Source organism: Cupressus sempervirens, chromosome 4 (genome assembly GCF_028749045.1).
Source record: "Cupressus sempervirens isolate cs-2001-9-10 chromosome 4, ASM2874904v1, whole genome shotgun sequence".
Taxonomy (NCBI): Eukaryota; Viridiplantae; Streptophyta; class Pinopsida; order Cupressales; family Cupressaceae; genus Cupressus; species Cupressus sempervirens.
Window position 1 is genome coordinate 292,363,315 of NC_143121.1, and position 72,089 is coordinate 292,435,403.

Here is a 72,089-nt window from a genome sequence, read left to right on the forward strand (position 1 = left end):
CTTAGATAGACATTATTTTTTTCCAATTTTTTAGTTAGATTATGTTGGGAGGAAATTAACTTTAAATTGGAGATTTTGGGTTAGACTGCTTCATAATTGTTTACATTATTGCATTGTAAGAAGTTGTGAAGTGCTATCTATTTTGGCTCTATGTTTTGTTTGAGGTTTTGGTTGTATTTGTGAAGTAAATTGTATTTTTTTTTTTATCGTTTGTTATTTTCATCTTTGACCTTTTGGTAAAGATGTGTTAGGTAGTGTAGTTGTATTGAAAAGCATTGAATACAAATTCTTTTGCAAGTTCTTGAATGGGCTATTTGATTTGTAACTGCTTGTATTAAAGCATTAGATTGAGAAGATAGTTGTGTAATTTTTTCATCTACTTTATACTGTATCAAATTAGTTATTTTAAGAAATAAAATTTATCAGTAAATGGCCAAGGCTTTCATTAATTTTATTTAACTTAACTAGAAAGTTACAATAGCTTATCTCCGTTCAAATGGGCACTAGTAGGAAAGAACGGAGAAGAAAACCTCCAGTCTAGCCCGAGAATAAAATTATTTATTTTATAGGTTTTATGTTTTACAGAATTACATAGGAGTTAAACTTGAGTAACCATTGACATTGTAGTTCACGAGGCTTGCAAGCATTTTGTAGCAGAGATTCTTTTCATATTGTTGGCTGCACTTTATTCATTCTTCTTTAGCCTGCAATTTCACCCACAAAATAATGTTACATAGTTGTTGTTGACATATGAAACATATCTCTACTAATTCCTATTTGTGATTTTCTTAAAATGTATTTGTTAACTTACTTTACGACTTGCCTGTGTGTTCTGGTTCCGGTTGACATGCATAATTGCATTGGCCTGGGTCAAGGTGAAAGTGCCTTCAATGCAAAGCTCTTTAAGCATGAAGATGACATTGGATTTCTGTTGCATATATTCGTCATACTTGATGCTGTGGAGTCGCGGGATTAATTGTTCAATTAATGTGTCGTCAATGAAGCATTGGATTGGCTGTTTATTTTCAGTAAGAAGCAATGTCTTCAAGTGTAACTTGTGCAGATAGTTGACATCTTTCTTGCATCTAATGCAGTGTGCAGTTTCTTCATCAAGGATTCCATATCCTTCAAATTTGTGGTGGCAGTGTGGACAAAATGCAGCAAATGGGTTAGAGAATGGATTTGCAATTTTCAATTTTCCATGTTCCTGTTGCAAAGTGCAGGGTGTAAGTGTTGGTCACATTTAATAGAGACAATTGTTAGATCTTCATATTGCTTATACGTTACCTCTCTATTTTTTTGCATTATGTCTTGTAACATTTGCAATGTCATTTTGTCATTTAGCTTGCAAATAAATGTGGAGAGCCCTGTACGAAGTGTATGCTTTTTGTCTGTCCTTGTTACAATATTTCTAAAAAGCAATGTTGGTGTTTCATTTTGAGCAAGATGTTCTTCTGCTGCGGTGTAGTGCTGAAGGAAATTTGGATGGATTTCTAGCTGCATAAAATATACGTATACGGAGTTGAAATGATTATGTGGATTATTTGCATATTGAATGCTTTACTGATTAGACTAAGTGCAGTTTGAGAAATAATTGCCATTAATTCTTACCTGTGCTTTGTCTTCCTCAGATTGACCATCCTTTATTTCTAGAATGTTGAGATTGCCTTGCTTTTTTGTTGCAAAGACCAACGCACCTATTGTTCCAATTGGGTAGTTGCTTGTGCTATTGAGTAGGTTGCTTATTGTAGTGTTGGGGATGAAATTGTAGTCATTGCATATGCGATTGATTGTTTCCACTGTGCTTGTTTCCTTTAGTAGAATAATGCAGTCGCAATCACCTCTATCAAAGTCTAATTTTGGTTGGATGTCAAATCCGGTAATGCAAACACCCATGCCTGGGATTATTTTGTCTTCAAATTGCTGTACTAAGTTTGGATTGACAGTGACTGTTATTGTCATTTCTGCTTTATGATCTGTCAGATCTGCTCGTAGCACTTCTCGTGTTTTGTTGACTTTGTCCAAGTTGACTTTGTAGACAACCAACACGTCTCCTTCAAATATGCTGCCTCCTTTTCTTGCATTCAAATCTTCTATTGTAATGGAGCCAATAGTTTTCACTTTTGTCCTGCATTGACATGTATGTTAGTGCATTTTCCATGTGCATATAGAATTATTAAATTCATGAAAGCAAGTAGATGTTACCTTTTTGTAGACTGGTCTTGCCTCATTTGTGTAGCCTTTCCTGCTCTTTTGTTTGCATCCATTGATTTCTGTGCATAAATTGTGGAAACGAGAAGTTGCTTTAGTGCATCAGATTTTTTGTAACTGTAGACATTTTCCATAATTTTTAGAATGCAGTTATTGAGATTTGAAGTTTATTGTTCACATAGTGGTTAATAAAATTTGTTATGTGGAATTGTTTTGAATGTAGAAAATGAATGTTGCGAGTAAATTTGTATTTAAAGTTTTATGAGCGAATGACGGAAATGTCATTTTTTTATAGTCATTATGTCAGGTAAATGTATTTTAAGAAATGTAGAGAAATGATCTGACCAATATGCCTCTGTTTTATGGATAAAGCATACATTTGATGTTTTATTTGACCAAATGTGATCTATGAGTGGCTTATTCATGCTATGTCTATGTTGAAGCAGAAATGTGTATTTCATTTGTTGCATATGATTATTTATCTCTTTTGTATTTTTTGTATTAGCTAACATGTCAATGTTAAAATCTCCTAGAATATAAGTGAGTGCAGTTGGATGCATTTTGGAAGTTAGAGTGTCTAACACATTTTTAATATCTATGAAGGGAGTATTTGGCCTTGAATAGATATTGCAAATATTCAATATATTGGTAGATTTTGTTATGGTTAATGTGATCGCTTCTACATGTTTTGTTGTGTTAGTTGATGATGTTGTTACATTGATATTGTTTCTTACTAATGTCATAATGCCATGTATTCCATGGTTGACATGAATAGTGAAGTCTTTTAGAACTGAATTTTGCTTTATTGTATTTGTGTGAGTTTCTTGTAAACATATAATGTCTGAAGACATAATTTCAATATCATTGAATAAATCATTGTCATGAGCATGTAGATTTCGTGTGTTTAATGTGTACAAAAGCAAATGTTCAGTATTATTTGTGCATGAAGCCTCATTTTCAAGTTTCCAACAGGCACTTGTTTGTAGGCATTCCATTTGCATGTTTATTTTTGGTTTTATATGAAAATGTTTTTGAGTGAGTGGTTTCACAAGATATAGGTTTTGTATCGTTTTTGTACGTGATAGTGCAGTATATGTTATTCCATGGTGTCTTATACTTGTTGGATCAAAAGCTAATCTTTCCATTGTCAATCCTTGAGATCTATGAATTGTGCGTGCAGATGCTAGTTGTATTGGAAATTGTTTTCTAATAGTAATTTTTTTGCTTGTTGAGATTTTTTGGATTGGTCTTGAAATTTGTACAATAGGGACCCATGCTTTCTCAATACTTTGGTTGTAGTATTGTGCATATTTTATTTTTTGGAGATTTCCAATATTAGAATCATTAAATTTGATCCAGACAATTTCTAAATTGTTGTGGTTTGTGTAATCTTTGAATATTCCATCTGAACCATTGACTAGTCCATCAGTTGTATTGTAGTTTCCTGAGTATAACTCTATCAACATGTTTCGTTTAAGTTGTATTTCAATTGGGAGGGTTGCCGTATGGTTGTAAAGTCTTATGCCATTTATGTTGTCCTCGTATTCGTCTATGGCCCTTAGAACAATAACTTCTCCAGACATATTTGCTAACATTTTTTGGTTGTGTACATATACATCATTTTTTCTATAGAAAAGGAAAGGAAGTGTTGGGTCATTCGGTATTGGCCGCAAGCATTGTTTGTTCAGATATGTCATATCATCTATTGTCTGTTTTGCCAATCGAATTCTATTAAGTATATGTATAAAATTTTCATCCTTTTGACGCATTGTGGTATGCAATGTGTAACATTTGATGTTATCATTCCAAAAGTTGTAAGGCATTAAGTCTTTGTCTGTAGTTCTATTTTCAAATACTGTAGAGTCAAGAACTGGTTGGGCTTGATATAGGTCACCACAAAAAATTGTGTCCAAATTGCCAAAATAAGAGGTTGGTGTGCGCATTATTTCTCTTAGTCGTTTGTCTATATATCGTAGGAATGTTGAACCTACTAAAGATATTTCGTCAATCAATATAACTTTGAGTTGTTCATAATGTTTGGACATTTTGTCTAGCGTGTCAGTATTTAGTGGAAGGAATTCTGATTTATTGAAAGGAATATGAAATGCAGAGTGTATAGTCATGCCACCGATGTTGTATGCTGCTTTACCTGTATAAGCTACAACTATTCCCTTTGGTTTATTTGGGTTGTTGTTAATTGTGTTGTTATATATACGCAAGAGTGCTTGATAGATCATCTTTGCCGTAAAGGTCTTACCAGTGCCTGCTCCGCCAGTAAGGAATAAGTGAAGTGGTGTTTTATTTGTGACCTTTTTGCAGACAATGTCTTTTACTATTGCCTGTTGTTCTGTATTTAGCATTTGTCGAATTTTAAAGTATTCATCATTATCAATTATTTCTGGATGTTTCCCTATTTCGAAACCTACATATTTTGTATTTGTAATTTTGTTATATTTTCCAATTTCAATATCATCATGAATGTCATATGTGTCATCTATGACAGTTGTTTTGTTTGTTTTGTTATTGTGATTGTTTTGTAATAATCGATTATTGATTTCTGTAGCTTCTTTATCAATGTCACCCCATTCTTGATTTAATTTGTAGTAGAATTTCGAACTATTTTGTCTTATTATATTTTCATGAAAAGTATATGCACTTTCCCAAGTTTTGAAATTTTCTTTTAGTTGAGATTCGTTATTTGTAAATGGTACAAAAAGAAGTAGTTGTTCTCTGCAATAGTTTTCTAAGTCATTGTGTTTATTGTAACTAATAAAGCGTATAATATTTTCTTTTTGTTTTAGTTTTTTATTTTTTCCTCTAACATTATAGTTAGAGATGTACTCAGCTAGGCATATGTTTTGTACACTATCATGGCGATTTTTGTAATGGTCTATTAATGATTTTGCTATTACATTTTCTGAGTTATCCGCTTCTTGGTTTAATTCTGAGGCAGATTTGGGTACAAATACTCGCTCATTGTCTGATCTTGTATCAATGAAAACACATTTTTGTGAACTCTTATTAAGGGGAAGTGATAGAACTAAATGTGCTGCTTGTTGTGCTGACATTTGTTGCAAATTTAGTAAAGCATTTCCTAATTTTGTTATCATTTTAACCGCATCTATATTTTCACTTTGGTGATCATCTCTTATTCTTTTGAATGCACGTGTCATAGACTTGTCAACCTTTACCATATATGAACTACAATACATGGCAGCAGCATATGCGTTTAACACAAATTGGGCATCTGTGTTAGCTCTCCATAGTTTTGGCATTTGTTTGCAGAAACTATTGTTCCATATTTGGGAAGGATTTCTTTGAAGGAATATAGTTGGCTTGTCTATTGTTGATCGTAGTAGAATGATGTAGTCATTCTTTGTTATTTGCAATTCATCAATGAACATTTGAAATGTGAAGGAGCTATTGAAGTCTCTTTTTTCCAAAGATTCAAACATTTGGTTGGCAATTGTATTCATAGTAGCATCTTTATCACACAAAGGGTCCAAAATCATTGTATTTGGCATAGGTGGAATGGGGAAATTATATCTACATTTTTTGTACGAAGTTCTTTTGCATTGTCTAGTATGGTGATGTTTATGGAAATTGGCATATTGTGCTTCCAAGTTATCAGTATTGCATGTGATGTGCATGTTCACAAAGTCTACTATTTCATCATTTGTTTGCTTTCCATAGATAGGTGCATTTTCGACCCAAATTAACATGTGCTCATGTTCATTTCCCCTACTTTGAAATTCAGTGACCGAAAAATAGTCTACAACTTTTCCAAATAGTGAATTTTCTTGAAATAGTAGTTTTTTTAAAGCATTAATCCTATGTCGATAGTACCTTGCACATGTTGTTGGGTCTTTTTTCACAAGTATTATTTTGTTGGTGTCGTTGCATTGAAATGTGTCATTTGTTTTTACTTTTTGTTGACGTAATTTTTGTAAATATTGGAGAGTCGACATTAGGGGCTCCCAATTCTCTTCTGCACTTGTAAAAGTGAGGAAAAATGTAGGTGGCCCAAGTTGTCGAATCATAGCAAATATGTTTTTTTTCAATTGATGCATGTAGTCTGGGGATATTCGAATTCTTTTGAAATCTACATATCCAATGTCTGATCGTAAAATTTTTTCCAAATTTGGTTTTTGCTTTACATCTTTTGCGAGTAACTTGCGTCCTTTTAATTGTCCTTTTCTAATTCGTATCCATAGTGTCGATAAGACCTGATGTATAATTATTTTTATGGCTTTGAAGAATAGGTTTGTTGTATGAAGTGAAAAATCTTGCTCATAATGAAGTAATTCCCACTGTGATAATTTTTGATAACTAAATTTTTCCATTATGTCATTATTGCGTGGCTCACCGAAGAAGAGGGTTGGGAAATTCATTTCTTCTGCATACTTGTCTTTGAAAATACCAATAGGATAACAGTTCTCAGCAGGTGCAATTTGAATGATTTTGTCATCCATATTGTGGATGCATGTAGAGTCTGTGTATCCATGTATTAAAGAATCAGTTGGATTGTCATATTCAAAATCACTTTCACTTTCACTTTCAGAACAACTTTTGTTTTCACAACCATTGTCTTCGTTGTTGATATCTAATGTTTCTATCCACTTTTCATTTATTTGTACATTTTGCATTTGGTAGAGGGTTGTTTTGCTTAAATCGAATAGAGCCTGCATTATTATATATGGTCGTACCATGCCTTTTTGAAATGCATTTTTATACTGCAATTGTCTTTTAAGAGCCACTGCAATTGTTGTTGTGTTTGATAGTGATAGTGGTAGAGCATTTTGAATATTGTATATGTTTACAGGGACATTTATGATGGAACCAGTTAGTCCAAGTTGGGACTTTTTATATCCTAATTCCCAAATTTGTGCAAATGCAATTCTTAGTGAAACTAGACGTTCCTCTAGTTGTGTTATTTTTTGTACACTTGGTAATGGCTTATTTTTGCGTATGTTGTGAGGAACTGCATATTTAGGTTTTTTTTTTTTTTTGAGAGAATCGTTGCATATTTTACATATGTACTCGGTAAGCAGTGGTATGTTAGATTTTGTCAAATTGCGGTATAGAATTGTATGTTCCTCTTTGTATTGTTTTATATCTTTCTTGAAATGGAGCATTTGACAAATTGTGCAAGGATATTTTGGTGTGTCTTTTACTGTGGTTAAAAATTTATCAATTGGTGTCAAAGTTGTCTTAGTTGATTTCTTTTTCCTATTTATTGTTGTTTTGGATTGAGTTTGTGGTTTTATATTATTTTGGTTATCAGTCGAGAGAATATTATTTTTTTCGTTTGTCATTGTTTGTTGATTAATGTTGCAAGCTTTATTTCTAATTAATCTTTTCACTGCACGCAATGTTATATTGTGTTGATTTTTTGCAATATTATGCTTATCATTGGTAGACATATTGTAGTTCTTTAATGTTTCTTTCTTTTGCTTTCTTTGTCTGAGTGGTGTGTTGCCATTGTTTCTTATCATTTTTTTTAATCTGTGCAATTTGATATTATGTTGTTTTTGTTGTAAGATTCCATTGGTTAGCAATGGTTCAAAGTGGCCTGACAAAGGATTTGCATCATGAAAGAGGATACTGAATGGAGTAGAATTGAGGTGGTTGTTAAAATCTAAATATCGTTTTCCATAAGATGCAGACCAAACACATATACGAATATTGAGCCACTTTGATATCCAATGTATGCAAAATATATCCCCCCACAAACCATGTTGCTTTGTGTTAGTTGATGGTTTTGCGGATAAACGCATTCTTTGCAAATAAGTTGAAATATCTTCTACATTGTGAAGCTCTCTCAGGCTTTGAGGGTGGAGTTCATGGTTATAGGAATTGATAGCTTCCTCATCTTCATTTTGGAGGCAAGCAATGAAGAAATCTATTGTTCCATTACGAATTTCATTTGATGTATGTTGAAATTTTAGTAGATATTCAAATGTATCAAATAAACAATCACCGATATTGTATTTGAAGTCATGAGGCCTATATAAGCCATGCTTTAGAAGAGTTTTGTCAATGTGAGTTGAATGTACATTACAATTACATTTGTTTTGGTCTTGCTGCATGATTTGTAGATGTTTGATTGTTCAATTTTTTCATACAATGAAGTCTTCCACTAATGAGTTTGATTCTTATTTTTTTTTATTGTTAAATTGCAAGTTGTAGTTTTTTGTTTGTTTCAAATGTAGTATGTTGACAGTTATGTGCTACATTCTGATTGTGCACCATATGCTATAGGTTGGCAGCCTGCATTTAGTACGAATCAATGTTTACATTAATGTTTCATTTATATTGGGTCACTTTATATATAGAATATTTTTTGTAGAAAATTTTGTTAGTTTACTCAAAAACGGCTATCATCTGAACATTGCTATTATACTATTTCAACCAATAGTACTAGATATATAAAACGTTTTGAATTATTTTCCAAGAAAGATTTCTTTAAATGTTGGAAAATAGTGACTAGTTATAAGATTGGCTAATAATTGAATAAACTTGATAATCTAAGTAACAAAGTAATTACATTTCTAAATAAATTTTATGTGAAAGACACTGTAACAGTATTTTTTTGCACACTTTTACACAAACATTTATAGTTCTTATCAATATTGATTTCTGGACTCTCTGAATAATTGTTGTTCAAGCTTTAAATTGTTAAATAACAAGACCCTTCATATAAATGGGTAAAGACCTTTCATAGTGGTTGGCTATTACCGTTGAGAGCATTAAATAGACAGTGTTCAATATTAGTTACAATGCTCTCAATTTTCGATACCTTGCACTTTATGACATTCATTTCCAAATCAATTTTGTCATACAATGCAAGGTGTTTATTGTCAAGATTGTTTGAGGCATGCAAATCACCAAATGTTGAGCTAATTCTTTGTTTGTTTGCTGCATAGGTAGACCCGCTTCTATGCTGCATACTATCTTCAATGTTCATTGAACTCAAGTCACAATTGTATGTATTTTTCTGGATGACTGGGCTAGTTGGGTTCCATGGTAGTCTTTCTTCTCTTGCAGGCCTTGCCATAGTATCATTTCCTACATTAGATTGTCGAATGATATAGTTAGATAAAGTAGTTAGCAGAAATGAGGATATGTACAGAGGCAATATTTTGATTGTAGTAACTGTTTTTTTTCATTTACAAATGCTAATCAATTAATCTATTAATGTAAAATGTAGCAACAGGTTTGAGGACATACCAATGCTACCATGTACTTTCATCCATTCTAAGTCTGTAGATTTGAGAATTCCGATAGCTGCTTGGTCAAAATTTGTATCTCCAACATTGGAACTGTATGTTAATGTTGGCTTTGTGGTAACAACTTTGTGCATGGTTGAAGTACTATATGGCTGGCATATGCTTTCTTGTTTTTCTATTTGTTGTGCATTCTGGGCATCTATGGTGTATAATGGTTGTTGTTGAGGATAGCTATATTGTGTGCAATAGTTGGGTTCATATGAGGTAGATAATTTTGTTGGACATTGTAAATGTTCAGAATTTCTTGATTGACAGTGATTCATATCTTTAGATGTCAGTAAATATTCTGCATCAGAAGCCAGTATATTCTCAAATGCAATATCATCAAGGCATGGTGAGTGGAATTTTTTTCCTTGAGAGATATCAGTCAACTGTCCATAGACATGACTTTCCATGTTTTTTGAGATATGGTTGCTTTGAGAAAGAGATTCTGTCATTGTCATTATATCAGCACTATGAATTGCTTCACTATTTGCTCCCAACAAATTTATATGACAATCTATACAATCTGTTGCACCTTTCATGGAGAGAGCTGCTTCTCTATATGCATTTGCAGCTTCCTCAGGAGTTTCAAATGTTCCAAGCCATTTTCGATCTTTAGTCTATGGATTTCTTATTTCTGCACCATAGCTGCCCCAAGGTCGTCTCCTCACACCCTTGTACACTTTATGCTTGGAACATTTCCTTCTTTTGCAACAGGTCTGCTTGATTTTTTCAAAAGCTGATGTTTCTTCATTATCTAAATCAACAATTGGTATTTGCATGAAAGTAGTCATGGTTTTCATTGCTTCTGTGAAGAGGAAAAAAAATTTCCATAAACATGACTATTTGAACGGATGAAACAGGGAGAAGTCATTATATTTGACAATTTTCAATTACTTTAATTACAAGATATACTTATTCATTACATTGGGTGATGCAGTCATGTCATGATATCATCAACATTAACTACATTTGAATGCAATAATATTTACTTCATTGTCTATGAAATTCTTGTTCGCAATGGATATTACATATATTTCTCAAATAGATAGAGAATTACATAGAAGAGTACTACATTCAAAGTCAACAAATAAATGAAAGTAGGTGTTTCATTCACAGTGAAAAATAGAACCAAGAGAGAGAAAAATTCAACTCCCAATACTATTTCAAGAAGTTCCATTGTTTGCTGACAGTTTCCAACAGCGACTTTTGAACAACTTCAATGGCTCTTGATGTGAAATTGAAATTTATAGATGTGTCCCTGAAATGTGTCAGTCTTGCCACATGAATATATTTTAAAAAGATGACAACCTTCCAAGCTAAAGAGATTATTATCCTTCCATGTTAAGTGCAATTCATGAAATTGCTATAAGTTTGTACTAGTAAAAGACATAGTTAGGTAAACTTAGATATGCAGAGATTATTGACATGCCAATGAGCAGATACATATTGCTCTAGATTTTTTCAACTTTTCAGAAATGGAGGCTAATCTTATACATCAGAAGTATTTGCTTCTATCAATCATCATGATGTAATACTTAATTCATCCATTTGGGATATGCCATCTTCCAATATCTGCTACAAGATGAATGCCAGGTGACATGTCACTATTTGAAAATTCATACAAATAATGGTATGAGTAATGATGCTTTATGGTTTTAGTTGCTAGATGTCCTCTATCATCATCATACCATTGTCCTACAAGCTCTATATTATCATATCTTATAATCCATTCAAGTGAAAGAGTTCGATATGAGACGATAAGGTTTATTATGTGCATAAGTGTGTCATTTTCAGTACTTGCCCTAAATGGTGATAGCTGACAAAATAGCATTTTAGTTGCTGGATTGAAAATGGCAGTTAATTCCTGAACAGTATGATTTTCGTGAGGGAAATGAATTAAAATATCTTGACAACGAATTATTATATGAGCTTCCCTATATATCCGCACCAGATGTTTTAGGTAAATTAATTCTCCATTTGTCATGAATGGAGACAAAACATGAATTTCATTGGTCTCTTCTATCGGCTCAATGTTTCCCCATCCATGATATCGAAACATTGGAGCATGGTTGTCATAAAAATAGCTTTCCAATATTTTTCTTTGGCATTCACTTGGAAGTTGTTGGATTCTTTCAAGGATACAAAGTTGTGGAAATTCAGAGAATTCATCTATTCGAGGATATGTTATAGTAGATGCATTTATAGTATTCATACTGATGCAATGTGGATAGAGGAAAACCTGTTGAAAACGACCAACATTTCTTAGTTTTTTCTACGAATAATTGAATTCTAAGATATAGCTTAAGTTCAATGTTCTCCATTTTTTTAGAGATATTGTTGGTGGGAAATTCATATGCATGTAATTAATATGTAGGTTTCTATAGATACATAGCACAAAAATTTTAGATATGTACAATAAAGAGTAGGATGATGTAGTAGGACCCTATACATTGTTACTATTTATAGACAAGTATGCATTTTGAGGCATATGAATGCATTGTAAATATTTGAGAAACCACAAATTACAAATGCACTTTAATTCAATGACATATGATAGTACAGTTTTCAACTTGTAAAACAAATTCTACCCATGTCCTGTTATTTATTGACTAATTAAGTTCTCATTTTTAAGACTAAATCTAAATTATATGTTTTTTGTAATACTTGCGTTATTTTGTAAGAAAAAAAGGATGGAAACATACCAGTTAGTTATCAGTTTTTTTTGAGACGTTGTTCTACTTTCACAACCTTCAGTGTCTTTTTTACGACCTTTGCACCTGAAAAACAAATAGAGGACAACAATTAATTACATAATTCACGTTATCATTCCTTACAAATCTACTATATTTATTTTGATAAAGATTACTGAATGAAAAAATTGTATAAAATATAAATATTTGAATCATAGAATGCATTATAGAATATTTCAAAATGAAGAGTAATGTGTACTAAAAATAGTACAAATATGGCTTATATCACCTGTTCAATATTCGATGTCATAATCTAAATAAAAATAAGTACAATGCATCCTAAACAAAATTAGGTTGTGGATGGGGAAAAGACTGATAAGGGCAAGCACAAAGATGGTAAAAGAAAACGAGGAAATGTACATTAAATTGATCAAGTTTTGGTTTAATTCAAGGAATATAAATGCATTGCAAATATTTCAGAAAACACAAATGATAAATGCATTTTAATTCATTGACATGTGATAGTATAATTTTGTGAGCAGAAAAGGATGGAAACATAGTAGTTAATTATCAGTTGTTTCTGAGATGTTTTTCCAGTTTGACAACCTTCAATGTATCTTTCACGACCTTTGCAGTTCACAAAGAGAAAGAGAAGAACAATTAATTACATAGTTCACAAAATCATTTCTTACAAATGTATTAGATTTGTTTTCATAAAGATTACTAAACCAAAAATTGCACAATATATAAAGAATAACAAACTTTCACCACAACAGCGAATGGGAAATGTGAATTTTACATGTTCTTATAAATTAAAATAATGGCCTGAATTCAAAAACATTATGAAACAAGGTTGGAATGCATATATAAAACATTTGAATTGGTCAAAACTTATTGAAAATTTGCATCCACTTGAATGCTAAAGTATCTTGCCATATGGCAGGAACTAATAATATTAACTTGTAAAAAACATATACTACAAATTTGTCTCATATCACTTTTTCAATATTTGATTAATTTGGTTTATGACTTATACATTGTGATAATCTAAATCAAAATAAATATGATGCATTGATAACAAGATAATTATATGTATTTTTATTGCAAAAGTTATGAAACATTTTCATTTATCCATTGCATATGCTGTTTACTATGTACATATATGGATAACATGCTCATCTACTACAATTCCATATGGGTGAATGTGTAATAGGTTATATATCATCCCCAGTAGGTTGAGGTTTTGTTGAGCAAATGGTGCTTACATAAGGTGAAATTACAGGAGGAGAAATATGTAGTTGCAAAAGTATCATTGCATTGCAAACATCTGAGATTCTTGAGGCACTAAGCTCACAGAAATGAGTTTGGTGAGCAAGCAATGCATGGTCCACTAGAGGCTTGTACTTACTGGTTATTGCAATTTTCAGGGAATAATAAACACAAGTCGTAACATCACAAGAGCTCAAAGATTCAAGAGAGAACAAGCCACCTATGAGGCTACTACTCATCTCTATAACATATGCATTGATGTATGCATCATAGTCTTCAAGAGGTTTGAAACAAGGCTTCACATACGCATTTGCCATTTTCTTTACAATTTCAGAATTTTCTAAAAGATCCATGCAATTGGTGAGGAATTTAGAAACAATATCTGCATAAGTTGTTCTCCCAGATTTATTTTCTAGGAATTCTTCACCAAGCACATTGCATAATGCTTTCTCAACATTTCTGCATTCTATGACAAATACATGCTCCAAAGTTGTAGACTGAATTGCACCAATGATTGGAAAATCCCACTGAGGACCCGGACTTGGAATATAAATTCGTTCAGACATTTTGATAACACAATATCTGTGACATATTCAAAATGAATAAACACTTTCAAGAGAAGTGACATGGTTGACCTAAAATTTCAAATTTCAAACAAAATTATAAAATGCACGTTGCAAACTCGAGTAGTTTTGGAAAGTACTAAATAAATCCATGTGTTGTTTACTGAATAAATCCGTGTGTTATGTTATTTCAAAAAGTCACAATTTAAGTTGTCATTTATAATTTATTGTCTTTTAATCTGTTCACAGATTATAATCATCAATTATATGTGTTTTTTTTTACTAAATTTTTTATTTTCCCTTATTCTTTATAATTGAAATACTAGCATTTTTTTTACTAATTAAATAAGTTATTTTTAAATCATTGTAATCGAAATAATTAATTTCAAAATCTACTGATTAAAAAATAAAAATTACTATTCTACTTACATATATTTTTCAAAACAAGTAAATCGAATTTTTTCTCTCTAATTAATATAATCTTTTATTTCATAATTTATTTTACAAATTGAAAAAATCTTACATAAATTAAATCAGTTTTTTATTTTCCTCTATTCTTTGTAATTGAAATAGTAGCATTTTTTTTATGAATTAAAGAACTTATTTTTAAATCATTGTAATTGAAATAATGAATTTCAAAATTTAGTGATTAAAAAAAAATTACTATTCTACTTACATATATTTTTCAAAACAAATATAATTTTAGAACTTAATGTGTAATTCAAAAATCTCTAGATCTAATCATAAAAAATATTTGTTAACCTTATCTACTACATATCAAACAAGACACAACAACTCTATATTAAAGAAAAAATGTTACATTAAAAACTGTTCTCAGATTGAATAGTTAGACTAGGAAAAAGTTCTAAAAAATTAATTTAGAAACCAAAGCCTACACATATGAATATAACAAAAGAGGAAAAATAATAATGACAAACACATACTACATGAAAAGAAGAAGACAATATCAGAAGCGACAAAGAGATATTTGTTCATAGTAAGACTAAATAAACATTAATAATAGTGACATTACTTGTATGATGTGGGGTTACCAACGTAAACTCCATTTGACCGCTGCCTGAAGTCCGCTACATTTTGAAATGCGCCAAGCGGACGCGACGCAGGATTCGAATTTCCTTTAGAGGGCGAGCGGGAACCGAGGCAACAGGTGGACTGGGGAGCAAAAATCAATGTACGGGACGTGCTTTCCAGCGGATATGCCAGTCCACGTTTCTGACTCGCATTTAATTTCGCTGAATTTCGTTTCGTTTCGTGGCGCTGGGGGCTTTCAGTACGCGTCCTTTCGTTCGATTTCATGTCATTTCGTTTAATTTCATCTGGACGAAATTTAATTTAAAATAAATGCTCGGGTTTATCCCCTCCTTGTTTCTCGAATGTCGATGGAAGAAGCGCATTTCGTTTGCATTTGGCGTCATTTGCGTTAGTTTGGAGTTGGATTTCTGCACTCTAAAATTGACACTGTAAGCTCTGCGTTAAGAAAACCATCCCTCGATCACAATTTGTAAGAGATCCACATAACTCATACTCACTCAATGGGAAGGAATGGTCTGCGTAGGTGTTGCTTTTCATTGGGACACGCTTCCTCCTCTGACGGTCAGGGTTTCGCTACAGATGACGATTCTGCTTCCGATACAGAAGACCATCCGAGAGTTTCACACCCCACACCACTGCCTCCGCCTCCGCCTGCACCGGAAGCCGGTTCTTCTCCAGTCCATTCAACTACGGATCTCATGAAGCAGAGCGAGCATTCATCTACATGGACATGCACAGTGACCGATCTGAGCAGAGATGATAAAATCATGGAGCTCTATGAGCAGTGGCTTGTAGAGAATGGTAAGGCTTACAATGGGCTGGATGAGAAACAACAGAGATTTAAGATATTTAAGGACAATTTGTTGTTTACCAATCAGCACAATACGGAGAATACGGCCTCCTACAAATTGGGTCTGAACAAGTTTGCAGATCTGAGCCATGAGGAATTTAAGGCTAAGCATTTTGGTGTTAAGCCCGATGCTAAGAAGAGGCTTTCTAGGTCTGCCAGTCCTCGATATCAGTACAGTAATGGTGAATCGTTGCCCGATTCTGTTGATTGGAGAAAGAAGGGAGCCGTGACTGAAGTTAAAGATCAGGGGTCTTGTGGTAAGTCTTAGTGAACCTTAAATCTGTTCATTACGGGTTTTGATTTATATAAATATGCTTTGAAATATTAGTTTTTGGCAGATTTGACCTTCCTGTACTGGTCACTTGATAGTGCATAAAGATTTATAGCTCAAATCACCACTGTTTGGTTTTTGCACTAACATGCAAACACTAATAATAAGGTTAATAGATCGGGGAAGTGGAATTCTTGGTTCTAACATTTGTATCGATGCACTATTTAAAAAAAAAACTGCTCTTTCTATTTTTAATATTTCTACTAGTATAACCATTGAAAATATAGCTTCTTGGCATAGAAATGGGTATATGAGTTAATGGCTGATAAGAGTGGAGTGTAATCAGGATTACTTTTTGCCCTTTTTTGTACGATTATGGTAGTTATGGGTGTATGAATCAATGGCGGATGACTTGGGAGGGTAATCAGGGTTTCTTCTTCTAATCAGGATTACTTTTCCGCCTTTTTTGTATACTTACGGTCGGTATGGGTACATGAAACTATGGTGGTATATTGAGTTGGCCGGTCCGGGGTAAGGGTCAAGGTTGCGAGTTCATATGGGTTAAAAGACTTTGAATTTTTTTTAACTGGGTTCTCAATTTTATGCAGAAATGATACCCATTCCTGCGTGTTGAAAGCTACAGCCAGACATTAAAGCTCACTTTCAAAGGCCCCAAGATTGTCAGCAACCCATTGCAGACACTAGTGAAGAAGCAGCCAATGTTGATTTGGAGATATCACTTGTTCGCCATGGATGGACTGGTTTCATGGGGTTTTGCAGTTCTAGGTGAAGCACCACTGTGTGAAAAGCATGGCCTGCATTACATGAGCGGCACATTCTGGGAGGCTAATGTCATGATGATAAAGACCTTGAGATGTTGAAGCTTATGTCCAAGTGCTTCCTTTGGGAGACCCTAAACACCTATGGCTGAAAAATGATAAGAACCCCCTGGTGGTGTTCATTTACTTAATTTTGATATTTCGATCTATATTTTTGCATTGTTTTTTCTTAAAACAATTTAAGGTTTCTATTTTCAAATTCGTCCTATATTTCGCAATCTCTATTTTTGAGCCAGCTCTACACTGGCCACTACAGCTTCGTCAATCTTTCTTGCGCACGCAATATGGGGATCTATATTCTATGGAGTTGCTGCACAATACCAAGCTATTGGATGCGTTTTTTGGGTTTTTAGCTGTTCTTCTGGCCCCATAGAGCTCACTCAACCGTGGGTGGAGAGGAAATGATGGAAGGACCTCATGGCTGGCGACAAAAACGTCACTTTTGCAGGTTTGGATCAATAATTTCTTGATTTCAGAAGAACACAAAGACTAAATAGAAATGAATTATGTATATACCCAGATTCGCTTGTTTATTAATCGATTTGTTCTTGTTGTTGTTGTTCGGTACAGATTTTGCAGAACAACATTTGCTCGTAGGAAAGAACTGTTGCCTAAATACAGCGACTCAACAAAGCTTGCTACAATACAGGCCTCTATCAGGGACGCTCAAATCCTCACAAATATGAGAAGGCAAAACCAATATTGAAGAGTAAATAGAAAAATAAGCCATCTATACACACAGAACGCATATCAAACCTGCAACAATTTTCTAGAAAAAGTAGTAAAGGAAGCAGTATCAACAAATGAAAAACATATCTATTCTCTGCAACAAAATCTCAAGCAAAATACAACAGAGAAAGAGAAAAACATAAAAACATACCTATTCTCTGCAACAAAATCTTAAGCAAAATACATCAGAGAAAGAGAAAAACATACCTGTTTTCTGCAACAAAACCTACTTCTCAGAAGCATACAGAAGGAACTGTCCAATTTTCCCGATGCCTCCGAAATCAACAATTACTAATAAATAGGAATTTTAGATGACCAGAACTGAAGAATCCAATTAAATGCAGTGGACAGACAGCCGGAAAACATTCCCCAAGAGAATGAGTAAAAGACAGACCAAACAATTCTGACCACATTTTCTACCAAAACTGACATTTTTGCTGACAATATGACACCTAAACAGTGCACAGTATAAATCCAAATCAAAATACGGTGGATTTCCTAAAGATTTAGATCTGGGAATTGGGTAAGCATAGTGGTTCAGATAAGACAATTGACAAAACATAAAGCCAAGCAATAAAGACTACAAAGAAAAAAATGTCATTGACAATATGCTTATTTAATGTTAGATCAATTGTTGTCAAAAAATTCATTTCTTAATACAATGGAAAAAGCTCAAAACCCTACTGTTCACCACAACAGCCAATGGGAAATTTGAATTTAACATGTTCTTATAAATGAAAATAATGGCATGAATTCAAAAACATTATGAAACTAGGTTGGAATGCATATATAAAACATTTCAATTGGTCAAAACTTATTGAAAATTTGCATCCACTTGGATGCTATAGTATCCTGCCATACGGCAGGAACTAATAAAAATGTGGAATTGAAATACTTCCTTTTATGGCTCAAAACTGAATACGTATTTCAATCGTATGCCTATTCCTTATTCCTACATGATGCACAAAACAAAGAATTAGGTGATTTTAGGAATAGACAAATGCCTATTCCAATCGTATTCCGCTTGCCAAATAGGCTCTTTTAAGGACTGTCAAAATCGAATACACTTGATTCGACAACCCTGTGAGCCCATTTGGCTTGATAGAGTCTATAGCTGCCAGCAATTTAAACCGCTTCAACAACTACACGTGTCGAACAAAATTGTCCGGTTGGAGTCATGACCAGCTATAAGGACGATGCGGGATAAGTTTCTTCATTAAATGTAGAGGTGATCACAAAATGGACGGCTGATATTCTTGTGATGGTAGTCACTGTGATATGAACCGTCAGATTGAAAAAATGAGCTCTTTCCCTTCGTAAAGAAACGCCTTGGGCGTAATAACAGTCCTCCCCACCCAAAGTTTGACTTCTGGCAATGAATTCATAGAAATCTAATTTTGCACGTCTTTGCACGCCACTTCCACTTAAAAATAGAGATGCGTTACGAATCATTCGTTAATTTCCTCTCGTGTTGAAATTTTTTCTCTTTCCCTGTGATTTTACAGCCCGACAAGAGATCCACTAAAAAAATTTTGTGTCCACAACAAATTCGGTTGACCATTTATTTGAACAGCTTTATATGCTCTGTTGAGATCTAGAATTTTGCAGCGCTTAATTGAAAAGGGAAATAATGGCCGTAACTCATGCGGTAGTGATTCCATATCCCGAGCGAGGCCATGTAAATCCGATGATGTAGTTCGCATTAAAGCTCGCCTCTCAACAAATCCCCGTTTCGTTCGTGGTGACCGAATCATGGCACAATATGCTTACACAGGCAGACGTCAATCCTTTCAAAGAAGATCCAAACCTCCGGGCGGCAATCATTCCAGACTGCGTGGTGGGGGAATCCGGAAGGTGGGCTAACATGCCTGCATTTTTTTCGTCGCTGACAAACATGGAACCTCATGTGGCTCAACTCCTCGCAAATCTCAAACTCTCGGGAACACCTGCAACGTGTATTGTGGCCGACGTATTCATCAAGTGGGTTGTTCCTTTCGCCAATAGATAGTCCCTCCACTCTGTTTCGCTCTGTCCAATGTCTGTCGCAAGTTTTTCAGTCTTTTATCATTTAAGCTTGGGTATGCAACTCCAACTGATCATGATTTCATTTGCATGATTCTGGGTTTTGTAGGAATAACAAATTGATTTGGGGGGGTATCATCTCGTTGCAGGGTTTGAACGGTGGAAGGATTTTATTGCCGGCTCACTTCCTTTATAACCAACGGACCTCTCAGCCGAATTGATCCCTCCGTCTCCTCTGGGCAAATAAAATAAATAAATAAATAAATAAAATTTTAACGTCCACGAGACTAAAAATAGCCTATGGGACAGCAAGACAACTCAAACAGATTTAAGTAGCAATGTTCGCTGCTTGTGCAGGATGATGATGAGTCCACCCAATTGCTCAATGTACTTTTCGTTGAATAGGTTATGCCAAGAACTGTCACATATAGTGTCCACAAATTTATCTCTACTACTTTTGTAGGCTTCACATTCTAAAATAAAGTGCTTTCAGTTTCCACTTTCCCATAATTGCAGAATCTGCAAATTCTCTCTTCCCCAGCATCCTTTGGCCTCTTCCAACGTCCGGTCTCACAACGAAGTTGGTGAGAGTTGGTTTTCAGCTGAGCAATAAGAATTTTAGCCCTCCAATAAATGTTGGCTCCTATGTATGCTTTTTGGAGTTGATCACAAGCGGGGTTGAACTCATTTATATAATATAATTTCTTCCTTCTAATCTCGCTTCCCCAATTTCTCTTGTAAAATTTCTCCATGACAAAGACCTTTATTTCTTTATTATTTGTGGGGCACATGAAATAGTAGAATGCTTCGACAATGTGAGGATGGTAGATTGGATTGTGGCGAATTCCTTCTACGCCTTGGATTCCAAAGCCGTTGAGATACAATGCCACAAAACAACAGTGTGATGTGTGGGCCCATTCATCATGCAGGGCTCCCCCTCTTCGCAGCTCGACACGGACTGCAGCGAGTGGCTGGATTCAAAACTGGCATGGTCAATCATCTATATATCCTTCGACAGCTTCATGACCATGGCGAGAGGTCAGATAAGAGAAATAGCCACTGGTCTCATGAAGAGCGGGAGCTATTTCATGAGGGCACTTTGTCCAGATAGAGAGGCCAGTCATTTGTCAAACATGTTGCTGATTGGATTTCTAGAGGAATGTAAAGAGCAGGGCTTAGTCAAAGCCTGGTTTTCGCAGGCAGAGGTTCTGAAACATCCTGATGCAGGAGCATCTTGGTTTTTCTTGGTGGCTACTTTGGAGTTCATGGGAGGAGGCTCAGTAGTTGCTTTGGTGGATGCTTGGACTAGTACTCAGTTGAAGAAGGAATTTGTTGCTCAACATGGTCCTTGGTTGCTCGGCATGCTCTATGGTTGCTTGGCATGGTCTTGGGACTCAGTATGGTCTTTGGTTGCTCGGCATGGTCTATGGTTTCTTGGCATGGTCTTGGGACTCGGCATGGTCTTAGGTCACTCAGCATGGTCTTTGGTTACTCGACATGGTCTGAGAGGAGCTCGGCTTTTCTTAAGAATTTTATTCTTGTTGTAGAACATGTATCTAATTTTCTAAAATGAGTTAGAGGATGAAAATTTTAGGTATGGAAGAGGGCCTAGACTTCTACCTATGGTTCGAAGCTTGAGTTCTAATTCATCCGGAGCTAGGAGATATCACACTTTTACTAAGACATCGATTTTGGAAATTTAATTATTGTAGGAGATTGACTTTGGCATTTAATTTATGTATTTGTATTTAATTTGTGTTCTGGGCCAACCTGTGGCTTAGATCGGTATAAGTAAGGGTTGTGGGGAAGTCTTTAGGCATTATTCATCCATCATGGAGAAGTGGAGGAGCTTGGAAGAGTGAATTTTGAGGAGGGCTAATAGTTGTGGCTTGGAAAATAAAGAGATTGTTTGTTGGGCTTGCAAGTACAAGTTTTGATCCTCCTTGGAGGTTTCTACCAAAGTGTGGATTTGGACTAGCTAGGGTGCGGGATTGGATCCTAAGGGATCCTGTAGAACTATTACTTGCTTTGTATTTGACCATAACCAAGAAGGTCTTACAGCCCGACACATTGCATGTAATCAGTTATATTTTATGAATATATTATTATGATTTGGTATCAGATCTTGCATTTTTTCTTCTTGTTGTTGTGTTTTCGTTGCATGGTTATATAGCAGGGGGCTAGGACATCTCCTTTGAGGATTCTCTTGCCTTGCACTGCATCAGGTGGTATTAGAGCGAAGGTTGTTCCTGAGTGTGTGGACAAATCATCGAAGTTGAGGTAGTTTGCACCAGGACTTGGGTTGGAGAAGTAGATCTGAGTTGATCTTGATTTGGTGGTGGATTTTCTTTCTGGAGTCCTAGATCTCTTGATTGTGAGGTAGCAGATTGTGGTTCTAGCTTGCAATTGTAGAGGGCTTACAGATGGGTCGATGGATGCAAAGATTGATGAATAATCTTGTTGAGGCATGATCGTAGAGAATTTTTGGATTGCAAATCCGTGGTCCTAGACTTGTGATGTGGTTCCTGATTATTCATGCAAGCTGGTAGGTTTCGATCTAACTTGCAAACAATTCAAGGTTTTCATAAGGAGCGTGGGAAGGATTTGTTGCAGAGGGTTTTTGAAGATCTTGGGAGATGGCTCTGAGAGGATTGGACCCTGAGATGATTGCAAAACTCCATGATATAGTGGAGAGGAATTTTTCTAAGATGTTTTCTCAGTTGGATGCTAGATTGGCTAATCAAGCTAAGAAGGCCAAGGTGGCAGAGTTTGGTTTTGTTGATCAGTTTGTGGAGTTTGATACAGAACCTACATAACAACTAGAAGTTGTTGCTGAAGATATTCCTAACCTTGTTGATGCTGGGATGGACATTGGTTTTCATGATTAGTTGGATGAGTCTGACATGAAAATTGTAGAGCACTTGGTTGTGGATGATCTGGTTGCTGTTGGTGGTGAGTTGTGTGTTGCAGAGCATCTTGTTGTAAGCAATGAGATGGTTGGTTTTGAGAGTTTGGCATGTGTTGATGGAGATCTTCATGTTGCTACTGATGTGAATTTTATGGCTGATATGGAGTTTGTTGCTATTGGTGTGGATTCACTAGTTGTTGATATGGATGGGGGTTTGTTGATGAAGCATTATGTTCAGTTTGTTCTTGGGAGTGAGCATGATGATTGGTTGGATGAGATTCTAGTGTTTGATAGAATGATGTGAATGTGGATGATGTGCAGATTAGTTTTCTTATCCCTGTTGGAGTGGAAGCCTTTGGTGAAGATGAAGTTGGTTGTTGCTCTTTCTTTGGGCATCAAAGTGTGGGACACACTTTTCTATTTACTTGGGGAGTCTGATGTAGGAGCATCTTGGTTTTACTCGGTGGCTACTTTGGAGTTCATGGGAGGAGGCTCGGTAGTTGCTTTGGTGGATGCTTGGACTGGCACTTGGTTGAAGAATGAATTTGTTGCTCGGCATGGTCTTGGGACTCGGCATGGTCCTTGGTTGCTCAGCATGGTCTTGGGACTTGGCATGGTCCTTGGTTGCTCGGCATGGTCTATGGTTTCTCAGCATGGTCTTGGGACTCGACATGGTCCTTGGTTGCTCAACATGGTCTATGGTTGCTCGGCATGGTCTTGGGACTCGGCATGGTCTTTGGTTACTCGGCATGGTCTGAGAGGAGTTCGGCTTTGCTTAGGAATTTGGTTCCTACTATAGAAAATGTATCTAATTTTTTAAAATGAGTTAAAGGATGAAAATTTCAAAGATGGAAGAGAGCCTAGACTTCTACCTATGGTTCGAAGTTCGAGTTCTAATTCATTCGGAGCTAGGAGATATCGCAATTTTACTAAGATATTGATTTTGGAAATTTAATTATTGTAGGAGGCCGACTTTGGCATTTAATTTATGTATTTGTATTTAACTTGTGTTTTGGGCCGACCTGTGGCTTAGATCGATATAAGTAAGGATTTTGGGGAAATCTTTAAGCATTATTCATCCATCATGGAGAAGTGGAGGAGCTTGGAAGAGTGGATTTTGAGGAGGGCTAGTAGTTGCGGCTTGGAAAATAAGGAGATTGCTTGGTGGGCTTGCAAGCACAAGTTTAGATCCTCCTTGGAGGTTTCTACCAGAGTGTGGATCTAGACTAGCTAGGGTGTGGGATTGGATCTTGAGGGATCTTGCAGAACTATTACTTGCTTTGTATTTGGCCGTAACTAGGAAAGCCTTACAGCCCAACACATTGCATGTAATCTGTTATATTTTATGAATATATTATTATGATTTGGTATCAGATCTTGCATTGTTGCTTCTTGTTGTTGTGTTTTCGCTACATGGTTATATAGCAGGGGCCTAGGACATCTCCTTTGGGGATTCTCTTGCCTTGCACTACATCACATCCTGTGGTGGGAGGGTTTTTCAGCCACTGTGGATGGAATCTCATTACAGAGAGCATTTCGGTGGGTGTTCCCATGTTGAGGTTTTCCCTTGCAGTGGATCAGTTCTTGAATAGTAGACTAATGGCCGAGGAATGGAAGTTTGGATTTGGGGTGAAAAAGGTAGAGGATGGGAATATGATTATAAAAGGTGAAGAAATAGAGGGAAAGATTAGATTGTTGATGGAAGGGGAGGAGGGAGGGAGAGTGAGAAGAGTTGCAGAGAGATTAAGAGGTATGGCAAAGGAGGAATTGAGTAAAGGAGGACACTCTGCAAGTAATTTTGGATTTCTAGTGAATACATTGAAGGCAATATGATAATTAAATTGCTTCATTCACAAATCTTTTCAGTTTGACATGTGATAATTATTTGATTGAACCATGATGCATTGTTTTGTCTAGACTTATAGCTAGATCAAAACTCTCCCTTTTCTGTGTGGAATACTTTATGCAGTTGTATACATCAATGATGACTTCATGTTTTAGTATGGTAATAACAATAACCGCACCGAGATGTAATCTTGATTATTTCTCATTTTAAATACAAACCTAGTGCATTCATTCATACAAGACATAAATTTTTTTTCATTGAGTTTAAAACACTTTTGTAACGGTACTAAAGTCGATAAGTAGGAGATAATTTTCACAATAAGTCAAATTATGATATTGCTATTAGGATTGTAACTGTGTGATTTTTGAGACTAGAAACTTCTTGGTTAGGAAACAACTAAAAACTTCTTGGTTGAGTTGTCTTGATCAAGAAGCAACTAGAAACCTCTTGGTTAAGTAGTATAAAAAAGGGGCAAGAGAGGCATATGGAGAACAAAACAGAACAAAGAACAACAAGAGTTGTAGAAGCATTTGCAATGTTAGCAAATGAGTTTGCAGTGATAGCAAACAGTCTTGCAATGTTAGTAAGGGCACAATAATAGTGTTGGGGATAGTAGTGGGAAATATCGGTAGGAGAAATTAGGAGGTTGTTTGAATTTTGCTAGTGAGAGATAGAATTTTGTATCTCTTGATTTGCTGAAGTTAATATATTTTCCATCTGCAGAATTGGTTTTCCCTTAAGGGTTTTTCCAAGGACAATTTGTCAAAAAATATTGTATTCTTTGTGTTTTGAATTTCTTTCCATATTTATTCGTGAAATTGTAGTTGTGTTATTTTTCGATATTAGATAAGAATTTGTTTTTAGCAGGAGATTAATAATTAGTGACTATAATAGTGTTAATTTTCACAAGCACCTCCCCTACCAATTCTTGAAAATTTTCATCTGACACATCTAATAAAATATTTTCCACTAATTCCTCGAATTTTCCTTCTTGCATCGTTGTCCCAAAATCCTCTGTAGATATACATGAGCTAGTTTACTTTGTTTTATTTTAGATCAGGTGAAAAATTATCCATTAAATTTATTTCTTCTCCTCTGAAGTTCGGATTTCCATTCTGAACACCTTTATCTATTAATTCCAATTGTATTTCTTCTTGTATAATACCAGATTAATGTTGTAATTCCTATATCACTCACTCTGGTAAAGTCTCTTGTGAACTACAAACTTCCACCGTCTCTTCTGACATTTAATTGATTTTATAGTTATGTTCCAATATGAGATCTGTTTGCTGGCCGATTTCATGTAGTTTTAAACATCTTGTCTATTAGCCGTCCCCATTAAACATCTAAGCACACATTTTTTGACGCCAAGTAGAGGAATGCTTATATACCCTTATATGTTCACCAGTGTAGCTTTTTCGCTCCACAAAGTGATCTAGTCTTCCTTGACAATTATCTACTATCTCCACATCCTCCACACACAATTTTTGATCAACAGAGCCATATTTTATTGAAGGATCAGTTTACAGAAAGATTTTGTGAATGACAGAAGTGCACAAACCAAAATGGAGAATTGACAGCGATCAAAATAAAATAAATCATGTGTAAAAGGATTCCCATCTTGCTTTGCATGATTTAAAAAATATGCAAGTCTCTGTACTTTAGAAGTGGGGACAACAAATAGACCTAGAAATGAAGATATCTAGGACATGCTTGTGCAGGGTTGAAATTTGGGAACCAAATCTAAGTATCTAAAACTTAGCCTTTCATAATCCATGATTTTCATTTTCGACTTTGCGTAATTAATTGGATAACAGTAGGTTTGAAGAACTGCATCCCTATGTGATATAATCCTCCTTATCCCCGAACCTTTCCATGGGTGGCCTGTAAAATTTTGAAATCCACCCATTATATTGCTTGCAAAGAAATCAAAATGCCTCATTGCATTGTTGATTGTAACCTTTTTTACATATAACAAATAATAATTCCACTAAAATTCATAATTACTATTCTGAAAAAACATACCCAGAAAAGAGGTGAAAATAGTTTTTTAAAGGAATAGATTGATCTAATTATAGTTTCAATATATATTTATTTGTGGTTTGTTCTATTAACTTATATATAAATCCTTTGATAAAATAATAATTTGATCTACATTTTGTGTATACTTCTTTTAATTACGTTTCTTGGGTGTCCAACTCTACTCTGCCCCCTTAGTTGAAGCCTCTTGCTTTATTTACGTGTCCCTTTCGCTTTATTTATGTGTCGACACAAATTCTACAAAGGACAAAACTTGAGATGTTCTCTAAAATTGAGCATGTGAATATTTGAATATTTGTTTACGATTAACTACCCATTTTTATCCCATTTTCCCACTACTAAACATTATGATCTTTTGTTGTTTTTTCTTCTATTAAACTAATCTATCACATGCATCTCTGCTATTTATTTATCTCCATGCATCTTTCCTCAAATTTTCTTCTGAGTAGAACAACACCCATGATAGGGGAGAGGACTCAATAGTCATGCACCCTAACTTCAAACAGTTCAAAATATATTTTAACAATAAAAAAAATGACTAATTTTTTACATCTTCTTCAAGTAGTTAAGCGTTTAAAACTAAGGTTTCGAGTCACGACTATCAAAATTGATGTCCATTTAACTCGATATTGTATAAAGTGTTCAATTAGCTATTTTTTGGACCCCCTATCATTCATAGTTAATTACCACCCCATATCTTTGATTATCAATGTCTCATAAGTTAAACATTCCAACATGTTAATTGACAATATATAAGACCTTATATAAACATTCTGACTTTATTAGTTGCATAGTATAATATTTATAGATAAAAGATTTTGATCTACATTTAATTATTATGTATCTAATTAAATAACAAATATGAACATATAAAGTTTATTTAAGAACGTATAATTATTATTAAAAAACATATTATTAAATCACTTATAACCTAACCCTAATTTTATTTTCTAACATTTAACCTACATCTTTCTACATCTTTCTAACATTTAATGTAGATCTTTCTACATCTTTATCGGATGTAGTATCTTGTGAACATGTCTATTTTGAGGTGCATGCAAGTACTTCGCTGGACACATTTCAGCCGATTTAATTGTTCCAAAAAAGCTAATGCCTGCGTTGTCTTTAGTGCTTTGTTTCTCTAGTAAGAGGGTTTTTATAGTTTGCTTGCATTGTTTCTAACTTCGTATGAATTGTCTGTCACCGCCAATGTTGTTAATATCTCATGCCGTATGGCAAGGATTAATAAAGATGGACGTCTAGGTGAGCAGACACAATATTCTCTTTGCAACTCCATGTGAGAAGACACAAAAATGGCTCTGCAAATCCATTGTAGAAGACACAGAGGTGTTTATGGGTCTATATAGTAAATGCTTGAGCCTTCAACAAATTAGGTATATTGTTCATAAAATCTACTCTAGCAGGGTTCGGTCCCTACTATGGCACATTAAGGGTAAGTGCATCAATGTAGAGTGGTGAATCATTATTATAACTTACTGCTTTCTACATATTTCCTATCTTTTTTCATGATTTTCACCTTAATCTGTATTTGGGCAGGGAAGCTTCATAGTCAAATGTAAAACATAGGAGATGGATGGAGATTTCTACAAATGTGTCTATGGACACACAATTTTTTTAGGGATTTGGCATATTTCAAGCAGGTAAGGTCTTTATTAGACCTTATTGGGCAAATGACCCAACCGTTCATTTCTGCAATTATGGGTCGTCATAGATTTTTATTTTCGCATCATTTCATGGATTTTTTAGTTAAAATTTTGAGTTTAACCCTTGTCATAACCCTGAGTTTTTATTCTCCAATTCCAGATCTAAAGGGGTTTTGTCTTTTTGTTAATCAAATTGTTGTTCCATGCTCTGCAAGAACTAGAACTAAAATAATCATGTGCCTTCTTTATGATTCTTTGTTTTTGGATGCATGACAACATAGGAAGTTTCGATGTGTGAGATTTGGTGTATTCCTATGATATTTTGGATCTGTGTGATCAAGAATCTTATTTCATGGTTGTCTCTATAGTGTTTAAAAGCTTCTATTTAGGCATTGAATTGGAACTATTGGGATGGGTTGTAAATTTTGTAAATAATCTTTTCTCATGCATTTTTGGAAGTTTATAAACCCTTGCCCCCAATTTATTCTATGATTATGTTTAGATAATCACATTTCATGAGTATGTCTCCTTGAGGAATCGTTATCCTCTCTATAATGGAGAACTCATTATCCTGAAGATATTCGTTGGTTGTCACCCTTCCTTACTTCCAATGCAATGTTTACTTTTGGCTTTTTAAAGCAAAAGATTCCTCAAACAATCCACAACCACCACTCATGTTGGGGAACATTACAAAGTAGCATATAATTGTAGAAATCTCTATCATCGTGTTGCATTTTTTCACAAATAGGAACAGGACCCATTCTACAAAATTTATTTAACTGATTGACGGTTGGTATTCCAGGTGGATTATTGAAAATGAGAAAAAAAGTTGTTGGGTATTGTATTCACTAACCTCTTTTTTTAATTAAATAAAAGACCAACCAAAAATTATACTACATTGATTGGTTCTTTCCACCATTGTATTGTGTACATTACCTTAAGATTCTTAATAATCTGGCATAGGTAGTTTGGTTGGGAGAATTTCATTTAAGCTTATTGTTTGCAATTTACAACCAGCTCCACTCATCCCTGTTTCTATTGAAACTTTGATCCCTGTCCCATCATACTTTGATTATAGTTTCATGATATCAAATTATAACTTCATGATTTATAATAAATTGAACAAATAACATACTTATGACACTTTCATGGTATAATATGAATGAAAATTTTGAGTTTGATGTTATGACACATTCATGGTATCATAAAATTTTAGAACAACATATAAAAAATGTTCTTCAATATTGTTAGGAAGTGATAGCATATTGCATATCATGCATCTGATTTCAATCAAGTCAATAGCCCAGCCTAGATCTCCAAGAGCACAAAAAATTACATTTTAGAATATGGAAATCAAATATGACTCCTTCTTTATCACTATAGCTCAAACAACATGCATTTTGTGATTAAGCTATGTAAGTTGTAACACATTTTTGTTTTTGTGTTGTAGTACAACATTTTTTAGCTTCTAGTAGTTGGAACATAGGCATGACAAAAGAAATTACATAGCTGGAAATAGTAGAGGAGGTAGGAGATAAGGACTAGTCAATAGAACATTACAAAATGCCAAACTTGTCATTGGAAAATAATATTGGATTGCTATGCCTGTAGTATATAACAAAATGATTAGCTTATGAAAATAGAAGTTCTTTTGCTATAACAAAATGACTAGCTTGTGAATATAGAGGTACTCCATATGAAAATGTCTATAGGATCATTAGTTCACCATAAAAGCAAGGAACGGTTTAGGTTCCCCCTCAGTACTATCTAATGTAGGATTTTTTGGACTAGCTAAATCAACTTGTGGGGTGATGCGAGTCATATGCTCAAACATATTTTCATCTAACAATCTACCAATTGGGAATTGTTTGGTTGGAGAATGAGGGGAGCTTTGGCTCACAAAAGATTGGATGTTATGGAGGGCAGCATAGGTAGGGGATAGAATGTTGTACATGTCCCTCAAAATTTGATGATGCTTAGGTAAGGGGGTTGTTGGACTACTATTGTGGCCTGCTCTATTTGCATTTGGTTCTGAAATACTGATGTTATAATCAAGTTGCTTAGGGGATATTTTCAATTCCTCTATTGTCTTTCTCTTTTGCCAGCCTACCTTTTCTACAATTTACCTTTTCTTTCTTCTTCAACTCCCTCTCTTTTTGTTGTTGCAACTTTTCCTCTTTCTTCTGTTTCTTTATTGTCTATCTTTCAATTTTTTTCTCATCTTTTCTTTTTCTCAGCTCAGTTTGTAGTATTTTCTTTTCCTCCAACTGTTGTTTCTTCCTTCCTTTTAGCTCTTGAAGTTCAACTTTCCTTGCTTCTTATTTCTCTTGCAACATTATGTACTCATTAGATGTAAGTATTTGAGATTTTCTTCCCAATCTAGGAGTAGCATTATCAGATGGCATGGATCTCTTTGTGGCCCTTTCAATTTGTAGCTTCAAAAAACTTCTTAATGACCCCAGACTGCATAACATTTGTTCATTTTCTGTCTACAAAGCTAGAGATCCATTCAATGCATCTAAATAACGTTCATCTAGTCCACCTTCATCTTCAGTGCATCCAACTTCATTCTCATTATGATATGTAGTTTCCCAAATTTTTGCTTCAGCATAGTAATGAACCACCTCTTCTCTTAGCATTAAAGGTGGAGAAGGAATGGACAATGAAATATCTTCATTTTGAAAGTCAATCTGCACTCCCAATTCCTTTTCTCCTTCTTTAACCCAATTAAGTGGATCAAACTGTGTTGGCAAACTCATATCATCATGCATGCTAGTTTCAAATTGAGTTGAGGGCACAACATTTTCTGGTGAATTTTGGCTTTCAAATGAAGCATCTTATTTATGTTTTTCCATTTGTGCCACACAATCTTCAATGGGCACAACATCTGCTAGTGGATTGTGGCTTTGAAATGAAGCATCTTGTTGCTGTTTTGCCATTTGTGCCACACAATCTTCAATGATAGCATGATCATCGTAACCAACTAGCCTTAAAATGCTTGCAATTCCTTCAACAACACTTTCATCTTCCACATTGAATGCATCACTTGGCTTCATGTCATTACGAAGAGCATCACTATTCAATGGCCAAATTCCAGTCCTTCGAAAGCTAGTTGTAATATTATTAGGTATAAGGGCAAGTTTGAAAGCTTTGCTTGCTAGTTTTGCTAATTCCATTCTCCTTATTTCAATGTATGGATGTTTAGACATCCATTTTGACCTCTCACATTTGAAATATGACTTGAATGGAGAAAATACACTTACATCCAAAGGTTGTAGTCGATGACTAGTGTGAGCAGGCAATGTAAGAAGATCTATGCCTAAGGATCTTGCCTCTTGGATTGTAGCGAAGGCAACATCGCTTCCATGTCTATCAAAAATAAGGAGATGCCTATTCTTGGGTGAAGCACCACCTAGAATAGATCTAGCAAAATGATGGATCCAATTTAAGAATAATTCTTTTTTCATCCAAGCATGTTCTTGTGCTGCCATATAAGCTCCAGCTTCACAATTAGCAATGTAATTTTTAAGTCTTCTTTTTTCTTTAAAAAGATAAAATCCTGGTATGTTTTTACCTACAAAATTGATACAACATAGTACTGTAATCCATTCTCCACTTTTAGATAAGATTTGAGGCACACTTCAACTTCCTAACTTTGCAATCACTTTCATCCCACATTTTCTACCTACTTGCACTCCTGTTTCATCACAGTTCCAAATGTATGTTGGTTCATAATGGTTAGTATCATACAATGTTGACAAATTATTATAAAACTCTGCCACAATACTTGGTCATGGCATCATTGTTCTATCCCTATCTAGACCCTCTGAAGTCCTTATAGTCAAATCTGGATGGTGTTTGCAAAATCCAACCCACTAGGATCTACCAAGTAATCCATTTTTGAATGGATTTGGCCTTGTTTGGAAAATGTGAGCCACATGTGACTTTAGCTGAATCACCTCCAATCCACAACCAAGTTGAGCTAAATACTTACACCACTCAACAACTTCTAGCTCTTCTTCTAAGGAGAGAATCGTCGGGGGTCCCTTGATTTTTGTTGTTGTGAGTCCTGCTAACCAATAAGATAAGCTGGTATGTTTTTACCTACAAAATTGATACAACATAGTACTGTAATCCATTCTCCACTTTTAGATAAGATTTGAGGCACACTTCAACTTCCTAACTTTGCAATCACTTTCATCCCACATTTTCTACCTACTTGCACTCCTGTTTCATCACAGTTCCAAATGTATGTTGGTTCATAATGGTTAGTATCATACAATGTTGACAAATTATTATAAAACTCTGCCACAATACTTGGTCATGGCATCATTGTTCTATCCCTATCTAGACCCTCTGCAGTCCTTATAGTCAAATCTGGATGGTGTTTGCAAAATCCAACCCACTAGGATCTACCAAGTAATCCATTTTTGAATGGATTTGGCCTTGTTTGGAAAATGTGAGCCACATGTGACTTTAGCTGAATCACCTCCAATCCACAACCAAGTTGAGCTAAATACTTACACCACTCAACAACTTCTAGCTCTTCTTCTAAGGAGAGAATCGTCGGGGGTCCCTTGATTTTTGTTGTTGTGAGTCCTGCTAACCAATAAGATAAGCTGGTATGTTTTTACCTACAAAATTGATACAACATAGTACTGTAATCCATTCTCCACTTTTAGATAAGATTTGAGGCACACTTCAACTTCCTAACTTTGCAATCACTTTCATCCCACATTTTCTACCTACTTGCACTCCTGTTTCATCACAGTTCCAAATGTATGTTGGTTCATAATGGTTAGTATCATACAATGTTGACAAATTATTATAAAACTCTGCCACAATACTTGGTCATGGCATCATTGTTCTATCCCTATCTAGACCCTCTGCAGTCCTTATAGTCAAATCTGGATGGTGTTTGCAAAATCCAACCCACTAGGATCTACCAAGTAATCCATTTTTGAATGGATTTGGCCTTGTTTGGAAAATGTGAGCCACATGTGACTTTAGCTGAATCACCTCCAATCCACAACCAAGTTGAGCTAAATACTTACACCACTCAACAACTTCTAGCTCTTCTTCTAAGGAGAGAATCGTCGGGGGTCCCTTGATTTTTGTTGTTGTGAGTCCTACTAACCAATAAGATAAGCTACTAATAGGAATTCTCCACTTCTTAGCTGCTCCTCTTATTGAAAAATAATTATATTCGACATCTTCAATTGCATGTTCCATATCCTCTTCTGTCCATTTCTTTCCTTGGAACCTTTTCTTATTCTTTTGGCATTCAGAGTTAGGAATTGTGTTAACAGGAGTTGGCTTGGCTGAACTATCCCCATCATTAGACTCAATAACATGTAATTTAACACCTTGTGGATAACGAGTTCTAACTTTTTGAGTAGTTCTTTTGCTTCTTCTCTTCCCTACTACCATAATGCCTAAATAGAACAACAACATACATTAGAATAGTATTGTGACAGATTATGTTTAGCCACTACAACATTTGAAAAGAATAACAACATACTTTAAAAATGAATTTGATATTTCTATTATAGTTCATTGTTAATTTTACATTTGAACTTACTACAACATTTGAAAAGAATAACAACATACTATGATGCAAACATTTTATGATGGACTATATAGATCTCTATAGTATGCTGTTATAATACTATGATGCAAACATCTTATGATGGACTGTACAAATTTCTATAGTATGCTGTTATAATACTATGATGCAAACATCTTATGATGGATTGTATAGATTTCTATAGTATGGTGTTATTTTTTCAAATTTTTTATGTACTTATTTTGTAGAATCAAATCTATAAATAACAACATACTATTATATAGTAGATTATGACAGAAATACTGAAGTATGCTGTTATTTTTTCCAAATTTTGCAAGCTATTATTTAATAGTTGATTGTAATAGCATACACTATATGAAAAGAAGAACATCATACACTATATGAAAAGAAGATCAGCATACACTATATGATGGATTTTAACAACATACCTTAAAATAATAGCAGATTTTGATTGTAATAGCATACACTATATGAGAAGAAGAACATCATACACTATATGAGAAGAAGAACATCATACACTATATGAAAAGAAGATCAGCATAGGCTATATGATGGATTGTAATAGCATACCTTAAAATAATAGAAGATTTAAAATATGTGGATGGTTGGATGCTACTGGGCCCTTTGATAGTGAGAAACTGATGCTATTGGGCCCTTTGATATTGCGAGAAACTAATGCTATTAGGCCCTCTGATATCTTAAGCAACTAAGTTCAATGCAGTCACAGAGAATGCAAATACATTTGTAAAATAAAGTTCAATGCAATCATAGAGAATGCAAACACATTTGTAAAAGAACTATCTCACCATATTTCATATGAATACCTAGAACTTTTTTCCTCCTAGCAATTAGAATTTTAAATTTGAAAATGGTTGATCATGGCTTACAAACTCTAGTCTTTTTCTAAGACTTTTGGAAATGGTTGATCCATGGCTTTCAAACTTTGTAATTTGATTGGCTTACATTTAACTCTATGGTTTTCAAGAATAGATTTTGAATTATGTTGCATTAATTTTTTGATTTTAAAGGATTGGATTTTGAATTATGTTGCATTAATTGTTTGATTTGAATGGATTGGGGAGCTCAAACAAATCCACGATTACGGTTGCAAGTACTCCAAGTTATTGCATCTACTCTAGCTTTGCTTGTAAAATACTCTAGCTTTGATTGCAAATTTCTCCAGCTTTGTTGATCAAAGACTCCAATTCCAGCATGATGGTTTCAGATTTTGTCAGAGATGGTTTCAATTTTTGTCAGAGATGGGATGAAATATTGTCAGAGATGGGATGAGCTATTAAAGAAAGTTGATTTATGTACATTTGTATATGTGTTGGTAGTTGAACAACAATAGTCTAGTCATCAATAAGACATCAAGTAATGAGTTGACATCTTGTCCATGAGTTTGGACAACTACTTTGTAGATTTTGTGTTATTTTAAATACAACATTTATTGCATGTATCTTGATATTATGTACACAGTAGTTTGACTTATGTAAAATAACATTTAAATGGGTTTTATATAAATCATGGAATTAATGTTTTTTTCTACAAGTGGTATCAAATATAGTAAATCAATGATCTAGCCATGAACATTCTAAAGTTATTTAGTTTAAAGTAAACATTGGTAAATTTCAAATAACAAAATTAGTGTCTTATTGTACAATTAATAGGCTATATTGATATAGTAGTTGGCCTAGATTATCTTAATGGGATTCACAACTATTGGTACCTATTCAAGTACCAGGTCCTCTCCCCTACTCCTATGTGGAAACAAAAAAGTTAGTAAGAATTCAGCTTTCATCTTAAATGATATCACAAATTCTTTTCATGTGAAAATGAGGAGCTGAATACTAGACTTTCATCTTAAATTTGCTTTGACTAGAATTGCCAAAAAGTTTGGAAGTTGGTGAGACATATTAAAGACTAAATTTATGACTTCTATTGTTTGTTTCAAATATCTCCAAATGAGACAACTTTGTTTTTAACTGAAAAACTACCTAGAGACCCCAAAGCAGAGAAAGGAATGTTTTCTATTAGGGGGATGATAACTAAGGGTATAACTATGGTGGTTGTCCTGTATATAACATGTTTTCTATGTTATTCTCAATAATTGCTCTCTTTGAAATACACTGTAGCAAAATAAGATCAGTGACCAATCAATAACTATTGTTCCTTTCTCACTTACTGACTCAATATACACTATAATTAATATTCCTCCAAAACATTACTGACTAATAATAAGTACAATACCCAACTCACCAATTAATGTGAGATAAAAACATAGTTTAATCAATCTAATGATCAGAGTCTCTTTTTTTTCTTGTGTCATAAGGTTGTCATTAAATAGGGATGCAACTATCCTCCCTAAAAATTGTATCGTTGATAAAAAAAATTAAAAAATGAAAATACAATTTTTTTTTTGAAATTTTTATTATTTGATCTTCATGATCTATATATTTTGTGGTGGAAAATAACAATTTTTTTGAAAAAAAATCATTGTATTTTCACTAATATGAAAAAGAATCATGTTACTTTTTTTTTTGGAATAGCAAACCATTTCCTCCTTTTTCTAAGCTAAGTGCAAATTTCCCACAATCATGTGGGGGCAGGTGGCAATGCAGCCAACAATGGAAAGGGGCCCTTAGTTGCCCTTGGCTAAACAATCGAAAGAATGTGCTTGATCTAATAGTTTTATGAATTTATTAATTAATTAAAAAGTCTAAGGACTAAATTAATTAATAATTAATAAAGTCAGAAAACCATCAAATTAGGTGCATTATTTCAACTACATAGATGTCATCCCCTTAGTTGGTGTGGGACCCTCACCACCACTCTTCTCACCCTTCTCCACCAATACTACCCTCTCCCCTTGAATGCTCACCTTAAACCAAACACTCTCATACATGTATGGTCTTGGGTGTTGTGCTTGCCACCTTGGGCAACGTCCACCTTGCACTAAGGAACCCACTTGCCAAGTGGGAAGTTCAAGCTAGGGTAAAGGGAGTTTGGTTAGGATATTTAGTGGAGGTCAAGGATAAATTAAAATCTAAGCTAGTTTAGTTGTTAGTAATATTGTTAGTATTGTTTTAATTTATGATTAGTATTCTTGTTTTAGTGTATATTAAATTAAGTTTAGCATGTTATAAATCAAGTGCAATAGTAAGTAGTTTAGTTATTGTTAAGTTATTTGAATTTTAGAGGGTAGTGTTGTTTTATTATTTTAAAGATTTTATAATGGATATTAAAGTATATTTTAGAGATGGTTTAGGATATTTAAATGTTTTTCTTTAGTATTTTTTTTTTATTAATAAATTTAAAATTTGTTGTGGGAAAAGTGGCAATTTAATAATAGTCTTTTTTAAAGAGCATTGTAGACTTAGTATTATGTTAGGGGATGGTTAGAAGTTAATGGTTTGAGTTTTAGATTTTAAGTTTAATATTTTAATGGACATATGGAAATTAAATTTCATCCTTGTGATTTAAAATAATAAACTTAATAAAGTTGGTAAAAGGGATTATGAATAGTAGTCTATAGGATTAGTATTGGAGTTTAACCGAGATAGTAACATAGGGAGCTAAACCCATGTTCTTCGAGTATAAGTATAATTAGGTTTAAAATAATGAATGAACCTAAGAATTATATTATTCTATTAAATATTTAATTAGACATAATTTGAATATCTATTAATATTTTGATTTTAAGGTGTTATCGAGATGTTAATGTACATGCAATGTTTAAAAGGGATTGCAAGATGAAGTTGACTAAACAACTAGAGTTAGTAAATTGGATTATGTTTTAAGATGAAATGAACATTGTAAATGATTTAGTGATAAATATTTAATGATTTCAATGATTTAAATAGTTTATTCTAATAATTGGAATCAAGTATTAAGGTATTAGATAAACTTGTGGAAGATGCTGAACTAGCTCACCTAGGGGATTGAACTGACACACTAAACAAATAGAAGATGAAGCTATAACCCAATGTAGCTTATGAAGTTTCATGAATATAATAATGTGAATTGAAAATTGGTCAAGTAAGGTTAACCTAATAAGTGATTAGGGTTTACATGCAAATGCACCATGATAGGGGTGTTCTTTCGAGATTATGTCAGAGGGAAGAATATGTGAGCCAAACTTCACTCAAACCTAAACAATTTAATCTAAATTCAATTGAGGTACTATGGAAACCCAAATTCCCTCAAGAACATGATGTCATCACTTAACTAGGGTTTAGTCAACCTGAACTAGGTGTTCCTATAGAACTAGGACTTGAGGTTCTGTATGAGTCCAACATGTTGAGATGTCGACTCTGCATCATTATGAAATGCAATCGCAACTCACTTTTAATCCTTTTTGAACTTCCCATAACCTATTCAATGTAGCACATATCACACACACACACACACACACACACACACACACACACACACACACACACACACACACACACACACACACACACACAGTTTATGTGTTTTTAGCTTAATTTTTCGACATTAAATTTTGGTATCAAAGCCTAGGTTCATGACACTTGGGCAACAATGGGTCCATGATTAAGCATGGACATTTAAATGTTATTATATGAAGTAGGGATTTGTCTTTGCAAATTTTTGAGAAGCTAATGTATTCATTTTAAACAATGATACTAATGAGTAAACCTAAGTAAAACATGAAATTAGTATTAATGATTGTAAATGGTCAACCCTAATAGATAACCCAGTCTTAATGACTTTAAACAAGTGATTAGATGAAATAATGTTGTATTTGTATTAAGGTGAATTATGATCTCATAAAGTATTCAAAATTATATTGAACATGATCATCTTGGGGAAAGCTAAGTTAAGGACCTTAAAACATCTTTTCAGCCATGTAACTAGAAATAAGAAAAGAACCTAGTAACTAGAGAGAAAGTGTTTCACATAATCTTTAGTAGAAGTTAGATTATGCTTGACCAGATCACTCGTGGAAGAATTATAGTTCATATCAAGTATGGGGATGATCAAGTAAACTAGTATTGATTTAGACATTACAACATAAGTAAAGGAAACCTATGATCTTCATAGTTCTAGGATACCTTCAACCCATTATAGGTTATAATGCAATGTTCCAATAATATTTGGGAAACAAACAAGAGCTCAATTGAAATATATATGTAACCTTTGTAAACCTTCAATGATAGGATCATTAATACGAGAAACTATTCAACAAACAAGTAGCTAGGAACATATAAGAAAATGGAGTATGTTGGTTTACTATGAGGAATAGAACCTGAATTGGGTAATATATCTATCTGGATATGATGGTAAGAACATAACTAAATGTTGAGAAGTATGTAACATATAGTATTAAACTAATAAGATAGAATATGAAAAATTCTAAGTTATGATTATGTGTGCTTGTTTGTGTTAGCAAGCTTATTGTATAACCATGAGTAATAGCAAATTATAACTATCAAGTGAATATTTGTAGACTCTAGTATTGAAAATTTTGGATTAATTGTAACTCAATAATATAGATGAAGTAATATCATGATGAGATCATCAACCTAATATGAACTAAAGGTTCAAGTTTCATAGTTAGAAAAGTGGCAATGACCTATACCTTCAGTGATGAGATAGTTGTAAGAGTGGATAAGTAACCATTGACAACATCCTTTTAATGATTTTATACCTATCTAGTCCTAAACCTACAACCTAAGGATGAATTCATAAGTCATCTATGATTAGGAGACATAAACTATGGGTTATTGATAAGAACAATAACATTTAGTGCATTCTTTGATGATAATTAGAATTAGTGTAGCCAATGAAATAATATATGATGCAGGAGCATCCTAGGTTGCCTTGTAATCCTATACTTTTTGTTCATTCTGTCAGTTACTATAGAGTTGCAATTGCTATTGAGTGCTAGTTGCCGCTAAGTTCCAGTTGTTGCCAAGTTCTAGTTTCCAAATACTGTCAAGTTCCAGTTGATGTTGAGCTATCCAGTTTATGCCAAGTTATCCAGCATGTGATATCCACTATTGGCCGAGAGTTCCTTTATGTGCCAAGTGAGTTTGCTATTTGTTGATGCTCAAATCCTTCTTTAGCTAAGTTGTTTGTATTTTAGTTCTTAGTGGGAGCCAACTTGCATATTTAATTTTGTTCATGAATTTAATGATAGGATCTTGTTTAGGGATGAGTGTTGACCATTTTAGGGTCAGTCTTCCTTTGATGTAATGTTCTAGAATCTTTGGTAAGTCATTTTGGTAAGTATAAATATAGTTCTTAGGCTTAGGTTAGAGGGAGAACTTATAGGTTTCAAAAGTGGAATGCATATGTGACTAGAAATGCAAATTTGAAGATGGATCATGGATCTTGAATGTATTTTGTATCTAACTATAACCTAGAAGGCCTTACATCTAGGCATGTATGTTGATTACTTGATGAATCAATAAACTATTATGTTCTCTCTATGTGTTGTTCTGTACTATTTTCTTCCATTGTGTTTACTCTACAAGGTGGTCGGGATAGCTGGGTGTACTCTTGGCCCTAGCTATTGCATCCCTCCTTGCATTAGGTGATATCTGAGCTTGAGGTTCATTCTTGTGCATATTCGATCATGTAGAACCCTAAATGAATTTGGTTTTAGGGTTATAAATCCATGGATTTGACTTATAGCTTGTAGAGGGTTAGGATCTTGCAGGAACCTAATTTGTAAAGATGGTTCAAGGTAGAGTAAGTGTTGATAATGCAATATTAAATAAAATGAGACAAATTGTAGCTAGATTAGATGTCATAGAGACATCTCAGAGGAGAGGAGCACATCTTGATGATGTGAGTGATGATGAAGAAACCACACCAAACCCTAATCCAAAACCACAAGAAGATCAAGATGAGACAAGATTGTTGAGAGTATTGTCTAGGGAAGATTCAAAGCTTGTTGTAGAAGTTGTTCCTTATGATGGGAAATTGGATACCAATGCTATGTTGGATTGAATCTTAGATATCGAAAAGTTCTTTTAGTATGAAAAAAATCCTGGTAATAAGAAGGTGAAGATTGCAATTACAAGGTTGAAAGGACATGCCTCACTATGGTGGGTGCATTTACAAATGGATAGAAAAAGGAGAGGAAAGGAAAATATCAAGACTTAGGTAAAGATGGTGAAAAAGGTAAAGAAAAAATTCCTTTCTACTAATTACCAAGTTAGTTTTTGAGAAAAATGCAAAATTTTAGACAAAGAGATGACTGTGAAGGATTATACAGAGGAATTCTATAGATTGGACATCAAATCTAGACATGTGGATGATGATGTTGAGAAAATTGCCAAAAACATAAATGGATTGAGATTTGAGATTCAAGATGAGATAAGTTATGTGAAGTTGGAAAGTGTGGAAGAAGCATATCAATATTCCTTGAAAGTTGAGGAGATCTTGACAAAGAAGCATAAGAAAAAACAAAGAGGTAGAGGTGGTAGATTCCAGAGAGGTAGAGGAAGATCTTATGGTGAAAGTGGTAGATCTGATAATTCTATACAAGATAATGGAAAACATGAATGGAAGAATAGTGACAAAGGAAAGATCAAATGGAAAGTTGGTAATTCTTATTGATGAGGTACTAATTCTTATCGAGGAAGAGGAAATTCTTATTCTAGAGGTAGTTTTCATGGTAATTACTTTAGATGTGGTAAAAAAGGGCATAGATCTTTTGAATGAAGATCCTTTGAAAGTAGGTAAGGTAACAAAAATGTTGTGATTCAAGGAGACATTGAGGGTTCACCAAGTAGACCTGAGGCTAGAGAAAATGTGATGGCAAGAAGAACCTTATGTAATAAGGGAAGTGACGAGTAACCTATCCCTAGGAGAATTCTTTTCAAGACCATATGTAAGATGGTTGGAAAATGTTACACAATGATCATTGATCTACAAATTTGGCATCAGAAGAGTTGGTTACAAAGTTACAGTTGCAGAGGTTGAAGCATCCTAAACCCTATCATGTTCTATTGATCAAGGATGAGCATAGGATATTTGTAAGTGAGCAATGTAATGTGAAGTTCAAGATTGGACATTACTTTGATGAAGTTCTATGTGATATTATGCCTATTGATTGTTGTCATGTTTTGTTGGGTAGACCTTGGCAATATAATAGATATGTTATACATGATAGAAGATTGAATCAATATACTCTTTTGGTGATTGAGAGAAAGAAAATATTGTTGCCTTTGATTGAAAGTCAAAATTAGTTTAATTGTACTACCATGAGAATTTGCATGGTTAATGGGAAACAATTTGAAAAAGAAATGAAAATGAACCAAGCTTTGCTTTGCTATAATTCATAGAGGACCAAGTTTTGGTAGCAACGATCCAGCAATAGAAGTTGGTAATGGCCAAGTGACAATACAAGCTGGTAATGACTCGGTGACAATAGAAATTGGTAGAGAGCCAATACCAATAGGAATTGAGATCTTGCTTAATAAGTACCAGGAAATTGTTGCAAAATATATACTTGATGATTTACCACCAATAAGAAGTATAAGTCATTGTATGGATCTGATTCCCAGAGCTAGTTTTCCAAATAAAGAATCATATAGATTGGCACCTATAGAGAATTAAGAGCTCAACAGAGAAGTGCATGAATTATTGCAGAAGGGTTTGATCAGACAAATCTTGAATCCATGTATTGTACCTATAGTATTGGAACCTAAAAAGAATAAATAGTGGAGAATGTGTACTGCTTTGAGAGCTATTAACAAGATCATAGTGAAATATAGGTTTCTTATGCCAAACATGGATGACATAATGGATTGTTTGAGTAGAGCAAAGTAGTTTACAAAGATTGATTTGAAGAGTGGCTATCATCAAATTAGAATTAGAGAAGGTGATGAATGGAAGACTACTTTTAAGACAAAAGATGGTTTGTATGAATGGTTGGTTATGATATTTGGTTTGACTAATGCACCTAGTACTTTCATGAGGTTGATGAATGAAGTTTTGAAGAGATGCTTGGGTAAGTTTGTGATTTCTTACCTTGATGATATTATGATATTAAGTAACACTAAGGAAGAACATCTTGAGCATGTTATACAAATATTGTAAATATTGAAAGAGGAGAAGTTGATGATTAACTTGAAGAAGTGTTCTTTTTATGTAAGAAGAGATTGTGTATTTGGGATTTGTGGTTTCAGCTAATGCTTTGAGAATGGATCTTGAGAAGGTTAAAGCAATTTTGGAGTGGCCTACACCTAAGAATGTGGGTGAGGTAAGATCATTTTGTGGTTTGGCTAGTTTAAATAAGTTTATAAGAAATTTCAGTTTTGTTTGTAATGCTATGATTGAGACAATGAGAGGAGATAAAAAGGAATTCAAGTGGACACATGGAGCTGATAAGAGTTTTGAGACTTTGAAACAAAAAGGTTGTTGAGCTACCTGTATTGGTTATACCTAATTCCAATAAAGTATTTCAAGTTGAATGTGATGCAAGTGGTAGTACAATAGGAGTTGTATTAAGTTTAGAAGGTAAACCTATTGCTTTCTTTAGTGAGAAGTTGAATGATGCTAGAAGGAAGTATTCTATGTATGATCAAGGGTTTTATGCTATTGTTCAAGCATTGAAGAAGTGGAGACATTAATTGATTCTTAAGGAGTTTGTGTTATATACTAATCATAAAGCCTTACAGTACTTGGGAAGTCAATATAAATTGAATCAAAAATATATGAAATGGGTTGAGTAATTTCAGATTTTCACATTTGTTATCAAGCATAAGAGTGGAGTCATTAACCGAGTTGCTAATGCATTGAGAAGAAGAAATTCTTTATTGATAGAGATGAAGGTTGAAGTTTTTGGTTTTGATGAAATGAAAAAGTTGTATGATACTTGTATGCACCCTAAAATGGTCACCTAGACTATGGGCCCCCATTATTCAATTTATTAGATTTCCTGAATCAATGCATTGCAATATTTTATTAAATCAATTCAAATCAATTTCTTTGATCAAATTGTAATTAATTTAATTATTTCAATATTTCTTAAAGGTTTGATCATTTTACCCTAAGTTTTATTTAATTAAAAGAAAATCTCTCTTTTAATTAAATAATTAATCCACATTTAATTAATTAAGAGATAAACCCCTCTTTTAATTTAATAAAATAGCTCCTATTTAATTAAAAGAACTTGCTTCCTTTTAATTAAATAAAATCCTAACTTAAATATCTCTTTGTTATGAATAAAGGGAAAAAATTAAATAAAAATAAATAAATCTTTTATTTCTCTACACTTGAATGCACATATCTCTAAGTGGCATTCCTTAATTTCCTCTTTCTACTTTCTATTCAAATACTCCACTTTTCTCATTGGTGAAATTTTGTCTCACATGGATCAAACTCTTTTTATCTCGTATTGGTTGTGGAAGTCTCCCACCGTCACATTTTTCTTTATAAGGAACCTCTCCTTCTAGTTTTGATATAGAAAAATATAGAGAAAGATAGAGAGAAATATATAGAGATAAAGACATAGAGAAATTAGAAAAAGATAGAGAATGATATAGAGAAATATATATAGAGAGACATAGAGAAATATATAGATAGAGATATGGAGAAAATATCTTGTTGCTATAGTATTGTTATGCTATAGGTTTAGAGAGCGATTTTGGAGAAGGAGTTTGAGCCTTAAGGTTTGGACATCAGAGCATCATTGAAACTTCTCTCTTGTTGTCTTATTCTCTCTTGCATCCATGGCTTCCATCATTAGGTTTCATTCTTGCATTTTCATATTATCTTAGAGTCATATTTTTTTGATAGATTAGATTTCCTTTTTTGTATTGATTTGCATTGTTATCATTTAGATTAGCTTGCATCTTCATTTGCATTCATATTTTGATCTTTGAATCTCTCATTTTATGGTGTACTTGCACAGGCACAAACTAGGTCAAACTGAGGGCCTCCATGAAAAGCCCTTGCATTCCATGAATAGAGAGCTATGTGTCACCATTTGAGATCTCATTCTCAAATAATTTTGGATATAATGACTCATAGAAGTGTGCTCACATTTTAGCACACACAATACTAACCCTAATTTTTCTAAGGCATAAAGAGAGTGCAAAGCACAAAACCTAATAGATCACATAAGTATGATGAATCTTTTATTCAAGAAGGTATGTTGCTCAAATGGATTTAGTTGTGTATGCCTAAAAGTTATATGAGAGTTAATTTGATAAAAGAAAAGCATAGTGGTGGATTGGTTGGAAATTTTGGAATTGATAAGACATTGAGTTTGTTGAAAGAGAAGTATTATTCACCTTAGATGTATAAGGATGTTCAAAAATTTGTAAGGAGTTGTGGAGTTTTCCAATCTACAAAAGGAGAAAGTCAGAATATTGGATTGTATACACCTGTTTCTATTCCTGAAAAACCTTGGAGTGACATTAGTATGTATTTTTTTCTTGGATTATCTAAGAAAGTGAAGGGATATTATTCTATATTTGTTGTTGTGGATAGATTTTCTAAGATGACTCAAATTTTCTAAGGTGACTCATTTCATACCTTGTAAAAAGACATCAGGTGCTGACAATATTACTGAGATTTTCTTTAAAAAGACTATGAGATTGCATGGATTACTAAAAAATATTATTTTGAATAGAGATAGTAAGTTTGTTGGTTATTTTTGGAAAACATTGTGGAAGAAGATGGGTACTAAGTTGAAGTTTAGTTCTACATTTCATCCAAAGACAAATGGACAAAAAAAGGTTATGAATAGAAGCTTGGGTAATTTGCTAAGATGTTTAGTTGGAGAAAAACCAAATAATTTGGAGATGGTATTGGCACAAGATGATTTTGCATATAATAATTATGTGAATAGGAGTATAGGGAAAACACTTTTTGAGATTGTTACAAGAATGTAGCCTAGAGGAGTATCAAATCTAAGGGATGTTCCTGGTGAAGAAAAGTGAAGTGTTGTAGGGGAAGAATTTGTTGATTTCATGGAGTGTTTACATCAGAAAATAAAGTTGAGGATGGAAAAAAGTAATCAAAAGTATAAGGACAATATTGATAAGTCTAGAAGATATCATGTTTTTTAAGTTGGTGATGAGGTGATGGTTCATTTGAAGAAAAGAAGATTTCTTGGTGGAACATATAGTAAGTTGAAGATGAAGAAGTTGGACCTTGTAAGATCTTGAAGAAGTTTTACAGTGGTAATGCTTATGAAGTTGAATTACTTGATGACATGGATATATCTCCTATATTCAATGTTGCTAATTTATATAAGTATCATGAGTCAGATGATGATTTTGTTGTATCAGATGATTATGCTAATAGGAAGATTGAAGAAGTTGAAAAGGTATTGGATCAAATAGTTGATAAAAGTACAAGAGGAAAAGATTACTATGCATATTTGGTGAAGTGGAAGAATAGACCAATTGAAGATGCTACACGGATTTCTCAATCTAAGATGGACTCAACTTCAGTTGCCACATTTGCATGATTCAAGAGAATCATTTCTTTCAACCCTAGTTGTCTAATGCAAAAGAATCTTGGGTTATCTTGTAATCCTACACTTTTTTCTAATTTTTCCAGTTATTGCCAAGTTTCAGTTGTTGTCGAGTGCCAATTGCTCTCAAGTGCTAGTTGTTATTGAGTTCCAGTTGTCGCTGAGCTCCAGTTATTGTTAACTTCTAGTTTCTAGTTGCTACTAAGTTCCATTTGATACCAAGTTATCCAATGTATTTCGAGTTATCCAGTGTGTGTCGAGCTATCTAGTGTGTTCCAAGTTATCCAATATTGGAAAATTTTTCCTTCATGTGCTAAGTGAGCATGTTATTTTTTGATGCTTGGTTCCTTCTTTAGTTGAGTTTTATGTGTTTTGGTTCTTAGTGGGAGCTGACTTGCATATTTAATTTTGTTCATGAATTTAATGATAGGATCTTGTTTAGGGATAAGCATCAACCATTTTGGGGTCAACCTTTCTTTCATGTAAAGTTCTATAAATTTTTGTAAGCCATTTTGGCAAGTATAAATAGAGTTCTTAGGCTTAGGGGAGAACTTAGAGGTTTCGAAAGTGGAATGCATATGTGATGAAAAATGTCAATTTGAAGCTGAATCATGGATCTTGAATGTAATTTATATCTAGAAGTAACCCAAAAGGTCTTATAGCTAGGCATGTAGGTTGATTACTTGCTGAGTAGAGGGAGAACTTAGAGGTTTTGAAAGTGGAATGCGTATGTGATGAAAAATTTCAATTTGAAGCTGAATCATGGATCTTGAATGTACTTTATATCTGGAAGTAACCCAAAAGGTCTTATAGCTAGGCATGTAGGTTGATTACTTGCTGAATCATTAAAGTATTATGTTCTCTCTCTCTCCTTGGTGTTGTTCTCTCTGGTTTTCTTCCATTGTGTTTACTCTACAAGGTGGTTGGGATAATTGGGTGTGTTGAAAATATTCAAGACTATGATAAATTATTGAGAGGGGAGGGGTGAATCAGTAACTTCTAAAACTTGTTCTTAATCCAATAAATCATTCAACACTTCATTCATCACATCTGATCTAATTGCACCTATGAGAAACTGAAAATATGAAAGCATCCATAACACTTGAACGCAAATATTTTGTGACCTAGAAACCTTCCAAATAGAAAGTAAAACTGGGGTGGGGATGATACCCACAAAATTTAGTACTACAACATAAAGTTGGCCTGTTAAGGCTTACATTGATCACTTCTGATGAGCTACCCTGTTAGGAGCAATTAGGATTGCTAGGTCCACCTTGTGAGAGGTTTTACAAACGTAAAATGAAGTATGCACTTAGTAAAGAGATTTATAAAATATTGTTAGGTCTACCTTGTTAGAGGATTTTGATTGGCTCACCTATTAGGATGAAGTAGTAGATCTCTGATTTGCAATTGAATTTTCTTATAGAGATTCCTTAGTGTATTGATCACCTTTCTATGATAGATTTGTCACTACTACTCCTTATACTAACATGAATTTTATAATTCTTTATCTACTATATTCATAACTTAAACTTTTTGCATCCACATTACAATACATATGCTCACACATTCACATTATTGCTCTTTTTACAATACATTGGATATGATACAATACATTACATATATATACCAATCCAAATTACAAAATTACAAAGTTAGCCATGATGCAAGTTAACACAAATATTACAAATTTGACCCACATGAAGATACTCGAGTTTTGAAGACTAACTCGGTGAGGTTCTGATACTCGGCATCCACTGTCACTACTCAGCATTGTCATGCTCTTGATAGAAATAGAAGCTTGGTCCATACTAATCACTTTTATGTAGTCTTGAACTTAGTCTGCACTAGTGAGTCAATAGATGTTGTGCAACTCGGTAAACACTAAATCACTTGGTTACCATGAAATAGCTTGGTTATCACTGGCTTTGCATCACATGAACTGTTAACTCTGTAACCACTAATAATCTTGGTATACACTTATATGCATGGCTTGAACTAATAGACTTCACACTAACTAAATCTACCTAGTAACCACTGAGATTAGTCCAAAAGACATGGTAGCAACTGTAGAACTCGGTGGCTACTGAATTACATGGCAAGCACTATAAACTATTCAATAAACTTGGTAGCTATATAGAATATGTATAAGTGTGTGTCACTAATAATAAACTTAACTGATATGTCAACAATCACCCCCTTTTCCATTAGTGACAAAAACACTTATTAGCCCAAAATTGAATACCTTGTATTCATCAACATGTGATACTAGCCCAGTATATTTTTGAGATTTTTCAAAAATTGATCTTTGTAAAGTAGTTATGCACCATAACATATTTATCCCCCATACTATGTGGTCCACTATGTACATGTAACTTTTCTCTCATATAATAACATATCTCCCCCTATAGCTTTTCTCCCATATCTCATCTCCCCCTTTTTGACAGTAATGCAAAAGATTTATTCTAACATATTTACATCGAAACACCAAAATGAGATAAGAATTTAGAGTGCACCTTGAGGGTGATTGCCAAGGTTTTATCCCAATTTTCTTGCAAGACCTTGCATGTATGAATTACAATTTACACATTTGTTATTATTCCAATCATGTGATCTGCACTAGAGAAGTTGTTATCATGGATTAGAGTCTTTGAATATACAATGTGTTTTTGCATAGCATCCATGACTAGAAGGATCATGTTTTTTATATCAACCAATGTTGAATGGATCCTTCCTTCTTCTCTTAACAATTTAGCTTGTAATTCTAACAAAAAATTGATCTTCTTAAAATGTGCAAAGCTTGAACTAGGGTCAAGTTGTAGCTACTGAGCACTTGCCTTAAGATCTATGTCAAATTTGGATGATTTGTCCTTTACTTCCTTTGTATACTCAATGACATCACATAGATTCCCAAAAAGTGATGACACATTTGAATAGGATGCCTCAAGATTGACCAAAATTGTTGAAAGCTCAACTTGATAAATGGCAATTTGCTGAGCAATGTGCTCTAGCACTTTATTATTGAATTTATTTTTAGCCTTTTCAGATAGCTTTTCTTGACCTTCGATGTCCTCATTGAATTTTTTGGATGGCCTCTCCAAGTTGAAACAAAATAGGTTGAGAATAATCAACCTCAATTCCTATTGCCTTATTCAAGATATTCTTGGCATCATCTATTATCTTATACCCTCTCTCTCTTTCCTCTCTCGATCTTTGCTGCTTGGCTTTTTTATGGAGGAGTTCACCAAATATGTGCATTTGGTTTGTAGAAAGATTATAGATATCCCATTTGGGAATTACTATTTCCTCATCCAAATATATATCTTCCTCTATCTCCTTTCCTTTCAAAAATTTTGTACTCGGTTGAACCTTAGGTTCAACTGTCCTTGCACTTATAGCTTTTGTACCTAGAATAGAAAAAGTAGTGGACATACTTGGGCTTGCAATAAAAATTGACATAGTACTGACTGATGGAATACTTATAGAGGTGCTTGAAGAATCCGAAATTGATAAAGTCAAAATTGTAGAATCCAAAACTGAAGTAGAAAAAACTAGAGAGCTTACCATGGATGTACTCAAAACTAAAAAAGTCAAAATTGGAGAGGTGAAGAATGAAGAACTCAACTTAGTAGATGAAGAAGGATTCTACAACTTAATGGGTGAAGAGGAAGTCACTTCTGTCAATGATATGCTGAGCTGATTTGGGGCAAAGAGTGATTGGACATTTGATGTACCAGTAGTAGTCGCAACCAAACTTGCGAAAGTTGTCTCCATACTTGATGTAGTCAATGGTTTACTCGGGGAGTGAGGAAGTGAGGCAATGACTATAAAACCTATCTTGACTAGGTCAATATCCTCATCATCTTTCTTTTCTTCCTTGGTAGCTTCTGGACCTTGATCCTCTTCATATTCTTAATTAACAAAACGAGTCACTTCTTTAACATTTTCCTCCTCATCTTTCTTCTTATCTTCTTCTTCATCAACATCCTTTACTTCAATTGGAAATTCACTTGATTTATGAAGATGATAAACATTTTTCCAAGTTTTTGTAGCATTTTTAACAACATGCTCTATGTCCTTAATCAAAACTAAATAGGTATTAAAACTTACAATCAATTCTTCTTCATTTTTCTTTATGACTCTTTCACCTCAACATTTGATATGCTTGATAGTAACTACCTTAGGGTTTGTGCATAAACACCTTTGACTATTTGCATGGAAAAATCCCATCTTGGCTTGATCTTATCTAGTAACTCACTAGAGACTTGAGAAGCAATTTGGTTTAATGAATACTTCCACTTACCCATTTTGCTCAGCACCAGTTCTTCAACTTGCTTTTTTTTCCCTTGGTCCTAGTCTCATAATTCAAAGATTTGAATTTTTTTATTCCAACTCCTTCCAATTGCTTCAACTTTTCCTAGAAGGTGGGTGGAGGTTTGCTAAATACACTGTCACTTCCTTTCTTTTGTGACCTCCTTGTGAAGACTGCAGTGGATGATTTTGCAGGCTTGGTGATGATCACCTTGCCCTTTTTCTTCAAAGGTTCTTCTTCTTTCTCAAATTCTTCCTCATCCTCTACTTTTTCCTCATCCTCACCTTTACCCTTGGTTAACATTAGAGGTGCACCTGATTTTAGTTTGGCTATCCTTCTCTTCCCTTTGTTAACTGCCTGTGGGAGCTTATCTCTAGCTCTATTCTTGCCTTAGCTTCATCATAAGTACCAAACTAAGGGGCCTTGGGATCAATAGGTTCATTGAAAAGGGCTTCAATGATATCCTCAGTCTCATCAATGTTCACCTCATAGCTAAGAGGCTTGACCCACACAACTCTAGGCTTAACTACCTGGATAATACCTTATCACAATCCACCATAAAGTAGGCATCATCCTTGTAGTCTTCAACTAACTTCTTTGAAATTATAAACATATTGTTCATTTTATCTTTGAACACATTGAAATAGTTTTCCATGATGCTAGCATAGTTCTCTCCCATTTCTGAAATATATTCATTTATTTGGTAAAGTACAGGCACATATTTTCTCCATACTACAATGCCTTTGGAAGGGAAGAACTTCTAGACATAAAAGAATAGATAGGTTAATAGTGAACCAAATTTGCATAGGTTGTTCATGGAAGTTCTAATACTTTCCATGTTCTTATTGAATTGTCTCAACAATAGGTCGACAAGGTCATGATATAGGTTGTTTTAAACCACTTTATACACCAAATCCATGGCTTCACATGACACATTGTTAAGATGACTTGAACTATATATCGTATGAGCAATAAAATGAATTCCAAACTTCAACTTTGCATCAATAACACTACTTATTTTCATACCTTTTCCATCCCACTCGGCTAGGGTTTGCTTCGCCAACTCTGCTTGACCTAGGGTTTTAGTTGTTTTGGCTTTGGCAAGCATGGGAAGATGAGTGATTCGATTAATCATCTTCTTTGTTATCAGAATTGGCTTCTCTAACCACAATCATCTATTATGCACTTGACTAAGGATATACCTAATCCATTTTATTTGAAATTCTTGGGGCATATGGGGAATATGTGTTAATCCTTTTGCTTCCAAATGTTGATTCTCGAGTTTCAAGGTTCCATCAACACATAACTGACCTAGGGCATCATCCATCTCAGAAGTTCAATTTTCTTGAATAGCATATTTAAAATGAGTTCAAATTTCATTAACAAGAAGTACTTTAGGAGAGATTTGGGATTGAGCTCCACTTGGGTCTAGGGTTTTAGCAACCATGGACACAAGCTTGAAATCTGGCACTTTCCATTCAAATACTCGAACTAACATGTCAGAACCTTTCTTGACCTTGTCATTGTTGGATGCCATTTTCACTCAATAGATTTAGCGAACTTTGAAAAAAAATCTTTTACAGGAAATTCACTCAAGTCACTTGATCGCATAGAAAATATCTCTTCAAAATAGCACTCAAAAATTCACAATAAGAATTGAATTTGATTCCATGCCTTTTGTTAAAACTTTTCCATTAATGCTTAGTACGGAGGTAGATAAGTTTGATATTATGCTAACAATTTGTCATCCACTACTTGCCATTGATCACTTGGTGACATCTCCACAATTCAATAACCATAAGTGCCTTTGTTACTCCTAACCTTGCTCAGTAGAGTCTATGACCCGACCTTACTGAGTAGAGAAGGTAACTCAATAATAACTGATACCAATCTTGCTTAGTGATCCCTTTGTATCTTGTATATAGATTTGGATCTTTTTCACATTTCAATTGGAACTGATTCAGATGTCTTCTTTGATAGCCTAGTTCTAGTTCTTCCTTGAGAACTTAATTAGAAATGGTAGAATTTCCCAATTATTGAGTGACTTGACCATCATTTCTCAAACCAGTATCCTCGGTAGACTTAGGAATCTATTGTTGTCTCATTTTCTTTTGGATGTCATCCGCCTTTGTTTTCTTCTCATCTTCAATTTTTCCAATATTCATACAATTTTTAGCAAGATGACCAAGTTTTGTATAAATGAAACATCTTTTAGTGGTATCTATTTTCATCATATGATGTTTAACACAATTCATACCAATGTGTCTAAATTCTCCATAGTAATGACATCTACACTAGGTATTGTAGTCACAACCAAATTTTACTTTCATAATTTGCTCTATAGGATTCAATGTCTTTGTTTTGCATTATGATGCCTTCTGTCCATGTTTCTTACATTTATGATAGTTTCCTTGAAATCTTGGTTTCTCCATGCATTCATTAGCCCTATGACCATACTGATTGCAATCGTAGCATTTGCCATTGAATTTTGTTTCTCCATTACTTCAACATTTTTCAATGTATGACCTATCTTACCATAGTAATTGCAAGTAAGTCTTTGATTCTTTTGAGCACCTTGTTTGGAGGATTCACCTCTTCTTTGTATCCCATTCTTTCTTTTCCCTTTTGCCTATAGATGTTTTGCTCATTCAGTTGATCCATGTCTGCTTGATATTTCATCATTCTCTCATTGATTTGCTTCTCAATGTTTAGGTCATTTCTCAAACTTTCATTGATTTGTCTTTTAGATCTCAGCTCATTTTTAACTCTTTCATTTATTTTCCTTTCAGAATTTAGATCATTCCGCATTCTTTCATTTTCAAATCTTAGGCTCATGATTTCCTGATTTTCATTGAAGTGTTGATCAATAAGGTCTACTTGCTAAAGGGATTGGTTCTAGATTTCATTGTTTCTTCCATCCATCTCTTCTTTTATCTTGTTTCTCTATTCCAAAACTTTACATAACCTTACTAACTAAATTTCTTGTTCTCTTTTTAGCTTTCTTACTTCTTCTTGTAGGGAACCATTCTTCTCTAGGAGTTCTTTGATTGCATCATTTGCTTGATCTGAGCTTCTTGAAGGGTGAAAGTCTTCAATTCTTTCTTCAATGTAAAGATGGTCATTCATTTTATTTGCAAGTTCCTTTATTCTTTTCAGGGATTGGGAAAGTTGCACCTTGGCTTTCTTGAGTTGGGAAATGGCCATTTCCAGATCCAACTTTTCATTGTCAATAGCTTTGTCAAGTTTGAATATCTCCATATCCTTGATCTTTGCTAAAGCTGTTAAACTTTCTCCTAAGAACCACAAACCTCTGATACCAATTGTTGGAAATATTCAAGACTATGCTAAGTTACTAAGAGAGGAAGGGTGAATCAGTAACTTCTAAAACTTTAACAATTTCAAATCTTAATCCAATAAATCATTTAGCACTTAATTCATCACATATGATCTAATTGCATCTATGAGAAATTGGAAAATATAAAAGCATCCATAACACTTGAACACAAATATTTGGTGACCTAGAAACCTTCCAAATAAAAAGTAAAACTAGGGTGGGGTGGTACCCACAAACTTTAGTACTGCAGAATAAAGTTGGTCTATTAAGGCTTACATTGATCACTTCTGATGATCTGCCCTCTTAGGAGAAATTAGGATTTCTAGGTCCACCTTGTGAGACGTTTTACAAACATACAATGAAGTATGAACATAGTAAAGAGATTTATAAAAGACTGTTAGGTCTAACTTGTTAGAGGATTTTGACTGGTTCACCTATTAGGAAGAAGTAGTATATCTCTGATTTGCAACTAAATTTGCTGATAGAGATTCCTTAGTGTACTAATCACCTTGTTATGATAGATTGGTCATTGTTGCTCCTTATACTGGCATGACCTTTATAATTCTTTATCTATTGTATTCATAACTTGAACTTTTCGCATCCACATTACAATACATATGCTCACATATTCACATTCTTGCTCATTTTCTCATACATTAATTATGATACAATACATTGTATGTACATGTGTGTGTATATATATATATATATATATATATATATATATACCAATCCAAATTACAAAATTACAAAGTCAACCATGACACAAGTTAACACAGATATTACAAAGTCGGCCCACATGAAGATACTAAGGTTCTAAAGACTAACTCGATGAGGTTCTGATACTCAGCATCCATTATCACTGCTCAAAAATTTCATGCTCCTGGTAGATGTAGAAGCGCAGTCCATACTAATCACTTTCAAGTAGTCTTAGACTTGGTCTACATTGGTGACTCAGTAGATATTATGCAACTTAGTAAACATTGAATCACTTGATTACAATGAAGTAGCTCAATTAACACTGGCTTTACATTACATGAATTGCTAACTCAATAACCACTGATAAACTTGGTATACACTGAAATGCATGGTTTGAACTTTTGGACTTCACACTAATTGAATCTACTTGGTAACCACTGAGATTAGTCCAAAAGACTCGGTAGCAACTGTAGAACTCAATGGCTACTAAATTACATGGCAAGCACTGTAAACTATTCAATGAGCTTGGTAGCTATATAGAATCTAAATAAGTGTGTGTCACTAATAACAAACTTGATTGATATGTCAACAAGGTGTTCCCTTGGCCCTAGTTATTTCATCCCTCCTTGTACCAATATATGAAAAGGATCTATAAATATATAGGATCATAAAAATTTTGGTAAATTTGATTGCACCAATTCACCTTGTATAGTGTGCTAAATTTGGCCTAAGAAAGATTGTGGGTAGATGCCCTAGTGTGTAAATTATAGTGAATTAAGGATAAGGGATTTGTAGTATAACTACAACTCAGAGTACAATTCTGCTAACACTGATGCCACCACATGTTTAGATTTTTTGAAAGGAGACCCTGTAGGAACAAAGGGGCATATGGAAACTTATTTTGGTTATCCTCACATTTGCATGCTATGATGGGGTTTCTAGTCTACACTCATCCCTTAGTAGTAAACCCTAACTATAGGGCAATGCCAGTCAAGATATATTTGTAGTTAGTATGTTGGAATCAATCACAATTTGAGCAATATTATCTTTAAATCACCATCTAATTTTAGTACAAGATTCCTACAATGTATTTGGAAGACCTAACATTCCTCCTTTCCTTAGTGACCTTGGTACGATCATATTATGTCAGTAATATTAATTTTGTAAGCAATTGGATTTATTTCCTTTTTTTCTTATTTCAAATTTTAGTATTTTAGTATTCTTTTCTTCTCACCAATAGTTTGATGTGGGGCTGCTTAGCCAAATTTATTGTGGATGATTCTATTTTGTCTATAAGACTTGTCCTTATTCCATGATTAAATGTTTAGTAATGTGGCCACTCTTTATTTCTTTTGTTTCATACTTTTGCATTGGATATTTCATCCTTGATTTTGAATTTAAATTTTGAGGCACCTTCTTGTGAATTTTTTTGGTAAAGTGACATATGATAGGCCTACGAAAAGGATTCCTAACAATCAAGTGGAGGTATGGCCTTAGGGTATGGGGTTCATAGTGAAGGTATTCGTGTCCCACTCTCTCCTAGAATGACTATAGCAAGACATATACATATCCGTTGACTTTTATGAGTAATGTATTGCACCCCTATATAAACTAGCTAAGGTTATGAGTCAACCTAATGAAATTTTTGATAGGTGTAGCTATAGCAATGGACTTGTTTGTGTCCTATCAAGAAGTGATACATAATGGAAACTCTAGAGAAAAAGTGATTAACCTTTAATAAAGATCCAAGATGTATTATAAGGAAGTCTTATTTGAGGGAGTCCCATACAAATATTACCTCGATGAGTGAGTATTTGAAAATTTGGAACACCTTATGGTATTATTATTATCAAAGACTTCATAAGTATATTTATACTAGATTAGAATGTTGTTTATATGTGACCTATATGTTTTAAGAAGTGTTTGAACCTAGAAAAATGTTCCCATGTCAAAGTTATGGGTTGAACTTCTCTTTTAGTAATGTTAATTAGGTAAGTATGTTGTCACCTTTGACTGCATATGTGAATTCTAAATCATTAGTTTGTATCGAACTAAATTTTGTGAATAATCCTAGACAAGGTCTAGCATGGATGAACATTTTATTTGTGTGACTTCCAAGAGGAAGTCAGAGGCTAGTAGGGGGGATGTAAGACCCCTCCTTTTACATACTTATTTAAAGATGAATTTCTCTATTAAATGCTTTATATGAGATTTGGATGGATTTGAATTAACATTTTATGGTTTAGGTGTCCTAGTGAAAATTGAGATCAGTTGATATGTTCATGTTTTTATACTCCGTCATTCGAGACTTACTACATTGTCCAACTATTTAAACATTGATTGGTACTAACAATGTTATGACGTGTTTCACCTTATGATGATGATGATGTTAATTGGATAAAAGTTCAAACATGTGTCACCTATTTACAAAGGAAAAGACAAACATCAAAAAACGCGTTAAACTTCAACAATGTTAAAGTCATATTTCTATTTTGAATTTTAAGTTGGTGTAAACTGATGAAATGTGTATAAAATAATAGATTTTATGAATGTTATTTTTAAAAAAATTTCAAAAATAAAAATTGTATGTTTTTATAATTTTCAATGACCTTTTTTTAACAGTGTTAAAAATTGAGCAAATTAAGGGTTATAGTTCACACCGTAGAAATAACTGTAAATAAATGTTTTTTTCATCTAAATTTGAAGTATGTTGTTGATGACATATGCACCTAGAACTATCGAAAAGATTTTTTCAAAAATATTGTATAAATTGTCTGTTATAGCTTTTTTAAGTTGAACTTTTCATAATTTAATAGTTTTTCGTTCCCACCATCTTTTCCTTAGTAAATATATGTTAACCATTACAATTTTTATATATTATCGAAGAGGACTCTCTCCTCTAGAACAATTCATCATTTCAAAAAAAAATTGTTATGATCTACTAATTTGTACATTTTCTAAATGTGCATAATATTCAATGTTGAATTCCTACTTGCATTATTTTGAAATTATTGTAATCAATATTGTGTCACCTATATAAAAGATATATTGGCATAATTCTAACTAAAAGTTCTATCCAGTGGTTTTTTTTTGAAACCCTAATTATGATGATGAAAATGACCTTTGAAGTGTTAAGTTCTTTAGAATTACAAAAAATGTGACAGAAAGTGACACATCGGATGACACACAAAAAGTTCTAGCTAGCTTCAATCTAACCAGACTGAATCCGTCTAGACCAATTCTGACTAGACCAATATGAACCAAAAGTGGTCCACACAAGGTCGCATGCATGAGCTTAAAATATTTATCTGCTTTAAACAATAAAATAAGTTTTATATTCTAAGGTAAAGTTTTATTTTAAAATTATTAGATTTAATTCAATAAAATAGGTTTTTTATTTTAAAAGTAAAGTTTTATTTTTTAAAATTGTTAAATTTCATTGAATAAAATAGATATTTTATTTTAAATGTAAAGTTTTATTTTTTAAATTGCTATATCTAATTCATATTTGCCTTTGTAGCACTAAAAATTTAAGTTTTACATGAAATTTTATTGAAGAGATATTTAGAAATTAGATTTTTAAAGTTATTTTTGTATTGAAATTGATTAATTAAATTTATTGTTTATTTAGAATTTATTAATTAATTTGATTGAAATAAATTATTAGAATGAATTTAGGTGTTTTAAAATATTATGAAAACTATTAAAATTATTAAATAGTTAAATTATTTAATTTATTTAATATATTTAATAAATTATTTAATCTAAATTTAACAATGCTTTAATGTAATTACCTGTCTTAGAATTTTGCAGTGTTACAGATAGTCAAATATAATAAGCTTCTAAAGTTGAATTTTTTAAACCAAATTGTCTATGATCTACTAGTATTTAAGTAATTGAATTTGGAAGTCTTTTGTATGCAGGTGATATCAAGCTCTTTACTCAGGTTTTTGTGCAATGCGAAATAAAGCAAAAAGAGCAAAAATATATGATTGAGTTAGAGATGACAAGAAGAAAGGATGGAAAAAATGCAATATAGAGACACCAGTTGAGGATCCATTGATTGAAGTTGAAGAAGATCTTGTTGTAGTTCTAGGAACTAGTAGGACATTTGGAAAAGATGGTTTACTATTGAAAAATTTCGTGGAGATGGACGAAGACTCTCTTTTTAGAGAAATTGAATCATCTAAACACATGACACCTAAAAGTACAATTAAGCTACATCTAGAAAAATAAGTGGGAGGAATTTTTGAAAATAAATCTATGATTGGTAAAGCACAATTATTTGTCAAATTATTTAGGAAATGAGAAATAAGTCATGTCTTAGAGTTGTTGGGTGTGAACAATAACAAAATCTTAGGAGATAATGTGAAGGCAAAAATAGCTCAAAATTTGAGAGATGCATTAAATGCTATTGATAACAGAAGTTACCTAGCTGATTTAAGTGTTGCATGGAGAGAATTAATGATTATTTTTATGAAAAAGGACTTGTCACAAAAAAACTAGGTTCGAGTAATTTCTGAAATGCTCAACCTATGTAGAAGAACTATTCAAATATGCATAAAAAAAAGAATTTTTCTTGATGAGAACATTGAAAAGAACTGGGTTAATATTTGTTGGCTTCCTTGAAATGATAGAATTTTTGAAGATGTTAGAAGATAGGCTATTGAATATTGGACTAGCCAATCGTGTGTTTCTTCTAATAGAAGAGACACTATATAGATCAAAGATGAAGAGACACATATGAAAATAGCACATCCAAAACACTTTGTAGACACAACATAAAATGAATTATTTAAAGCTTTTAAAAAAGAATTTTCAAATGTGAAAATTTGTTAAAGAATGTTTGAGAGTTTGCACCCATGTTTTGTATGCATAAATAGAGTATGTGAAACTTGTTGTTGTCAAAATCATATTGAGTTTCATCTTTGTTTTCAATCTTTTAGAGAAAGCTATGACAACACTTAAGCTAGATGTGATAATTCCTAGAAGCACAACACAATTTTTCAAGTCTTTGTTATGTGATAATGTTGAAGAGTCAGCTGAATTCAATGTATAATGCATTCAATATTTTGTTCTACACCTGCCAATAATTTATAAGGTTCAATGTTAAGGTTTCAATTAGAGTTTATTTGTGTTCACGGTAAGAGGCAGAGTTTGATTTAGTTCAATATAATGGTTTTAGTTACCAGTTTATAGTATTGTTTAAATGTTTACCTTTACAACCATTTCTAATGATTTCTAATAAAACAAAATTAAAATATTTAAATTCTCTAATACTATATCTAACTAATTTTCTATATTTAATAAAAAAAATCTATTGTTTTCTAAAGTTTCTAACTATTCTAATCTTTTCTAAAAAAATTAATATTGTTTATATAATTTTCGACTATTTTCTATAAATAATATTTTGTAATTAATCTAATTTCTCTAATAATGTATTATAAATTTTACTACATTTCAATTCCTTTTCTAAACTTTATCTAATATTACAGTACTTAAAATATAAACATATAATAATATTAAGAAAATTGAACTATTTAAAACAATCTACATTAGAAATACACATTAAAAAACATATTTTTACCTAAGGAAACATAAAATAAAACTCAAAACATATTTTAAAAAAGGGGGGAAACACTGACATACCTGATCTAGCAGAATGACTATTGTAGCTCTTCCCACTCCGCACTTCTAGGAAGATCATATGATGCAACTGACTGTAGAATTTGTCATTTTGTAGCTTATTTAATTTTGGGGGTTTTGATCGGTTCCAATTTGGTCGAATCCCTACAAATGTGTACATGCCACTTGGCACCTACTCAATGCCATGTGGTTTTGACCGGATCTGGTCTCGCCAGATTAAGTCATGTCAAATCAATAAAGTTAGCCCCAAAGATGACACAGATCCATGCTTTCAACTAGTTGTGGTACTCGATGATTAGGTTTGATGCAAGAGCATCTAGTGGTGTAGCAGAAATCCTGTATCACCCAAAAATATGCTTAGTGTTAGTATCTATTTAATGTGTTTTCATTTATGGATACCCGTTTGGGTTGAATAGATATTTCAACTCTCATAGTTCCACTATTGGTTTTTTGAGTTAGAGTTTTTGAGCACCTTGGGATATGTGCCAATGCAAAAAATTGGCTATTTTATAATTGAGCCATAATTATCATTATTTATAGGGTGTAAGTTGGAGGGATGATTATACTTGTAATTTAAAGCACTCGAGAAAAAGATTAAGGTCAAAAGGCTTTATGGTTTGAAAGTTACTATAGTTTGAAGTTGCTTGGAGACCCCATATGAATGCTTCAAAGTCATATTTGAGGCACTAAATGGCCTCACATGGGCTTGAGGGATGAGAAAAGCTGAACCATACGTACATATATATATATATATATATATATATATATATATATATGTATATATATATATATATATATATATATATATATATATATATACATATATATATATATATACATATATATATATATATATACATATATATATATATATATACATATATATATATATATATACATATATATATATATATATATATATATATATATATATATATATATATATATAGCTATAGAGAGCTTATAGAGGTTTTTAGAAATGTAAACGGTTCGTTAATCTGAGTCTCAGATCAAAAGTTATGCATCCTAGAAGTTGGACTACCATTTTTGGATTTGTCTAATTTTACACCGACTTCTAACATGTTTTCTAGAACCTTCTATTTTGGTGGTGGATACCAAATGGAATATTCTAAAATTTATTACTAACCTTAAACCTAATTCAAGTTACTTAAGGTCAAATTTGGCATTGTAAATGCTATTTTCATATGGAATTTGGAGAAGGTATCATGAGGAGTGTTTTTCTCCAAAATCAAACAACATTGTAAGCCCCTAGGACATGTCATTGAGTTTGTTTTCATTGTACTGAATGTAATATCATATCCCTTCTGATAATAATATTCCTCTTTTCTCGTTGTGTTCATTTTGTCTTGGTTTGTGCCCTCATCAAGTGGTATTAGAGTAGGTTTTCCTGGGTGTGTAGAGAGAGCACCGACTGTGAGGTAGTTTGCACTAGGATTGTGTGGTTGTGGGTTTTGATATAGCGAGAAGATGCCTCGATGAAGGGAGCATGGTGGAAGGGTCAAATTTGTTCCTCCTAAGGTTAGAGCCCTCTAGAGACAAGTTCAGGCATTGTAAGAGGAGATCCATAGAGTGATGAATATTGCCATACGCAACAGAAGTGAGGAGGAAAATGAAGAAGAAGGAAATATTAGATAGGAAGGGGAAGAAGATAGAGAAGTCCTAAACCAAGTGGAGGAGAATCTTTTTAGGGCTATTTCCAAGCTTGGGAAAGGACCTAAAATTGACATTGGCATATTTTTGGAAAATCTAAACCTAGATGAGTTGATTGACTAGATCAATGAGCTAGAAGAATATTTTGAGTATAAGGATATTGGGGACCCTAATAAGGTTAAATTTGTGAAGGCTGAAATGAAAGGCCATGTCAAAATATGGTGGCAAGAGATTTAGTTGGAAAGAAATAGAAGAGGAAAGGAGAAAATTAGAAGATGGGATCGCATGGTGGACAAAATAATGAAGTAGTTCATTCCTATTGATTATGAACTTGATTTTTTCAGTAAGATGCAAGGGTTAAAGCAAGTGGGAAAATCTATCCATGAATACATAGAGGAATTTTATTGAGTCCTTATTAGGGTAGGGAATACAGAAGAAAACAAGGAGAAGGTTGTCTGTTACCTTAATGGGTTAATACCTATCATTTAGGAGGAGTTAAGTCCGCTTAGAATGAATAGCATAAAAGAGGCATACTAGTTTTCCTTGCAAGTTGAGGAGAAGTTAAATAAAAAGTTTGACAGAAGCCAAAGAGGGCACAATAAAGGAGGAAGGGGTGGTGGCAGGTCGTTTGGAGGCCAAAATGAGAACTAAAAGAAAAATGAAGATGTGGGTACTAGCTAAAACCAGAGGAATGCACGTTTCAATCACTCCCATGATCAAAAATTTGGAGATTAGAGAGGAAGAGGTAGAGGATGTGGACAAGGTTTAGGAAGAGGAGGATTCTATGGTACCTATGTTCATTGCAATGAAGAAGGTCATTATACCTATGAATGTCCTCAATGCAAAGGACCGATAGATAGGATATCTAATGGTCAACTAAGGGTTTCTCATGTGGATAATGATGCATAGTCATCACATTTAGAGGATGCAAAAAGAGGAGAGGTTCTAGTTAATGGATGAGTCTTATTGAGTGGTGAGACTAAGCCTAGACAAGGGAGGAGTTTGTTTCATACTAGGTGCAAGTGTGAGGGTAAATATTGTGATGCGATTGTTGATGGTGGGAGCATTGACAACTTGGTGTTAGAGGAGATGGTCTCAAAGCTAAAGCTCAAGAGAGAGAAACATCCCAATTCCTATCTAATTGCTTGGGTGCAGGATGATCATAAGGTCCTGGTTAGTGAGCAATGTTTGGTAAAGTTTAAGATTGGGAGTTACCATGACAAGGCTCTCTGTGACATCATCTCAATGGATATCTACTATTTATTCTTGGGAAGGTCATGGAAATTTGATAGGCATGTTATACATAATGGTCATGTAAATAAATACTCTCTAACAAAGGATGGAATTTTCCACAAATTGAAGCCCTTGGTAAAGGAGGGTGAAAAGGTATGTAGTAGTGCTAGGGTATGTCTTGTTGATGGAAGAAATTTTTTGGATGACATGAAACATAAGTGTATATGTTATGCTTTAATTCTTAGAAAGGATAAGGAAGGTAGTAGTGAAGTTCCACTTGAAGTTTCAAGTTTATTAAGTGAGTATGGAGATGTAATCCTAGATAATGTTCTAGAAGGGTTGCCGAAAATAAGGTAAATTAGGTATCAAATAGATTTAGTCCCTTGAGCTTGTTTTCCTAACAAGGCTACTCATAGGATGACTCCTACTGAGACTAAGTAGCTAAATAGACAAATTTAGGAGCTGTTAAGGAAAGGTTTAATTCAAGAGAGCTTGAGTACATGTACAATAGCTATAGTGCTGACACCAAAGAAGGATGGAGAATGGAGAATGTGTACAAACTCTCGAGCTATAAATAAAATAACCATCAAGTACCAATTTCCTTTGCCATGGATGGATAATCTTATGGACTTCTTAAGTGGAGCTCAGTACTTCACAAAGATAGATCTCAAGAGTGGCTATTACTAGATATGGATATGAGAGGGAGATGAGTTCAAGACTACATTCAAGACCAAGGAGGGTCTATATGAGTGGTTAGTCATGCCCTTTGGACTGACCAACGTGCCAAGCACCTTCATGCAACTTATGAATGAGGTACTAAAGAATTTTTTCAAGAAATTTGTTATTGTCTATCTGGATGATATTTTGATTTTTAGTAAGTCTGTGGATGGACATTTATTGTGTATTTGCAGTGTCCTTGAAAGGTTGAGGGAAGAGAAATTGTTGATTAATTTGAAGAATGTAGCATTGTCAAAAGGGAGTTAGTCTATTTGGGGTTTTTTGTATCAGTTGAAGGTCTCAAAATGGACCCAGAGAAGGTGAAGGTCATCTTGGAATGGCCTAATCCAAGGTCTACCACTAAGGTTTTTATAGGAAGTTCATTAGGAATTTCAATAGTATATGTGCACTCCTAACTGAAACAATGACGGGAGATAGAAAAGAGTTCAAGTGGACTACATGAGCTACAATGAGTTTTGAATTTCTGAAGAAGATGGTGACAGAGCAACCTATGCTGGAACTTCCTGAATTTCAAAAAAGTGTTCTAGGTGGATTGTGATACTAGTGGCAGTGCTATTGGGGCTGTGTTGAGCCAAGAAGGTACAAGCCTATTACCTATTTTAGTGAAAAATTGAATGATGCAAAGAACAAGTATTTTGTTTATGATTAGGAGTTTTGTGCAATCTTTCAGGCCTTAAAGAAATGGAGGCATTATTTTTTGCGAAGAGAATTTGTTTTGTATACTGAACACCAAGCATTGTAGCATCTAAATAGCCAAGGTAAATTGAATCAAATACATTTGAAATGGGTAGAGTTCCTGCCAAGCTATACATTTGTATTGAAACATTGAAGTAGAAGGTCTAATAGGGTTGTAGATGCATTAAATAGGAGATAGTTTTTGTTGATAGTAATGTAGATTGAAGTGGTTGTGTTTGATGAACTCAAAAATATGTACCCTAAGGATCTTGACTTTGCAAAGGCTTGGAAGGTTTGTAAAGAACCTATTACTCTAGACAAGACTAGGTGGGTAGGTTACATGATTCAGGATGGTATGTTGTTCAAGGGAAGTCGTTTGTGTATTATAAGGAGTTCCATGAGGGAGAACTTGATCAAGGAGAAGCATAGTCGAGGGATGGAAGTCCACACCTTTGTCAAGATAAGATCATTACCATTATTTGAGAATATTATTTTTTTCCTCAATTGTCATGGGACATGAAGAAATTTGTGCAAAGTTGTCAAGTATGTCATACAACCAAAGGATTTAGTCACAATACTGGACTCTATTAGCCATTTCCTATTCCATCAAAGCCTTGGGAGGACATAAGTATGGATTTTGTTCTTAGATTGCAAAAGACACAAAGGGGTAATGACTTAGTATTTGTGGTGGTTGTTAGGTTCTCTAAGATGGCACATTTTATTCCATTCCACAAGACTCGTGATGTAGTGCATCTTGAAAATTTGTTTTCCAAAGAGGTGGTGAGGCTACATGGTCTCCAAAAAAATTATTATTTCTGACAGAGATACTAAATTTGTTGGGTATTTCTGGAGGACTTTATGGAAGAATTTAAAGATAGAATTGAAGTTTAGTTCTACACATCATTTGTAGACTAATGGAAAAATAGAAGTAGTAAATAGAAGTCTAGGCAATTTGCTGAGGTGTTTAGTAGGGGATAAGCCCAAGGGATGGGATTTGATTCTACCATAAGAATAGTTTTCTTACAATAATTATGTGAATGGAGGTATTAGTAGATCACTATTCCAAATTGTATATGGGATTAGTCCAAGGACTACACTAGAGTTGAGGAAGATGGAGCAATGGGAGAGGACAAGTGCTAAGACATGAGACTTTGTTGAACATGTCAAGAACCTGCATGAGGAGGTACATGCACATATTACCAAGAAGAACTTACATTATAAGGCTAGAGAAGATCAAAAGAGGAGACATAAGGAGTTCCATGTTGGGGATGTAGTTATGGTATACTTGAGGAAGGAACAATTTGCAATGGGCACCTACAACAAGTTGAAGATGAAGAAATTTGGCCCTTGCAAAATTTTGAAGAAACATGACTCATAAAATGTATATGAGGTGGAGTTGCTAGATGGGATTCACATTTCTCATATTTTCTATATTGTAGACTTAACAAAATATCATGATGATGGTGTAGATGAGGAGTTTATGTTAGAGTCATGTCCAATTCCTACTTCTAAAAAGGAAGAGATTGCAGAAATTATAGATAGCCGTGTGTGGTGGAGTACCAAAAATAGGCAGTGTGAAGAATTCTTGGTGAAGTGGAAAGGAAAATCAATAGAAGATTCAAGTTGGATATCTATACTAGTGGAGGTTTTCCATTTGGGTTTTTCTCTACCAACTATAAAGTCATAGGGTCACTTTTTAATCTACCTTGGGTGTCTGATGCAAGAGCATCCACTGGTGTAAGAGCAATCTTGTATCACCCAAAATATGCTTATTCTTAGTTTTTGTTTAATGTATTTTCATTTATGGATACCCATTTGTGTCAAATAGAGATTGCAACTTTCATAGTTCCACTATTGGTTTTTTAGGTTAGAGTTTTGAAGCACCTTGGGATATGTGTCAATGAAAAAAATGCTATTTTGTAATTGAGCCACAATTATGATGAGTTAGACAGTTTAAGTTGGAGGGATGATTATACTTGTAATTTAAAGCACTTCTAAAAATGAATCAGGTCAAAAGGATTTATGGTTTGAAAATCATTGTAGTTTTAAGTTGCTTGGAGACCTTGTAAAAGCCCTTCAAAGTTAGATTTCAGGCACTAAATAGCCCTATACTAGACCAAAAGGTGGAGGACAAGAAAAGCTAGTCCATAAGGCTATAGAACATTTGGAGAGCTTTTCAAAAATGTAAATGGTTTGTCATTTGGAGTCCTAGATCAAAAGTTATGCCTCCCGAAAGTTGGACTACCATTTTTGTATTCTTCTAATTTTACACTAACTTCTGACATGTTTTCTAGAACCTCCTATTTTTGTGGTGGATTTCAAATGGCATATTTTAAAATGTATTCCTAACCCTAAACTTAATTTGGGTTACTTAAGGTCACTTCTAGCATTGTAAATGCAATTTTTTGGTGGAGTTCGGGAGAAAGTACTGTGAGGAGTGTTTTTCTCCAAAATTAGACAACATTGTAAGTCCCTAGGGCATGCCATTGAGTGTACTTTCATTGTACTGAATGTAATAGCATATCACTTCTGATAATAATATTCCTCTTTTCCTATTGTGATTGTTTTGTCTTGGTTTGTGCCCTCATCAAGGTTATATATATTCAAATAGTTCAGTATGCTCTATTGATGATGTTTATGATGTTTTAGGTATTTGTATAAATTACAATGATTATTTCAGCATTTTAATTTGAACTGATGAATATGTTATGATGATTCAATTATGAAATTAGTGATGATTACATATGTGTGCAAAAAGGATAAATGTTATTTAAATGAATGTTTTAATATGTTGATCAATGTGATTATGAAAATTTGGTTTAAATATAGGAATGTAATGTTATCAAACTACTAATATTTGAATTGAGTGAGCAAGATAATTAACCATGTAATTTAATCAAAGAATCAGTAATTGACCTTATGTACAAACTGTAAGACTAAGGTTGAATCCAATGAAGTGATTCAAACCTCATTGTCTAGTGTTTAATTTGTATCATAATCTAAATATATGTATATAATTCTATAACTTGTGCCATGTCAAATGTTATGTTAAAGTAAATCTTATGGTGTCACTTGACACTTTTTATATGCATATGTGTACCAACATATCAATTTACAATTAGTAGAGTAACCCATTAATCTAAGACTAATTAGTTAGTAACCTAGATTAATCTCCTTATTTAGAGATTAGTGGAAAGGCTACATCCATAGGGTTTTTGAAGATGAAATATTTCAAGCCACTTGTATAGGTCCTAAAATGATCCTAGATGAAAAATTTAATGTAATCCAAGAGTAGAAGTGGTATGTGTATGGGTTAGGAACCTTTTCCACCCTTCTAAAACATCCTAGCAACATTTATGACCTCTAAAATATCTCATTTCCCATTTTATGCGAAAATTGACCATGTCTAAGAGGTTACCCAAGTTTCCACTCCTCAAATTGGTTGTCTCGATGATAGGGGTAAGTGGGAAGGTCATAGGAGGCTTAAGTCAAGTTAGGATTTATTTCTATTTTGCATGGGTAAGTTTAGAGGATACTTAGAATCCCTTTGAAGAGTTGAAGAATGTTCACCCATTCTCTACATTTAGAGAACTCAATCTTGGAATTGAAGAGGAAGAATGATCTAACCCATCTTAAAACTCCATTTGCATAACCTTTGTGAAGGTAGGATTCTCTATTGCCATTTTCTTCGTTCATTGTTCATTGCTTTCTTATATAAATCTCTTTCATGTATGTATTGTAGTTTTGTGTTGTAATATGTGAGGGATGGGTATTTATGGGTTTTCTATTTAATTTCCTTTCATTTTCTCCTTTTGGTTTTGTTAGGAAAATAGTAAAGGGTGTGTTGGCATTACTGACCCTCGAATAGGGCATAAGTGGCCATATATAAGGGAAATGCTTTAGTTGGACTCCACGTCAGTGTAGTTTCTTTTCATGATGAGGAGAGGGAGAAAGCAAGGTGTTATGGGCGCTTACTTGTCAATACAAAGTAATTTTTTTTTGGGTAAATAAGGTGAGAAAGAAATGAAATTTTATGTGATTTGGTAGCCTTGGAAGATGCATATTATTTGTGTTTGTGATTGACATCTCATCCCTGGAAAAATCCACCTTCTCCCTAGTCATAGGTTCATTACGAAACCTATTGTGCAAACCTTGGATGGGAACTATATGTTGAGTGTGTCATTGTGATTATTTCTAAATGTCACCCAGTCGATCACTGGTTATCCTAGCTTGGGGTGTGGCCTCACATCAAGGCCTTGGTTGGGAGATGACCTCCCCATGTTTATTTGTAGATTCTTTGCATAGTTCCTTATGATAGAGCATCCCAGACAATTGGAGCCTTGGTAGTGTTCCTTCAGTCTCGTTTGAGATTTCTTCATGTTCGCACTTCCTTATTGAACTCTATGTTATTGAAAAAGGGGGAAATATTATCCCCATTGTGCTACCATCTATTTTATTTTGCATTCAATTTGGAGGTGAACTTACAACTAGAAGAAGATCTATTAAATGTATCATATGATCTGTAAATACCATAAATTGGATAGTGGAAATGAATTTTATTGTATGGAGGAATGCATTTTATGTGACAAGCCTTTAATTGATTGCAAAACATATATTGCCTTTAAAAAGTGTTGGTTGGCACAGTTTTAAACTTGAATAATCTATAATTCATTTATCTAAATCTTGGATCTAAACAATGAAATCAAAAGCTCATGTTATCAAGATCTTTTTTGTAGGGAGGAAGAAATATAGTGTTGCAATAATTCATTTGTAAGGATCTTGATTAAGTTCAATGTTAAAAATTAATATCCTTCCATACAATTAAACCTAAAATTAATATAGTGGTTTTAATGGTAAACTAATATACTAAAAAGTAAGATTTAATTATGTGTGTACTACTTCTAGAAAAATTATTACACACTAACTTATTTAGCATACACCTAGTGATATCAAAAAAAATATTAAAGGAAAGATGAGAACTTTTGGAATTTGCACCTAGAATGACCATGTATAAGACTCTAAAAAATGTATGGGAGATAATTAAATCAATCCCATATAAAATTACAACCTTTCCCAGACAATATTAATATAGAAAAAGGGGTATCTTGACATAGTTTTCCCTATAGTCAACATAATAAATAAGTGCCCTTATGGCTACCTAGCATAACCTTTCTAAAGAATCAACTTGGAAGAGAGGGAAGTGGATCCCATGTCATCCATCCCCTCACCCACCATGAAGTTGTGTTGGGACTCATGGCTGGTTGATTTGACATGGGCAAAAAAAAAAATTAAAACTTGAACTTATTTTTCCTAGCTATCCATTCCCCCTAAAGACCCCACCTAACCAACCCATTTGCTTACCCATCTCTTCAAATGTCATTACATCTCCCATGTGTTGGAATAGTACACCATCTGCACTTTTCCCAAAGTTGGGTACAGATCTACCCATAATCATGTGGTGGTATGTGGCAATGCAGTCAACCATGGGAAGGGGCCCTTAGTTGGTGTGGGACCCTCCCCACCACTCTTCTCTCCCTTTTCCACCACTACTAACCTCTCCCCTTGAATGCTCACCTTAACCCAAGTACTCGCATACATGCCTGGTCTTGGGTGATGTGTCTACTACCTTGGGCAGCATCCACCTTAGACTAAGAAACCTACTCGCCAAGTAGGAATTTTAAGCTACGGTAAAGGGAGGTTGGTTACAATATTTAGTGGAGGTTAGGGATAAACTAAAATCTAAGCTAGTTTAGTTGTTAGTAATATTATTAGTATTGTTTTAATTTATGATTAGTATTTTTGTTTTAGTATATCTTATATTAAGTTTAGTATGGTGTAAACAAAGTGTAGATACTAAGTAGCTTAGTTATTGTTGAGTTATTGGAATTTTAGTGGGTAGTGTTGTTTTACTTTTGTTAGAGATTTTATAATGGATAATAATTAGTAAGAATAGGATAGTTAAGTATATTTTAGAGATAGTTGATTTATGATATTTAAATATTATTATTTATTATTTGTCATTTTATTAATAAATTTGAAATTTTTGGTGAGAAAAGGGACAATTTAATAATAGTAAATTTTTAAACAAATGGAGCTATAGACTTAGTATCATGCTAGAGGATGGTTAGAAGTTAATGACCTGAGTTTTAGATTTCAAGTTTAATTTTTTAATGGACATATGGAAATCAAATTTCATCTTTGTGACTAAAAATAATAAACTTAATAAAGTTGGTAAAATGGATTATGAACATTAGTCTATAGGATTAGTATTGGAGTTTAACAGAGATAGTAACATAGGGAGGTAAACCCATGTTCTTCAATGAATGAGTATATGTAAAATTAGGTTTAAAATAATGAATGCACCTAAGAATTATATTATTCTATTAAATATTTAATTAGATACAATTTTAATATTTATTAATATTATGGTTTTAAGGTGTTATTGAGATATTAATGTTCATGTAATGTTTAAAAGGGGTTATATGATGAAGTTGACTAGACATCTTGACTTAATAAATTGGATTACGTTTTAAAACGAAATGAATGTTGTAAGTAATTTAATAATAAATATTTAATGAATTTAATAGTTTATTTTAATAATTGGAATCAAGTATTAAGGTATTGGATAAAATTGAAGAAGATGCAAAACTAGTTCACCTAAGAGATTGAACTGACACACTGAACAAATAGAAGATGACACTATAACCCAATGTAGCTTATGAAGTTTCATGAACATAATAATGGGAATGAAAAATCAGTCAAGGTTTACCTAATAAGAAATTAGGCTTTAAACACAAATGTAACATGATAAGGGTGTTATTGAGGTTATGTCAGATGGTGGATTATGTGAACCAAACCTCGCTCAAACCTAAACAATTTAATCCAAATTCAACCAAGGAACTATGGAAACTTGAATTCCCTCAAAAATATGATGTCATCACTTAACTAGGGTTTAGTCAACCAACCTAGTCAACCCGAACTAGGTGTTCCTATAGCACTAGGACTTGAGGTTCTCTATTAGTGTAGTATCTTGAGATGTTGACTCTGCATCATTATGAAATGCAATTGAAACTCACTTTTTATCCTTTGTCAACTTCCTATAACCTATTCAATGTAGCATTTATTAACATAGTGGATATCTAACATAAAAAGTAATTGTTTGTGTGTTTTTGCCTCGATTTTTAAGCATGATAGCATCAAATGTTTAGTTATATATAAGGTTGAGTCAATTGGTCATCACTGTGACCAACCTACTCTATATAGGCTGAGTCATTTAAAGACTTGTAAATAATCATGTACATATCAAGCTCTATAGGAGTTGAGAAAGGCTTTGGTCACTGAGTACTTTTAGTTCAAGTCAAGCCTAGTGATTGCCAAGCAAACAAAGATCATTGATGTCAAGTTATACAAAGGAGCCAAGTACAACAACAAAGATAATAGTTATGACCGAGCATTAGAAATAGTGAGTGTTGAGTAACATACAGAGAAGATAAAAGTCT

The 72,089-nt window shown here is 33.6% G+C and overlaps 1 protein-coding gene and 1 pseudogene across 1 annotated transcript; both read left to right on the top strand.

Annotated features, from left to right (window-relative positions):
- Positions 1–15,369: 15,369 nt before the first annotated feature.
- On the top strand, positions 15,370–16,193 carry LOC149561164 (putative cysteine protease RDL3). Its single transcript, XM_089827753.1, has 2 exons — positions 15,370–15,488; positions 15,584–16,193. The coding sequence occupies exons 1-2, from the start codon at positions 15,370–15,372 to the stop codon at positions 16,176–16,178; spliced, it is 714 nt and encodes a 237-aa protein (XP_089683879.1). The 3' UTR covers positions 16,179–16,193.
- A 3,186-nt stretch (positions 16,194–19,379) lies between these two features.
- On the top strand, positions 19,380–24,512 carry LOC149561165 (UDP-glycosyltransferase 86A1-like; annotated as a pseudogene).
- The last annotated feature ends 47,577 nt before the right edge of the window (positions 24,513–72,089 follow it).

Coding starts and splice junctions, on each gene's coding strand:
- LOC149561164 (XM_089827753.1), top strand. CDS start 15,370: ATGCTCGGGTTTATCCCCTCCTTGTTTCTCGAATGTCGATGGAAGAAG. Junction 15,489..15,583: donor TGCACTCTAAAATTGACACT/GTAAGCTCTGCG, acceptor TGGTCTGCGTAG/GTGTTGCTTTTCATTGGGAC.